Source organism: Scleropages formosus, chromosome 3, assembly GCF_900964775.1.
Source record: "Scleropages formosus chromosome 3, fSclFor1.1, whole genome shotgun sequence".
Taxonomy (NCBI): Eukaryota; Metazoa; Chordata; class Actinopteri; order Osteoglossiformes; family Osteoglossidae; genus Scleropages; species Scleropages formosus.
This window is the reverse complement of record NC_041808.1, coordinates 39,690,590-39,749,618: the sequence shown is the minus strand read 5'-3', so window position 1 is coordinate 39,749,618 and position 59,029 is coordinate 39,690,590. Positions and strand designations below refer to the sequence as shown.

Sequence of the window (59,029 nt, the reverse complement as noted above, 5' to 3'; positions counted from 1 at the left end):
ATGTCAAAACCCAAATTGCAAAGCAAAATAAGGGTTTGTCCATCTGTTGACATCCCACCCACTGGTAACCCTTGGTGTGCGCCTAGGACGGAGGAAGTATGGGTGTGCCGTGTGGGCAGGTTGTGTGGGATGAGTAGGGTGTTGCGAGAATGAGCGTGTTTCCGCATGAAAGGGCTGTGCGTATGTGAGGCAGGAATCACCAGCACATCCACTGCGAAGAAAATACGGATGTGTGTGCATGTGCACAAGTTGTGGGTGCTGGAGGTGAGCGTCAGCGCGGGGTGAGGAAAAGTTTACAGGGGGCGTGACCACAGGACTATTAACTGAGGGAGGCTGTGCCCCCACAGTCGGAGCAGCCGCCAACTGGTCATGGACGTCCGGCTCCGTAAACAGGGTATCAAAGCCAAATACGTCCTGCTCATCCGGGACACAGGCCTCTTGCTCCTGCAAATTGGTCTCAGCCAACTGCTGGGGCAAACACTCCAGGTCCTCCTTGTCATCCCAAGTAAAAAATGGAAGTAAATTAGAAACATGGTGAACACCACCATCAGCTGCATCCGCCACCCTGGACAACTTGTAATTCAGCTCAGACAAAACTTTGGTAATCCTGTATGGGCCTTTATAGACTGGGGCAAGCTTGGCCGAGAAACCCGCCGAGGCATCCGACCGAGGATGGGCTTTCAGTTTAACCAAGTCACCGACCTGGAACGAGACGGCACGCCGATTCTTATCATAATGTTTTTTCTGTGTGGACTGGCTCTCCGCTAGGGACTCCCTCACATGATCATACGCCTCTCTCAGGGCGGAAGTGAGCTCCACCTTGTAGTCCGCTACAGAATCAGCCATGTATTGAGGGCTTGGTGACAACCACAAATCAAGGGGTGTATTGAGGTCTCTGCCATACAAAAGAAAAGCTGGGGTATCTCCCGTACTCTGGTGTGGAGCTGTTCTCAACGCAAAGGATATCAGCGGCAAGTGGAGGTCCCAGTCTCTGTGTTTTCGCCCCACATAAGCACGGATTGCAGTCTTAATAGTACGGTTCACTCGTTCCGTCTGGTTAGACTGGGGGTGGTAGGCTGTAGTCAGCCTGTGGTCTGAGCCCATGGCAGCAACAACCTCCTCAAAGAAGTCACTCACAAACTGAACACCTCTGTCAGAGACCAGGTGCGCAGGAGCGCCATGTCTCGCAAACACCTCAGAGACAAACTTGCGGGCCGCAGTCGCCGCTGTAGCCTCTCGAACTGGACAGATCTCCACCCACTTGGTGAAATAGTCAATGAAAACTAAAATATATTCATTCCCACGGCCGGATCTGGGGAGGGGACCCATGAAATCAACACCAGCAAACTCCCATGGATATGTAGCGACTACTGGTTTCAGATAGCCTCCAGGCTTCTGATTGGCTGGCTTGGACAACTGGCAGGTCACGCAGGACTGGACATACCTCTTGACATCACCCCTCATACCTGGCCAATAAACTCGTCTCTGTAAGCGCCCAAGGGTTTTGGTAATGCCTAGGTGGCCCCCCATCGGGTGGTCATGAAAATATCTCAGTAAAGTACCACGGAGGAGTCCCGGCACATAGAACCGCAGGGCCTTAAGAGGATGAAGCCGGCAGGAAGCCCTCTTGTCCATGAAGTAAACCAAACCGTCCTGAATGCAAAAATCTGTTGAGTCCACACAGGATCCGCTCTCCAGTTCCGTGAACAGCGATGCGATTACCTGGTCGCCCTGCTGGAGCGACTTAAGCTGTTGCTTGTCCTCCAATATTAACAGTGGTTGACGTCTGAGGTTCAAAGAGCCAATAGTGGCGTATGATGGCAACAGGTCTACGGGCTCGGTAGGATCACAGGCAGGGTTCCGCGAAAGGGCATCTGGAACCAAATTTGCAGAGCCTGGTCTGTGGACCACTTCAAAGTCAAAGTCTTGTAGACGTAGGCACCATCTAGCTAATCGCCCTGAGGGGGAGGGCCTTGACATCAGCCACCTCAAGCTGTTGTGATCCGTAACAACTGTTACATAGGAGCCCTCAACATATGGACGAAAGTGTTCGAGAGCCCAAATCACCCCAAGGCACTCTTTCTCAGAAGTGGAATATAGGCGCTCTGACTTGTGAAGTGTGCGGCTTGCAAATGCGACAGCCCTTTCCAAGCCATCTTCCCCAGTCTGGGTCAATGCGGCCCCGAGGCCAACATCGCAAGCATCCGTATGAACTGTAAAAGGCTTCCCAAAATTAGGTAAAACAAGTACTGGTGCCCTAGTCAGCCGCAGCTTCAGGTGATCAAAAGACTGCTGGCACTCAGGAGACCACGTGAAATGGGCATCCTCCCGCAAAAGAGCGAACATGGGCTCAGCGATACGAGCATACCCTGAAATGAACCTACGATAGTAACTTGTCAGACCAAGAAACTGTCGCATGTTTTTAACCGTCCTCGGCGTGGGAAACTGCTTGATTGCAGCAACCTTACTCTCATCAGGACCAATGCCTCCTGGGGTTACCAGGTAACCCAAGTAACGAAGTTTTGGCGTACAAAAATGACATTTAGCCAGCTTCAACGAAAGGCCAGCCTCCGCCAAACGCCCCAATACACTAGCAAGGTCTGTCAGGTGTTGGTCAAAGGTTGGTGAAGCAACAACTATATCATCTAGGTACACCATACAACAGGTGTGTGTGAGCCCTGCCAAGACAGTGTTCATTAGCCTTTGAAATGTCGCAGGCGCATTTGACAATCCAAAAGGCATTACTTTAAATTGATAGAGCCCTTTGTGAGAGATAAAAGCTGACTTTGGTCTCGAATCTGCAGCCAACGAGACCTGCCAATAACCTCGTGCAAGGTCTAGAGTTGAAATGAATTTACCGCGTGCCAAAAAATCCAAAGAGTCATCTACTCTCGGCAGCGGATAGGAGTCCCTCACTGTACATTTGTTCACTTTCCTAAAATCCACACAAAATCTCGGCTCTGTGCCAGGCTTTTCCACTATCACGATTGGGGACGCCCAGGGCCCTGAAGCCGGCTCAATAATATCATCCTCCAACATTTTAGAAATCTGCTCTTCGATAATCTTTCTTTTAGCGGGTGAGGCACGATAGGGAGGAAGGCACACCGGTTTCGCAGTTCCTGTGTCGATTATATGTGCAACTAATGAGGTCTTCCCCAGCTTTCCACTGAAAAGATATTCAAAGTCTCGCAACAGGCTTGCCAGCCTTTCCTTGTCTGCCGGAAGTAAAGCTGCCTGATCCAACACTGGGATAAAATCAACTTTGGTATCCTTAAAAGTCAGGCAAGCTACATGACCTTCCAAGTCCCCAAACTCCCCCTCCAACAGGCCTAGGTCTGGTGCGTAGTTTGCATTGTCTCCCAACCTAACATTACCTGTGGCCGGATGAATATGAACATCTGCCTGGATCATGAAATCAGTACCCAAAAGAATGGGGCAAGACAGGTCTGGAATCACAGCAAAGCGATGTGTGAACAAGTGACCCAACAAGCTCACGGGCAGCCACACAACACCCGAAGGAGTGCACTGTTTTGAGTCAGCCAACTCAAGTGGGGAGAAAGTCCAAGGGAGAACAATATCCTCATTTATTCCACACCTAAGAAGAGTGGATGGATGGACTGCTGAAATGGACGCACCCGTATCCAATGTCGCCTTCAGAAAAACTTGGTTAACCATTACCACTGACGACAAAGGGGAGTTCTTAGACTTCCGTGGGCTGTCCTGCACCAAATTAACGGAGTGAGAACCCCCTGTGCTCTGTACGCTGGGCCCCGGTTCCAGGTTCTGGTTTCCACCCCGGGGCCGCTGAAACCTACGCGGTCGAGCACCCGGGTCACCCCTAGTGTCTTGTGGAGCGTTTGGGTTCTCTTGATCTGCCTGAGGACTCGCAGCTGCCCCCCCACCAGGTTCTGTGTTTCCACTCTGCCTAGTTTTCCTACAGGTCCCACAGTTACGCGTGGTGACCCCGGGGGTAAAACATTTGTAGCAGTGCAAGTTTGGTCGCTGGGCCAGCTGAGCAGAAGTGGCAGTCCTGTTAGGGGAGATAGGCCCCAAGGCAGCGTGTAGCTCATGGGCAGTCAGGAGCAGCTCAGTTAAAGTTGTGGGTGCGGCCGCATGGAGGGCCAGTCTATACTGGTCTGAGACATGCCGGCAAATCACCTCGATCTGTTCTTGCTCAGATGGTGGTTGCCTCAGTCGTTTGAACTCAGTCACCAGGTGAGCGACAAAGGTGGGAAGTGATTCATCAGAAGCCTGAACACTGTCTAAAATCCCTCTCCAGATCTTCTCTTCATTGTCTGTTGGTAAGAATGCTTGACGAAAGAGATCTGAGAAATGTTCCCACGACAGTAGGTGGGGCTGCATGGCAGAGTACCACTTCCGAGGCTCCCTCTCAAACAGCCTCGTCAACTCTAGAAAAAACCGAGTATCAGGTAAGCCAACCGCTGTTTTGTACAACGAAACAGACTGAAGCCAATCCTCTGGGTCAATAGAATCACCCCCATCAAACTTGGGTGGCACAAGGCCAGAAAGGTGAGCAGAACTAACCAGCGGGGGGTGTGGACATGACCGGGCTGTGCATTCGGAGAGAGTGTGTGCCGCAGTGAGAGAAGTGTGCCCAGGATGGGCACCAGCATCCTGTCCATGCGAATGTTGAGAATCCTCGGCATCTCGACTATTGCGCTTTGTGAGTGTGCGTGTAGCAGGGGTGGAGGTAAACATAGGATGGGCATGTGTGTCTGGTCCCTGTGAGTGTGAAGAGGTCTGGATCTCCAACTGCTGTAGCAAGCTGTGTTGCAAGTCAACAGACATACTAAATGCAGATGTCAGCATATCTACTTGTTGCTGTAACTTTTTTACCTGAGCAGCAAGATGCTGAATTGTGACCGAATCATCACCCAACAGCCCAAGTGGAACACCATCACCTTTACCATCGTCATCCACAAATGCAACAATACGTCTAGCCAACGTGCGCGAGGCAAATAAAAAAGTCAAATTCCAAAAATAGTTCGCCTGCTTCCTTCGTTATCCACCAAAGAGATACTCCAAATATACTCACTGTCCAGTGTCCAAACCTTTCCTTCTAAGGGTATTCATTCACAGTTCGGGCGCCATTTGTAACGGTCCGGCTAAGCTAATGAGTTAGCCCAGATCCTCACGTGGATTCCAGAAAGGCGTAAAAGTATATAAATCCCGATGGACAGGGACAAAAGGACGCTCTTCTTTTTAATATCTTGTGGGAAACTATGGATAACATATTTCACACAGCTGTCCTTACAATAAAATAACCAACATTAAAGCAATCTCCAAAACGTGCGAGGCACAGTATATCAGCTTGCGCGCCCGGGAGCCAGCAACGAGGGGGCGGAGCAACCCCTTAGTCTCCACCATGATACGTCATCATTACAGCGGGCTCCTTCGCCTCCCGCAGGACGGCTTCCGCGCGTTCCGCCTCTCGCTGCGCCGCCTCCAGGTTAGCCGGGGCAGCAAGCCTAACATGCTGCTGCAGGCGTTCTGGGGCGAGCGCTCGGAGGAATGCCTGCAGCGCCAAGTCTTCTTGGATATCTGCGGGGTATTGCGGGTACGCCCGCCGCGCCAGGAGCTGGATATCCGCGGCCAGCGCTCCCAGGGCTTCGCCTTTGCTGCGTCGTCTCGCTGTGAGCTGTCCGCGATAATAGTCCGCTGTTTCGTGTTGGCCGAAACGGCGTCTCAGGGCAGCCGTGAGCGCGGGCAGCTCGTGGTGTTGGTCCGCTCTCACGTCTAGCAGCACGGTCAGCGCTTTCCCCTCCAAGGCTAGCCCCAGCTGTGCTGCTGTAGTTGCCGCATCCCAGCCGTTGTGCCGCGCTGCTAGGCGAAGCTGTGCCTCGTATGTTTCCCACGGCTCCGTCCCCGAATACCGCGGCAGGCGGAGCGCTGTTCGCTGCGGTGTTTCCCCCGAGGCTGGCGTCCTGGGCGGTGGTTGGGGAATACCTCTTTCTCCGCACACCGTCGTGAGGGAAGCCTCTCGCCGGCGTGGTGGTGACGGTCCCCACAGTTGCTCCAAAGCGGCCAGCAGTTCCGAAGTCTTCTGCTGAATATCTTCGATCTCCCGAGAACGTTCTCTTCCCCGGTCGGTTCTTGGGGTTTGCTCGCTCAGAGCGTGCGCCATCCCACTTCTGACACCAATGTAGCGTCCCTCCATGGAGCTACTGGAAACAGGCTCGACAGACGGGGTAAAAGGAACGTGCTCTTTATTGAAACTGTACATGTCCCCAACAGCAGTCTTAACAAAGACGCTTCAGACAGTACAAGACACAGAACACCTCAAAATCCCCCTGGGTCACTCCCAGCCCCCCTGCTGCACCCTATGGTTAAGGGGTTCCCCCCGGGACTCCCCAGAATCCCACTCTCGAACACTGAACATAAATAGAACAACAACCAATCAGAGACCACACACAACTATGTACACACACATAAACACTAATACCAACTATTTACATTTACTCCCCTCAGAGATGTTACAATATTGACTTTGAAGGAAAAAACTTTGAAAACCGTACATCAGCAAAATTTCATAAAAAATATAACAAAATGTAATTTGTCAGTAATAATGTTAGAAAAATTGGAATAGTACACACAATCTTCCCAGAAGAGTTTTATTTTTCACACAGATGTGTTTCGGCAGGATGCCTTCCTCAGTGTACATGTGCAGTGTGTACTATCTGTATTTCTGATGTCTGTGACAGGTATTGACATCATACCTCATGGACCAACAGGAATTATATTTTGAAAATAGATCCATTTCACTCGAATTGAATCAGCCCATGGACCGCAGTCCTGCTCTTCGGTGGGTCTGCGGTTCGAGTCCCGCTTGGGGTGCCTTGCGGCGGATTGGCGTCCCGTCCTGGGTGTGTCCCCTCCCCCTCTAGCCTTACGCCCTGAGTTGCCGGGTTAGGCTCCGGTTCCCCGTGACCCCGTATGGGACAAGCGGTTCTGAAAATGTGTATGTGTGTGTGTGAATCAGCCCAGTAGAGGAGTGGGATGTTTGATACAAACACATTCTCCAGAATGAAACCCTTACTGAAGTCAGAAACTGTCTGTACTACATTATTCTACAGTCTCAAAACTTCTTCAATATTGTTGCATTAACCCACGAGGAATTTTGAATTATTCTTCAGAAATAATTCCAAATTAGACGATTTAAAATTCAATCTTCTATGGTGAAGTATGATAGACTTCCCGATTTGAGAGAATTTTGGTGCAGTATAACCACTGGCCAGAAGATGTCACTGTAGGAAATACTCAGAGAAGTGTACAGTGTTGGGTACAGTATTGCTCATTAGCTCTATAGCAGGGAAGTGCAGTTTTGATGCAATACTGCTTGCAGTTTTATAACATAGTATAGGGACAACCAATAATTATCGATGAACTATTATTAAGTAAAAATGCATGTTTTATGAAGTACCACCAACTCAGTAACTGTGCTGACTACCAGTTGCCTGATGAGTGTAATGTAAAATATTAACGTTTTTATTGATTGAAAGCTGTCATCAAACTCAAGACAACATTTACATATAAAACAGTTTAATAATCTGTTAGATTTCAGCAGACTGGAGAACTGTGGACTGAGCTCCAGGAGTAAAGGCACATGGAACTACAATCACAAATGTACGTAAAGTCCAAAAAAACCATGTTTCCAACTCTGCAAAGAGGCTCATCCCTGCATTTTTGAAATGTATGTGCAACATTCTTTCGAGTTATGCAGCTGGATACTTTCACCCAAATAAAAAACTGTAAAAATCTTCTTTATTTATGGTAGAACAGCTGTAGGAAAGAGAGACACTGGTAAACTTCAGCTAACAAGTAGAACTTTACCACAACACGACATGTTTCCTGTGCTGACGAAAACACACCATGTTTTTGAGTTTTCACAAAGTAGAGCTCAACAATGAACATTTTCAGGGGCTCAGTGCATCATCAGACAGGTGAGAGAGACCACTGTGATAATGACACACACAGCCTCCTGGCACAAAGTAAGACTAACCACCTGTACAGTATATCATATTACGCATTGATGAGCCTTAAGAATGTGTTTTGCTTGAATCATATAGTGTAGTGTTCCCCCGTGGATCTACTAGAAACAGGTTCAGGAATTGGGGTAAAAGGAACAGACTCTTTATTAAGTCTGTACGTGTCGTTTTCAGCGATCTTAACACAGACGTTCCAGACGAGTACTGAGTCACTCATGAACAGTGGAGAGTTCACCTAAGATACTCCCAGCCCCCCTATCGTGACCAACAGTTAAGGGGCCACCCCCCAGAACTCCCAAGAATTCCCCTCGTGACTAACTGTGCATGAACAATAAAACAACCAATCAAAACGGAACACCAAACTACGTACAGAAACAAACATTAATCACAACTATTTACACAGAGCTATTTCAGCTCCCTCCAGCGCCATCACAATACTATTAATCAGTCACTATCCATAACCGATTATGTAAAGGCTGGGTCAGAGTGGCCTGGAGCAAAGAGACTAATCCCTCCTATTAAAAATGTATTATGGTATTAGTAATAAATCTGTTACCATTCATTTACATTTGAATAATTTGATTTCATCACTATCGAATTTGTTGAAAGTGTCACGTCCCCCACAGCTGGCACATCGGCGATACCTGCCGTTTCCTAATGGGAACGGCAATAAAGAGGGAAGCCGAGGAAGCCCAGACGCGGAACCTTGTTTTGCCTCCTTGTTTCCCTTCGAGCCGTGCTTCAGAGAACCTATTCCAACATCGACCTTTTGCCTGTGTATTCCCGACCACGTTCTTTGCCTAGCCTTTTGTACTACATTTGCTGATCGCCTGACCCACGCCTGTCCCTCGACTTTGCTGTTTGGATTCAGATTCGACTTCATTAAACATCGGTGTATGAGAACTCTGCACTTTGAGTCCGTCCTTGCTATGCGCAACCATGACAGAAAGTTCCGCCTGCTACCAGGACTCAGTGGAGTATGCGCAACTGTGTACGGCGCTTGTCAAGGAAGGCGACTTTTTGGGAGCGCAAGACCAGTCATTGCAGCGCCTACAAGAAAAGATCGAAGGATTGATCCAGGTTCTCCTGGCAAGAGGTATTCTCAAACCCGCTTTCCAGATGGCACCCGCGACTCCCACTGAGCCTGCCCCGCCCGCACCACCCGAGGCATCCGGGATGGTCGCAAGGATCGCGACCCCAGAGAGGTATGACGGTTCGCCCGATCAATGTCAGGACTTTCTGATGCAGTGCGATTTGGTCTTTGAGTGTTCTCCTCGCATGTATCAGACGGACGCAGTTAAGATCGTTTTTGTCTTGTCCTTGTTGACCGGTCCAGCCCGGGCGTGGGCAGCCGCTGGGTGGCGCACTCGCCTAAGAAATACCTATGCCACTTTTTGCGAGAAGTTTGAAGCGGTTTTTGACCACCCGCACGCGGGGCGCGCGGCGGGCAATTGTCTCATGCATCTCACCCAGGGAAATATAAGCGTGGCTGAGTACGCTCTTGAGTTCAGACCCCTCGTGGCCAAGAGCGGATGGAACTCCCCTGCCCTCCTCACCTGTTTCTACAACGGGCTGAACCCCCGGATCCAGGACAAGCTCATGTACAGGGCTGAGGATGGGGACTTCGACCGGTTTGTAGAGACCGCAATCGCCATTGACAACCTTGGCAGGAGTCGACAACCCCGGGGAGACCAGACCCTCCCCCCGGGGGCCGGCCCAGAGGAGGACCGGCTCAGGAGAGAAGAAAGGAGACGGCGCCTGATGGGGAAACTGTGTCTCTATTGCGGGTCCCAGGAGCATCTCCGTGCCGCATGCCCAGTGCGACCACCTCAAGGGACCTCCACAGACATGAAGGCGAGTCCAGGGGAGCACCGGGGACAGTTGAGGTTGCCGGTGAGTATTTCTTGAGGGGCAAGCTGGGTACAGGCAAGTGCCCTCATAGATTCCGGAGCCGCGGGCTGTTTTATGGATGTGGGCTTGGCCAAAGCGCACCATGTCCCTCTTAAAACCTGTGAAGTCACCCTGAGCGTGAGAGCCCTGGATGGTCAACCCTTGGGAACTGGGGTGGTTGATACCTGGACTGTACCTCTCTTGCTCGAAACAGGAGCTTGTCACCACAAGAGACTTACCTTCTTTCTGCTCCGAGCTCCAGACACCCCAATCATTTTAGGTTACCTCTGGTTGGCACGTCATGACCCAGTCTTCAGATGGAGTACCAATGAGCTGGTTTCTTGGGGAGGGTCTTGTCACTCGTCTTGCCTCACCCTTGCTTGTCGGGCCACATCGGTGGAAGGGGTAGAGGGCCTTTCCCCACCGGTCATACCCCTGGATGACGAGGATCTACGAGAGGTCTTCAGTAAGGTCCGTGCCGCCGAACTGCCTCCTCACAGGCCCTGGGACTGTGCTATACACCTCTTACCAGGTACCACACCACCTCGGGGTCGGGTGTATCCCCTGTTGTTGCCGGAACAACGAACCATGCAAGCGTACATCAGGGAGGCCCTCGAGGCTGGTATGATCCGGCCGTCGACATCACCGGCAGCGGCAGGGCTCTTCTTTATCGGTAAGAAGGACGGGGAACTAAAGCCATGCATAGATTACCGGGGGTTGAACGCCATAACCATCAAATACCCACACCCATTACCGTTGATCACCTCGGCCCTGGAAGGTATTCATGGGTCGACCTGCTTTACTAAATTAGACCTCCGCAGTGCGTATAACCTTATTTGGATCCGTGAGGGGGATGAATGGAAGACGGCCTTCTCCACTACACTAGGTCACTATGAGTACAGGGTCATGCCTTTGGCCCTCGGTATTCCAGGCCTTTCTGAACCATGTGTTGGGCGATTTCCTTAATCGCTGCGTCATCGTCTACCTCGACGATATACTGATCTACTCAAGGACCCGATAGCAGCATATCCAGCAGGTCCGGGCGGTCCTCAGGCGGCTCCTACAACATCGACTGTATGTCAAGGCAGAGAAGTGCGAGTTACACCAACGCCAAGTCTCATTCCTGGGCTAAGTCCTGAGCCAGGAGGGAGTCTCCATGGACCCCAGGAAGGTGGGTGCAGTGACCTCCTGGCCTCGACCCACCACGGTAAGGGCGCTCCAGCGCTTCCTTGGGTTTGCCAATTTCTACTGTCGCTTCATACAAAATTTTAGCACAGTAACCGCACCCCTTACCGCACTAACGGCTAGCAAGGACCGAAGACTTCCTTGGGGGGCGGAGGCGGAGAGGGCTTTCCAGGATTTAAAGAAACGGTTCACCTCCGCCCCAGTGCTGAAACAGCCAGACCCTTCCTTACCGTTTGTGGTGGAGGTCAACACCTCCTCGGTAGGGGTGGGTGCAGTCCTGTCCCAGAGGCAAGGGGACCCTCCGAAGTTGTACCCCTGTGCCTTCTTCTCCAGGAAGAAGACCCCTGCCGAATGTAATTATGACATTGGGAATCGGGAACTCCTTTCTATCAAGCTTGCACTTGAGGAGTGGCGTCACTGGCTGGAGGGTGCTGTCCATCCCTTTGTGGTACTCACGGACCACCGAAACCTTGAGACCACAAAAAGGTTGAACTCCCGTCAGGCCCAATGGGTCCTGTTCTTCACCTGTTTTCACTTTACTGTTTCCTATCAACCAGGTACCAAGAATAGGAAAGGCGATGCTTTATCGCGGATTCATGACTCAGAACCGATGCCCACCAACCCAGAGGAGATCCTACCTCAGGGATGTGTGGTGGGTTCGGTCCACTGGCAACTCCTCCAAGACATCCAAGAAGCCCAGGACAGCGAGCCAGAACCGCCCGGAAGACCAGCAGGCCGTGTGTACGTACCCATTTCCTTCCGCACAGCAGTGATGAAATGGGCCCATGAGGCTCCGGAGGCGGGGCATCCCGGGATCCGACGTACCCTCTCCCTGGTAGAAGGACGGTTCTGGTGGCCTTCACTGTCCGATGACGTCAGGGACTTTGTCCAGGCCTGCACCACCTGCGCTCAAACCAGGACCGTACCCGAAAAGGCGGCTGGTCTCCTACAACCCTTGCCTATGCTGACCCGACCCTGAACCCATGTAGTGCTGGACTTCCTCGTGGACCTACCGGTCTCAGAGGGTAAGACCATGATCCTCTCTGTCATAGACCGTTTCTCCAAGGTCTGTAGACTGGTGCCCCTTCCGAAACTGCCTACACCTCTCGAGGTATCGGAGATCCTGTTCGAACAAGTATTTAAACTATACGGACTTCCCGAAGACATTGTTTCAGATCGAGGGCCCCAGTTCACGTCTCGGGTATGGAAGGCCTTTTGGGGCCAGCTCGGAGTAACGGTCAGCCTTACATCTGGATACCACCCACAGGCCAACGGCCAAGCAGAACGCTTACAGCAGGATGTATCAAGGTTTCTCTGAGCCTACTGTTCCCAAAGACAGCACCAATGGGCTCGCTACCTGGTCTGGGCAGAGTATGCCCACAACTCCACGCCTCATACATCCACAGGTATGTCGTCCTTCCAGTGTGTGTTAGGCTACCAACCTGTCCTGTTCCCTAGAGAGACCTCTCCGTGTCCTGTTCAGGCCGTGGAAATGCGGCACAATGAGAGCGCCCGCGTATGGAGGACGGTCCGGTCCCACCTGCTCTGCAGTGCAGAATGCCACAAACGTCAGGCGGACCGGCACCGGCGTACCCTTTCGTTCATGCCCGGGCAAAGAGTTTGGCTCTCCACCCAAGACCTTAACCTGAAGGTCCCCTCAAAGAAACTCGGGGCCCGCTACATCGGCCCCTTCAAGATAGTGCATCGCGTCACGTCGGTTACTTACCGCCTTTAGTTGCCTCCTGACCTCCAAGTGCACCCTACGTTCCATGTCTCCCTCCTGAAACCGGTAGGGGTGTCCTTGCATCAGCCACCAGTAGACCCCACACCACCGCAGGCGCTACTCCTCGCAGGGGACGATACCTATATGGTTTGGGCCCTACTGAACTCTCATTGACGGAGAGGTCAGTTGCAATATCTGGTGGACTGGGAGGGGTACGGCCTGGAGGAGCGTTCCTGGGTAGCTGCTTCAGACATCCTGGACCCCGACCCGATTGCCGCCTTCCACAGGGACCATCCAGAGTGCCCGGCCCCGCGCCCCCGGGAGCGTCCTCCTTCTCGGCCCAGGGCATCTGGGGCCGCCCGTGGAGGGGGGGATACTCTCACGTCCCCCGCAGCCGGCACATCGGCGACACCTGCCGTTTCCTAATGGGAACGGCAATAAAGAGGGAAGCCGAGGAAGCCCAGACGCGGAACCTTGTTTTGCCTCCTTGTTTCCCTTCGAGCCGTGCTTCAGAGAACCTATTCCAAAATCGACCTTTTGCCTGTGTATTCCCGACCACGTTCTTTGCCTTAGCCTTTTGTACTACGTTTGCTGATCGCCTGACTCACGCCTGTCCCTCGACTTTGCTGTTTGGATTCAGATTCGGCTTCATTAAACATCGGTGTATGAGAACTCTGCACTTGAGTCCGTCCTTGCTATGCGCAACCATGACAGAAAGACAGGCGCTTTGCTTTTCCTTTGTGCTCTATACAAATAACTTTGAGCTGAAACATCAGTAATTCTTTAAAAATATCTTTCCTCATCTTCAGCTTTTTTACAGTGATCAGAAAATGTTGCAGTAGAGTAATAAGTTTTCTGCCGACACAATTAAGCCATATGCTGATCTTGCAGATACCTCTGCCCGTATTTCACAACACTCTCTATAGAGCTCCTGACCAAGTTATGATGATATCGTGCTTGGACTACAGCAACTCCCTTCTATCTGGTCTTCCAGCCTCTGGCCTCAAGCCTCTTCAGTTGATCCGGAATACTGCTGCAGGAGATGTGTTCAACCTGCCAAAACATTCCAGTACACCTCCCTTCCTCATCTCACTCCATGGCTGTTAAACTCTGATCACAGCCTATAAAATGGTCAAAAGATTTGCCCTCCAGTACCTTCAAGGCCTGATCACTCTCTTCACCCCATCAAGAGTGCAGAGGTCCTCCAGCTCTGACGACTTGGTGGTGCCATGATTGAGTGTCACAACTATCTCTTTTTTTCTATGAATTCAATAAGCAACTATTCATGAAATGTGCACCGGTACAAATGGTGGCACTGGTGCTTTAAGAATCACCTATCTACATCTATAACTCTTATTTGGTGATGAAATCCGCTTCTCTTAACTATGAGCTGCATGTTGTTGTTACTGCATTCTGTATTTTATTAGAATATAAATTAATAGAATATGAAAGCTCAGTGAATCTTCAGTGACGAATGTATTTATATATCTCCTCAAATGAATATCAGAAAAAGTTGAAGGTGAGTTGACTTTTTAGAGAAATGTTACATCGACACACATCACATATTATGCACTCATCCTCATGCAAAACTGTCCACTCCCTCCCTACTTGACCTCCCTATTAAAGAGCAGCTGTCACTCTCTGACCCTCAGTCACCCTGAGGACTCCCACCAGCTCATCTCCATCACCAGCCATGTTCCCTGTAGTGTGTAAACCAAATCTGTGTCCTCCATTCAAGATGTGCTCCTTTTCTCAAAAAAAAAAAAAAAAGAAAAAAATCTATCAATCTTGACAACTTTAAATCACAATAGAGAGAGAGAACTTTATAAATTGTAGGTCTCTGGAGTAGATACAGAATTTCATGGGGTCTTTTTAGGAAAATTACCACACATTTTCGCATATAAACAGCTTTTTAAATGGCACAAGAGCAGTAGCAAAGACAGACTTGAAACTGAAATTGACAAATTATTGTCCTTGACCCCAAAAATACCTTCTATCAGTGGACGTGTGTATTGTGGAATCGGTGACATAATTATACACAAATTATGCTCTATGACTAATTTCATTCTTTAGTGCAGTCCTGCCCACAGTCCAGCAGCACAGTAAGTAAAGTTACCTTCTTCATACCTGTAATTTACACACAGTTACTATAGCACCACACCACCAGTTCATGCAAACCTGACTTAGTCCTGACTCTTAAATACCAGTGATGGACACAAACCCCAGCAGGAGACACTCGTAGATCTTCACACCAGTTCAGCTTCAGCACAAACATGTTCCCTGTGTCTCTGCTGTTACTGCTGCCAGCTGCTTCCTGTGAGTCTTTTTTAATTTCCAAGTGGACTTGAACATGTTATTTATTTTTTCAAAATTTTCTCTTTATTTCATTCAGGTTCCGTTTGCCATGGAATTTTTTGTCACGAAACTACGTCAGAATATGAGAAGGAGTTTCCAGCTGTTTTGATCAATTCTTTCCTCTGTCCAGGTGCTCAAGGTGATGTAGTTCTGACTGAGTCTGGTGGTCAGGTGGTCAGTCCAGGAGGGAAACTCACTCTCACCTGTACTGGCTCTGGTTACACATTTAAAGACTATGATATGAGCTGGGTGAGACAAGCTCCACAGAAAGGCTGGAATGGATTTCATATATTAACTAGAGTGGGAGCATCAAGTACTACGCCTGGAATGGATTTCTTAAATCAGCAATCTCGCGTACACCAAGCTCTGCTCAGAGTCTGTGAAGGGAAGATTCTCCATCTCCAGGGACAATGACAGCAGCACAGTCACCTTGGAAATGAATGATCTCAAAGCTTAAGACACAGCTGTGTATCACTGTGCGAGAGACTCTCAGTGAGAGAAGTGAGACAGAGACTTGTACAAAAACAGCACAGGGAGAGGAAGGTGTGAGAGGGGTGAACTGCTTCTCCAACTCACAGTCAGTCTAGACTCCTGTTTATGGTGGTTTAGCCCTCAGGGAATTTCAGTTCATATACACTCTAATTATGATGAATGATTTATGAATTCCAGACTAGCTTCAAAGGGTTGAAGGAATCAGGTACAATATGAATTTAACACGTTTTGATGAAACTGTTAACAAGCAATTCGACTTGTATAAACTTCCAACTTCTGTCTGTTATTTGTAATGCAGTTTTTTTTATTTTGGAGACTTGTACAGTATTTATTGTTTTTATTGCTGCTTTAACCCATTTGGAATTTTAATATGTCCTTTAATTATAATGAATCAATTGTAATTCATTATAAACTGGCTTAAAATGTTGAAAAGATTCTGGCTGAAAATGAATTCACACATTTCAATGTTTTGATGAAACAGCTGGGAGTAAATAAACGATTTTTTAACTACCAACTTCCATTTGGTTTTTGTAATGTGCTGTTGTATTTTTTTTGAGAAACGTATCTGCTGAACGAACAAATAAATAAATAAGTACAGTATATATGAACTCACTTCAATAGGTAACTGAATTATAGTGCAGTACTGCAACTGGCCAGACGATGTCACTCTAATAAAGACTGTGAGAGGAGTACAGCGTATTTCTTATTATATTTACTTCCAGACCCACTACTGCATGCTATTTTATGGCCCACTGGGTAGGAAAGACCAGGAACAGAAAATTTACGATTGCTAACTCCGAATCCATAATTATGACATAGAATTAACTTATTAATTTTGTTCATGATTACCAAACTTTATTGATCTTCATTAAGAATGTCTTTGGCTTGGATTAAATGCTTTTAGTCAATCACTATCCATAACCGGTTCTCTAAAAGCAGGGTCATAGTGGTCTGGAGGAAGTTGTAGGGGTGTAGTAGTCATACATGGAGACAGGCTGGTGAGGCTACTACCTAGGAGGCCAATGTCAGGATACAGTCGAACCACCTCTACAGTATATTATATCCATGTGACAGTGATGATGAAGTACAATGAGGATGAAGTGCCTGCTGTGAGACCTTCCATGTGGACCTGCCTACAGCTCTGAATCCTCCTTTTAAACTGAGTGTCACCTGTCCAGTCAGAGGGAGGAGTTCATGCAAACTGAGCTCTTCCTTCTACATTTATATCTGTGCACTGAGCAAAGAAGGAACGAACACCAAATTCTGGCTACTTTAACTGACATTTTACCACGGTCACACACATTCACCATGACCTTCTTAACTGCTCTCCTCATAATGACAACATGCTTAACAGGTACATTTTAATGACACATATAACCTGCGTCTGCTCTTGAGTACTGAGATGGAGGTTTAATGTTTCTTTTCTTTCCACAGGTGTTACTGGTCAGACACTGACTCAGTCTGAAGCAGCAGTTAAAAAGCCTGGAGAATCTCATCGACTCACCTGTACAGCCTCTGGCTTCACTTTCAGTAGCTATGATATGAGCTGGATCCGACAGCCTCCTGGGAAGCCACTGGAATGGATTGCTTGGATTAGCAGTGGCAGTGGCAGCATATACTATGGTAGCTCTTTTAAAGGCAGATTCACCATCTCCAGAGACAACAACAAGAACCAGCTGTATTTAGAGATGAACAACTTGAAGGACGAAGACACTGCAGTTTATTACTGTGCGAGAGACACAGTGAGTGGAGACACTGCAGGGCTGTACAATAACTGCTCCAGTACATCTTACACTGAGGGTCACTCAAGTGTCTCTGCAGCACTCTCTTGTTCTTCTTGTCCACATGGGAGAACTAGCAGAAACTGGTACTGGTAACAAAAATTAATAGGAACTATTCGGAAGAGACATTTATCTACTGTACTGAAATATTTATGTTATTAATATTAAAATGTCCAGGTTAAGATAATTTTTGCTTCCGACTTCTTTTTTAGAGTCCACTGAATAAACCACCCTGCTCCTCAGCTCAATCAAAGCAGATTTGTAATAATAGAATTCCTCTCCACATTTTATCTCTTAGCTCACATGCTGTAGAACAGATATCCTCCCAACATCACATGTCCTCCCAGTTGAATTTCAGAAACTTTTCTTCAAGCCATTTTGTAACTATTTAGTTTCACACCTACTGTGCCAGTGGCCTTTACTAAATGTCTGTCTGACTTCACCCTGTGAAGAATTCAATTTTGCAACATTTCATTTAACAATTGAAAGTTTATTTTGTTTCACTTTTTGTCTAATAATTTTGTTTTGTGATACCAAAAATACCACGTTATAGCTATTGTACTTGTCAATGTCATGCCCACGATCCTGTGCCCTGCACGTGCATCTAATCAAGGAAATGCGGGACTCAGACACTCGTGAGTGCGGAATCTCCTTGAGAGTAACCGAAGCGCCTTGTGTGAGTTCTTTACCCGTGTGTTCTCCTGTTGTTTGGCTCCTGGACCCTTTGCTCTTGTTCTCTTGGTTTTGACTCCTTCCGGCCCCTCTGATTATTCCTGCTACCGCATCTGAGTCTGTCGGCTGGACTCGTGAGTTCTCCCATGATGGTCAATCACTCCTTTACTTCCAGTTCTGATATTTTAAGCAATCTGGGATAAATATCTCAGTTAAAATCTGAACATATTGACTTTGAACGAAAATACTTTGAAAACCGTATATCAGCAAAATTTCATAGAAAATATAACAAAATGAAATTTGTTAGTCATGATGTTAGAAAAATTGGAATAGGACACACAAGCTTCCCAGAATAGTTTAATTTTTTATACAGATGTGTTTCGGCAGGATGCCTTCCTCAGCGTACTTATGTACTGTGTACTATCTGTAATGCTGATGTCTGTGACAGGGATTGACATCATACCTCATGGACCAACAGGAATTATATTTTGAAAATAGATCTATTTCACTCTAATTGAATCAACCCAGGGGGTGCGGTGGTGCCGTGGCGCAGTGGGTTGGACTGCAGTCCTGCTCTCCAGTGGGTCTGGGGTTCGAGTCCTGCTTGGGGTGCCTTGCGATGGATTGGCGTCCCATCCTGGGTTTGTCCCCTCCCCTCTGGCCTTATGTCCTGTGTTGCCAGGTAGGCTCTGCTTCTCTGTGACCCTGTATGGGACTAGCAGTTCTGAAAATGTGTGTGTGTGTGTGTGAATCAACCCAGCAGGAGAGTGGGATGTTTGGTATGAACACATTCTCCAGAATGAAACCCTTGCTGAAGTCAGAAACTGTCTGTACTACATTATTCTACAGTCTCAAAACTTCTTCAGTATTGTTACATTAACCCACAAGGAATTTTGAATTATTTTTCAGAAATCCAACTTAAAATTCAAACTTCTATGGTGGACTATGGTGAAGACTTCCAAATTTGAGATAATTAAGGTGCAGTACAACCACTTGCCAGAAGATGTCACTGTAGGAAATACTCAGAGAAGTGTACAGTGTTGGGTACAGTACTGATCGCTAGCTCTACAACAGAGAAGTGCAGTTTTGATGCAATACTGACTGCAGTGTTAAGACATTATAGGTACAACCAAAAATGATCTATAAACTATTATTAAGGGAAAATGCATGTTTTATGAAGTACTACCAACTCAGTAACTGTGCTACCGGTTGCCTGATGAGTGTAACGTAAAATATTAGTGTTTTTATTGATTGAAAGCTATCATCAAAAATTAGTAGGCAGAGGGTAACTGTGAAACTAATGAAAACATTTGCATATTAAACAGTTTAATTATCTGATTCCAGCAGACTGGAGAACTGTGGACTGAGCTCGAGGAGTAAAGGCACATGGAACTACAGTCACAAATATACGTAAGGTTCAAAAACAGAATTTGTTCAACTCTGCGAAGAGCATCATCCCTGCTATCAAAATATTTTATGATATTAGTAATAAATCTCTCACCATTCATTAACATTTGAACAATTTGATTTTATCACCATCAAATTTGTTGAAGGACTGACACTTTGCTTTTCCTTCGTGTTCTATACAAATAACTTTGTATGAGCTGAATTATCAGGGATTCTTTAAAATCTGCTTACTCTGCCTTCACTCTTTTACAGTTATCAGAAAATCTTGTCCTGCAGTAGTAAGTGTTCTGCCGACACAATGAAGCCATAAGCTGATTTTGCAGATACCTCTTGCCCATATCTCACAACACTCTCTATAGAGCTCTTGACCAAGTTATGAGGATATCTTGCTTGGACTACAACAGCTCCCTTCTATCTGGTCTTCCAGCCTCTGGCTTCAAGCCTCTTCAGCTGATCTGGAATGCTGCTGCAGCAGTTGTGTTCCACCAGCCAAAACATTCCTATACACCTCCCTTCCTCATCTCACTCCATGGCTGTTAAACTCTGATCACAGCCTATAAAATGGTCAAAAGATTTGCCCTCCAGTACTTTCAAGGCCTGATCACTCTCTTCACCCCACCAAGAGTGCGGAGGTTCTCCACCTTTGACGATTTGGTGGTCTCACGTTCGAAAAAGTCCAGAGTATTAGTTCTTGGTTTTCCTCTGCTTTAGTGAAATGAACTCACTCACACCCTCAGAACTGCTGAATCCCTTCAACATTCAAAAAAGGTCTCAAAACACACCTTTTTTGGACCAGCTTCTTTCCAGATCTTCTAACAGCTCCATAAATGTGTATAGCTTCATCTGTCAGAACTACCTCTATATTTCCTCTGAATTCTATAAACAACTATTCATGAAATGTGCACCAGTAAAAATGGTGGAACTGGTGAACCTGGGCTTCTAGAATCACCTATCTACATCTCTAACATGGTATGTTGATGGAATCCACTTCTCTTAACTACGAGCTACATGTTGTTGTTACTGCATTCTGTATTTTATTGGAATAGACAATAATATAAAACTAAAGCACAGTGAATCATTCAGTGACAAATGTACAAAAATTTATATACCTGCTCAAATGAATATCAGAAAAAAGATGAACGTCGGTTGACTTTTTAGAGAAATGTTACATCGACACACATCACACATAATGCACTCATCCTCATGCAAAATTGTTCTCCCTCCTCCCACCTCCCTATTAAAGAGCAGCTGTGAGTCTCTGACCCTCAGTCACCCTGAGGACTGGAGAGTTGAGGTGAACAGCTCCCACCAGCTCATCTCCATCACAGCCATGTTCCCTGTAGCTCTGCTGCTGCTGCTGCTGGCAGCTGTTTCCTGTGAGTCTCTGCGTTTGTTACATGGAAGGTAAACAGACTCTTCAAGGCCATTTCAGATACTGACTCTCTCATGTTGAACCCACATTTCTCTCTCTGTAGGTGTTCAGTCTCAGGTTGTTCTCACGCAGCCGGAATCAGAGATGGGATCTCCAGGAGGTTCCTTCACATTAAAATGTGCCTGCAGTGGATTTAGTGTTGGGGGCACTTCCATGTACTGGATCAGACAGGCTCCTGGAAAAGGACTTGAGTGGATCATCTACTACTACTCTGATTCAAGCAAGAGGACAGCACAGTCTGTTCAGGGTAGATTCCGGGCATCTAAAGACAGCTCTAATCTGTACCTGCACATGACGCAGCTGAAAACTGAGGACACTGCAGTTTATTACTGTGCGAGAGACACAGTGAGTGGAGACACTGCAGGGCTGTACAATAACTGTTCCAGTACTTCTCACAATGAGGGTCACTCAAGTGTATCTCTGCAGCACTGTTTTGTTCTTCTTGTCCATATGGTAGAACTAGCAGGAACTGGTTTCTGCTCTAACTAAATAAAATTAACATGAACCCCTTCAGGAAAGTCCACTATTGTAGACGTACCTGTTTTGGAATCCTACAGCTGTTGATTAATGAGCAAGGTGGTGCAGCAGGTAACGCTGTTGCCTAACATTGTTTTAATGTTTGATTGTAGGTTTGAATCTTCTTCAGGGTGTTTTGAGTTTACATGTTTTACTCCGGTTCAAAATGAAGACATGCAGGGAAATAGGAAATGATAAACCACATCTGTGTCCTCCCTTCAAAATGTGCTGCTTTTATAAAAAAAAAAAAATTAAAAAAATCTATGAATCATGACAATTTAAAATCATAATAGAGACAGAAAAATTTATAAAGTGTAGGTCTCTGGAGTGGATACAAACTTTCATATGGTCTTTCGGGAAAATGACCCAATGCTCTCGCTTATCAATAGCTTTCTTTATGGTACAACAACAGCAGCAAAGACAGACTTGAAACTGACAAACGTGAGGTTGCAAATTATTGTCCTTGGCCACAAAAATACCTTCTATCAGCACGCGTGTGTATTGCAGAATCTGTGACATAATAATACACAAATTATGCTCTATAGCTCAGGCAAAACTGCCTCACCAACAGTTAAAATGTAAGACTGCATTTACACAGAGGAGGTGTGCAGAACAATGATAAATTAACTGTATAAGTTAGTACAGTATACACTTCGGACACACAAATTTGAAAACAGTAAAAATAATCTCACATTGTTTTTATCCAGGATTTCATCATCTACTGTAAGTATTTGTCCATCCATCCATCCATCCATCTTCCTCCGCTTATCCGGGGCCGGGTCGCGGGGGCAGCAGTCCGAGCAGAGTCCTCCAGACTTCCCTCTCCCCGCACACCTCCTCCAGTTCCTCTGGGGGAACCCCAAGGCGTTCCCAGGCCAGCCGGGAGACATAGTCTCTCCAACGTGTCCTGGGTCTGCCCCGAGGCCTCCTCCCAGTGGGACAAGCCCGGAACACCTCCCTAGGGAGGCGTCCAGGAGGCATCCGGAACAGATGCCCGAGCCACCCCAACTGGCTCCTCTCGATGCGGAGGAGCAGCGGCTCTACTCCGAGGTCCTCCCGGGTGACCGAGCTCCTCACCCTATCCCTAAGGGTGCGCCCAGCCACTCTGCGGAGGAAACTCATTTCTGCTGCTTGTATCCGCGATCTCATTCTTTTGGTCATGATCCAGAGTTCATGACCATAGGTGAGGGTAGGAACGTAGATCGACCGGTAAATTGAGAGCTTCGCCTTACGACTCAGCTCCCTCTTCACCACAACAGACCGGTACAATGATCGCATTACTGCGGACGCCGCACCGATCCGTCTGTCAACCTGCCGCTCCATTTTTCCCTCACTCGTGAACAAGACCCCGAGATACTTAAACTCCTCCACTTGAGGGAGCAACTCCCCCCTAACCCGGAGGGGGCAATCCACCTTTTTCCGACTGAGGACCATGGCCTCGGATTTGGAGGTGCTGATTCTCATCCCCGCCGCTTCGCACTCGGCTGCAAACCTCCCCAGTGCACGCTGCAAGTCTTGACTTGATGAAGCCAACAGGACCACATCGTCCGCAAAAAGCAGAGACGAGATCTCGCCGCCACCAAAACAGATACCCTCCGTTCCCTGACTGCGCCTAGAAATTCTGTCCATAAAGATAATGAACAGAATCGGTGACAAAGGGCAGCCCTGGCGGAGTCCAACATGCACCGGGAACAGGTCTGACTTACTGCCGGCAATGCGAACCAAGCTTCTGCTCCGGTCATACAGGGAACGAACAGGTTCGACTATTGGTCGGATTCTCCTTTCCAGTACCCTGGCATAGACTTTCCCAGGGAGGCTAAGGAGTGTGATCCCTCTATAGTTGGAACACAATCTCCGGTCCCCCTTCTTAAAAAGAGGGACCACCACCCCAGTCTGCCAGTCCAGAGGCGCCATTCCCGAGCTCCACGCGATGCTGCAGAGGCGTGTCAGCCAAGACAGCCCCACCACATCCAGAGACTTGAGAAACTCGGGGCGGATCTCATCCATCCCCGGAGCCTTGCCACCGAGGAGTTTTTTGACTACCTCAGCAACTTCAGCCAGGGTAATGGACGAGTCCCCCTCCAAGTCCCCAGCCTCAGCTTCCTCTACGGAAGGCGCGTCGGAGGGATTAAGGAGATCCTCAAAGTACTCCTTCCACCGCCCGAGGACATCCTCAGTTGAGGTCAGCAGCGCACCACTTCCACTGCAAACAGTGTTCGTGGAACACCGCTTCCCCCCTCTGAGTCTCCGGACGGTTTGCCAGAATCTCTTTGAGGCCGACCGAAAGTCTTCCTCCATGGCCTCACCGAACTCCTCCCAAGCCAGAATTTTTGCCGCGGCGACTGCCAGAGCCACGCTCCGTTTGGCCCGTCGGTACCTGTCAGCTGCTTCAGGAGTCCCATGAGCCAGCCAGGCCCGATAGAACTCCTTCTTCAGCTTGACGGCATCCCTTACTTCCGGTGTCCACCACCGTGTTCGGGGATTGCCGCTGCGACAGGCGCCGGAGACCTTATGGCCGCAGCTTCGAACCGTCGCCCCGACAATGGAGGTGCGGAACATAGTCCATTCGGACTCGATGTCCCCCACCTCCCTCGGGACCTGGTTGAAGCTCTGTCGGAGGTGGGAGTTGAAGACCTCTCTGACAGGGGCCTCCGCCAAACGTTCCCAACAGACCCTCACTATGCGTTTGGGCCTGCCGGGTCTGTCCAGCTTTTTCCCCCGCCATCGAATCCAACTCACCACCAGGTGGTGATCAGTTGACAGCTCAGACCCTCTCTTTACCCGAGTGTCCAAGACATATGGCCGAAGGTCAGAAGAAACGACTACAAAGTCGATCATTGACCTCCGACCTAGGGTGTCCTGGTGCCAAATGCACTGATGGACACCCTTATGCATGAACATGGTGTTCGTTATGGATAAACCGCGACTAGCACAGAAATCCAATAACAACTCACCGCTCGGGTTCAGATCAGGGAGGCCGTTCCTCCCAATCACACCCCTCCAGGTATCACTGTCGCTGCCCACGTGGGCGTTAAAGTCCCCCAGTAGAACGACAGAGTCCCCAGTGGGAGCGCTTTCCAGCACGCCCCCCAGGGACTCCAAGAAGGCCGGGTACTCTACACTGCCGCTAGGCGCATAAGCACAAACGACAGTGAGAGACCGTTCCCTGACCCGAAGGCGTAGGGAGACGACCCTCTCATTCACCGGGGTAGACTCCAACACATGGCGGCTGAACTGGGGGGCTATTAATAAACCCACACCAGCCCGCCGCCTCTCACCTTGGGCAACGCCAGAATAGTGGAGAGTCCACCCTCGATCGAGGAGAGTGGTTCCAGAACCCAAGCTGTGAGTGGAAGTGAGCCCGACTATATCTAGACGGTATCTCTCAACTTCCCGCACCAGCTCAGGCTCCTTCCCCGCCAGTGAGGTGACATTCCAAGTCCCAAAAACCAGAGTTGGCGCCCGAGGTTTGGGTCGGCCGGGCACTCGGCCCCGACCACCGCCCAAATCACAATGCACCGGCCCCTTACGGTTTCTCCGGCAGGTGGTGAGCCCACCGAAGAGCGGCTCCACGTCATGGCTTCGGGCTGAGCCCGGCCAGGCCCCGTGGGCATAGACCTGGCCACCAGGCGCTTGCATGCGAGCCCCCCTCAGGTCTGGCTCCAGGGTGGGGCCCCGGTGACCCCATACCGGGCGGGGTAAACGAAAGCCTTGATTTTTCCTTCATAAGGGGTTTTTGAACCGCGCTTTGTCTCGTCTGTCATCCAGGACCTGTCTGCCATGGGAGACCCTACCAGGGGCATATAGCCCCAGACAACATAGCTCCTGGACTCATTCAGGCACTCAAACCCCTCCACCACGGTAAGGTGGCGGTTCACGGAGGAGTGTAAGTATTTGTATTTTACTTATACAAAGTAAATATGTTATTACACTAATCTCATCTCTGTTAAAGGTTGAAATGAAAAAATAAATTGGTAAAAATATCTTTTGCTCTCTCATACATCAGCTGTTAAAATACTAAATGTCTTCACAAATAACGTTGTCTCTATAAGACAAACGTATAATGTGTATATGGTGTATATAAAAGGGAAAGAGGTATCTGCCGGATTTTCAGAAGAAAGTTAACGCATCATTCTGGATCCATTTGATTTAATTCTTCTATAAAACTATATACTGTACCTACAGAATATGAGATGGGTATATAGTATAGGTGCAGTATATTGTATATATACTAATTCAACAAATGTTAAATACATAGAGAATCTAACAGTAAACTTTCATGTTGCAGACATTTTTGCTCAACGTTTTCCTCTGTATAAGAAGAACGCTGTGATACTGAAAATAGCTACGTAATATTTTTTATTATATATTAATGTATTATTGTAATCAGTTCAGTACTAATTAACCTTGAAGGTTATTCAACATCTAGGAACAATAAAGAGAACTTCCCAGCAGTCTATTGAAACCTCTGGGAAGGTTTATGCAAAGTTACCCTCCACTGTACTGCTACAAATTCAAAATCACACAAAGTATCAGGTCACAGAGAGGGTGCGGTGGCGCAGTCGTTTTCTCCGGTGGGTCTGGGGTTCGAATCCCGCTTGGGGTGCCTTGCGACGGACTGGCGTCCCGTCCTGGGTGTGTCCCCTTCTGCCTTGTGTTACCGGGTTGGGCTCCAGTTCCCCGTGACCCCGTATGGGACAAGCGGTTCAGAAAACGTGTGTGTGTGTGTGTGTGTGTGTGTATCAGGTCATACAGACACTAAATTCAAAACCTTACTACTGAATTTTTTTAATACACTTTACTTGTGTTTAAATCTACAGGTACGCGCTGCTTTACAACGTTTCGGGCAGCGACGGATCACGTATACGACGGTGGTCCCATAAAAATATAATGGACTGAAAAATTCAAATCAATCAAAAGAGCGAATCAAAGAGTGATGTCGTATGGGTCGTAACGCGATGCATCGCTTACGTTTTAAGCATGTTTTACAAACAAACCAATTGCGCTGCCACTGCCAGATGTATGAAAGTATATACGATTAATGTATAGTACATAATACGTGATAATGATAATAAACAACTGTTACTGGTTTATGTATTTACTGTACAGTAGTTTTTATTGTTGTTTTAGACTGTACTCTTTCTACTTAAGAAAATTCCGGAATGTAAGACAGTACTGTACACTCTATGGTGTTCGCTCAACAACAAAGTCGAACTGGGACTGGTTTCACAGAACGTAACCCCGTCGCTAAGTGGCACATACCTGTATTTAAAAATGTGGGAAAAAAAAAAAAACTGTTGTACAGAACATAAAACATTATACACCTGACACTCAGTGCAAGACCCTGACAGCTGGTTATTGAAAGATCACTGACTAAAGACAGTAGAATACCTGATATGAGATACACCAGTCCTGTTATATTTTTCTCAGGTTTTACCTATAAAATCACCACTCTCAAAAATTTCAAAAAATTTAAAATCATGAAAAGCCATGGAGTTGGGAGAGTAGGAAAAAATCTTGATCAAAATTAGCTATGAACACAGATTGAAAATACAGATGTGTGCGTCTATGTCCAACTAACAAAATTCCAGAAGTACAAAGTACATTTTGTTAAATTTCAAATACACCATTAATGACTTCTGTGTTTCAGGATAAATGCATGATTCATACATTATAAACTTTTCAGGACTTTTTAAAAATGTCACATAAGTGAGGTGTCCTGTTTCTCAAGACTCTCTTCCCCTGTTTCAGACATACAGTTAAAGAGTATGTGTTACACACAGGGGCTGGATACCAGAGGTAGGACCTAAGCTTGGGATCTTTTATGTTTAAGCTCAAGGGGCAAAGCAATTCCCGTGGTCGGGGACACGCGTGGATCCAGAATCGAGGCGCAAGCATTTGTCTGAGGGATGATCCGAGGTCGTGGTCGATGAGGCAAGGAAAAGGTCGAAACTGCGGGAAGCAGGGCTCAGTGACAAGGAGGTGGACAAGGGAGCAAGGAAGGGGGGACACTAGGTGAAGGTCAGGCAAAGCAAAGGTAAAGTTGAAGACAACAGGTGGGACAGTCACCTCATACGAGATTCCATGACCTGGGAGCAGTGGAGTGGCTCATTTAATACTCTGTCCTGCTGATCATAGCCAGGTGCTTGTGTCTGGCGAGTGGTTATGGGTGTGACAGTATGTTAGTGACCAAGTTCAGGGAATTTCATTTTTAAATTTATATAAATAGGCACTTTGTAGGGATTCTGAAAAAAACTGTTTCCATAATAACTGTTAGCTATTTAATATTAATTAACTCAAAGTGAACCTGTTCATCAAATGACATGGACTGAGAAAATGTGGCAGAACTGTGATTTTACCTATAGCAGTGTACTATTTTTACTGACCAAGTATTAGTGAATTAATGTAAACAATCTAGTTCTTATTCAACATGAATAATTATACGACAGTGTACAGGAGCAGCAGTGAAGACGTTTTCAAAACAGCATCTATTTAAAGCTGTAGGGGGGTCTATGCAAAGTTATCCTCCACTGTTCTGCTATAAAAATCAGAATCACATACAGTATCAGGTCATACTGACACCACTTGTTCTGTCATACTGGACAATGGAACCGAGTATTGTTGGGAGTTTAATCTTCATACTGGGGTCTCTACAAGGTAGGACTGGAGAAATTAGAACTGCAATGCAATATTGTAACTGTACTGGATACACAGATGAACTTGAAAGTATTGAGTAAACTGTGACATGTTGGTTTTTACAGGTATCCAGTGTGATGACATAAGATTGGATCAGTCACTTCCTCAGGTGAAGAGACCAGGAGAGTCTGTGCCATTTCTGGGTTTGAAATGACAGATTACTCCATGCACTGGATTCGGCAGAAAGCAGATGGAGGACTGGAGTGGATTGGAGCTGTGAACTCTGGAAGTACAGCTGATCCAGACTACGCAGCGTCCCTGAAAGGACAGTTCATCCTGACTGAGGACGTCTCCAAAAGCACATAATACTTGGAGGCTAAGAGTCTGAAAGCAGAGGACAAGGCTGTTAATTACTGTGCTCGAGAGTCACACTGACTGATCTCATTTCAGCAGCTGTACAAGAACCACAAGCCGCAACACAAGTGCATGTAAAGTAATTCTTCTTTATTCAGTTATATTTGTACTTTGTAATGGATATTAAAAAAAACATTTTAACAAAGTGATTTTTAATTTCCCGTCCTGGGTGTGTCCCCTCCCCCTCCGGCCTTACGCCCTGTGTTGCCGGGTAGGCTCCGGTTCCCCGCGACCCTGTTTGGGACAAGCGGTTCTGAAAATGTGTGTGTGTGTGTGCGTGTGATTATTAATTTTTTAAGAACTTAATCAGATCATTACAATCCTAAGGGTCACTCTGTGTCGCACACCTGGGCTGCAAGACAGAGGACAGGTGAGGGGTGAGGAAGGGGGGACTCCAACACACCTTGTGCCACAATCTGTCACACTATAAGTCACACATCTTCCTATTCCTATGTTTAATTCTGTGTCTCTCCCTCCATTCTTCCAAAAGACATTTCCATATCACTCAGTTCACTGTTCATCATGCAACAAGACTGCGAAAACACTGTAAAAGTGAAGATACTGTTTCCTGTGCTACAGTTAAGGGGCAGCATTTTCTACATTTTTCGGCATCACTGCTGCTGGTGTTGATCTCAGAACTAGCAGAGAAAATTCATCTGCAGACTTTGCAGAGTCAGCAAATTGAACAAACACATTTTATCTTCTCATGCTGGTATTTAGACTCTTTCTGAGATCTTTTACAGTTTTTTTTCCACCATTTTCTAATAACTCTTTAACGGTATCAGTTGCCCATGACTGAAGTGTCTCTGTGGACAAATTTCTGTCTGTATTTTTGGAGAAGATGCACTACATTTGGATGGAATCATCCCAGTGAGGGGTGAAATTTCTGACTGATTTTGCATTCTTTGAGTCCTGATCAGTCTGGTAAGACAGAACACATATTGACACAGAACATTAGTTAAAATCCCCAAAGTGATAAAACTGTTTGATTTCATTCTTTAGTTCAGTCCTGTCCACAGTCTGACAGCACATTACATTCAGCAGACACTTTTCTCCAAAGAAACTTCTAATGAACTCAACATAGTGTTATCAGCCCACACACCAGATTCACCAAAGTGACTTACACTGCTAGGTACACTACTTGCAATGAATTAGTCATCCATGGAAGACACTCTCTCTGTCACTCCCACCCTATAGTAGAACCTGAACAGCAGGTTTTGGGAGTGTTGAAGGAAATCCACAGGGAGAACATGCAAACTCTATACAAACAGAGTAAGGATTGAACCCACATTCTCTCATATCAACCAGGCACTGAGATACAGCATTGTTACTTGCTGTGGCACCACGCCACCCAGTAAGTAAAGTTTCCTCCTTTATACCTGTAGTTTACACACAGTTACTATAGTACCACACCCCCAGTGTATGCAAACCTGACTTAGTCCTGACTCTTAAAAACCAGTGATGGACACAGACCCCAGCAGGAGACACTCATAGATCTTCACTCCAGTTCAGCTTCAGCACAAACATGTTCCCTGTGTCTCTGCTGTTATTCCTGGCGTTTGCTTCCTGTGAGTCTTTTTTAAACTCCAAGTGGACTTCAACGTGTTATTTCAAAATTTAATTGTTCTGATGAATCAACTGGAGAGCAAATGAACTTTTATAAACTTCCAATTTCCATTTGGGTTTTGTAATGCACTCATCAACAGAAAAAGAATAAATGAAATATATGAGTAAATGTAAATATAAATAAATGAATTCATGTCATGGGTGGTGAGATGGTGCAGAGGGTTTGACTGGGTTCTGCTCTCTGGTGGGTCTAGGGTTCAAGTCCCGCTTGGGGTGCCTTGTGGTGGACTGGCGTCCTGTCCTCCGTGTGTCCTCTCTCCCTCCACTCTTACCCCCTGAGTTGCTGGGTAGGTTCTGTCACCCTGTGTGGGACTAGTGGTTCAGAAAGTGTGTGTGTATGAATTCACTTCAGTTGAGGAGAGAATTATAGTGCAGTACTACCACTAGCCAGAAGATGTCTATCTAATAAAGGCTGTGAGAGGAGTAGAGTGGTTTGTTTCTCATTTGGTCCACAGCACTGAGGTGCATTTCCTGACCCTGTACTGCATGACATTTTCTGGCCCGTTGGATGGTACTGACCAATAATTATACATAATTTCCTATTGATAATGAAAAATCCATAATAATGATGCAGAATTGATTCAGTAATTTTGTTCATCATTACTAAGCATTATTGAGCTTATTTAAGAATAATATACAGTCACTATCCATAACCGTTTTTCTGAACGCGGGGTCATAGTGGTCTGAAACCTATTGTAGGGGACTGGCAGTAGTATATAGACACAGGCTGGTCAGGCTACTACTGAGAAGACCAGTCTCAGGATGCAGCTGAACCACCCGTACGCAAGCAAGCACACACACACACACACACACACACACACACACACACACACACACACACACACACACACACACACACACACACACGCATGCACACATGCACGCACACACTAACTGAAACCGCTTGTCCCGAGCAGGATCGCGGAGAACCGGAACCCAACCCAGCAACACGGGGCGCAAGGCCGGAGGGGGAGGGGACACACCCAGGATGGGACGCCAATCTGTTGCACGGCACCGTAAGCAAGACATGAACCCCAGACCTGCCAGAGAGCGGGACCCACCCAAACCTGCTGCACCGCCACACACCCCCCTACCACTTGTACACACCACCCGAATGGTATATTATAAAAAAATGTCACTAGAGGCTTTTGTAATAATGACACACACAGCCTCCTGCCACAAGAGGAGACCAGCTACTTGTACAGTATATTATATCCATGTGACAGTGATGATGAGGTACAATGAGGATGAAGTGCCTGCTGTGAGACCTTCCATGTGGACCTGCCTACAGCTCTGAATCCTCCTTTTAAACCGAGTGTCACCTGTCCAGTCAGAGGGAGGAGTTCATGCAAACTGAGCTCTTCCTTCTACATTTAAATCTGTGCACTGAGCAAAGAGGGAACGAACGCCAAGTTCTGGCTGCCTTAACTGACATTTTACCACAGTCACACACATTCACCATGACCTTCTTTACTGCTCTCCTCATAATGACAACATGCTTAACAGGTACATTTTAATGACACATATAAGCTGTGTCTGCTCTTGAGTACTGAGATGGAGGTTTAATGTTTGTTTTCTTTCCACAGGTGTTACTGGTCAGACACTGACTCAGTCTGAAGCAGCAGTTAAAAAGCCTGGAGAATCTCATCGACTCACCTGTACATTCCCTGATTCACTCAGTGGCTATGTTATGAGCTGGATCCGTCAGCCTCCTGGGAAGCCACTGGAATGGATTGCTTATATTTATGGCAGTAGCACCTACTATGGCAGCTCTTTTCAAGGCAGATTCACCATCTCCAGAGACAACAACAAGAACCAGCTGTATTTACAGATGAACAACTTGAAGGATGAAGACACTGCAGTTTATTACTGTGCGGGAGACACAGTGAGTGGAGACACTGCAGGGCTGTACAATAACTGCTCCAGTACATTTCACACTGAGGGTCACTCAAGTGTGTCCATGCAGCACTGTCTTGTTCTTCTTGTCCACATGGAACTGTTCTAGAACTAGTTGAAACTGGTAACTCCTGTTTAATGAACTGATGTCCACTTTAATTTTAAGAGCACTTAGAACTACTACTGTTCACATAATATAGATTTGATTAAATATGAATGTTTCTGGGGTCAGTCTAATACAGAGCTGTATTTCCAGTTCACATATTTATGCAACATCTCTGTCATGGGCTGTATGATGGTGGAAAGATTAGGAATGAACTTGCCATAATAGTTCAGCAGGGCTAAGAAAGACCTGAGTTCTGTCACATTTGTGGGAACAGCAGCCTTTTCAATTGCATCAGTCTTTCCTTTCATGGGTGAAAACCCTCTACATCAATGACATGCCCTAAGTGAGAGACGCTATTCTGAACGAAGGACCTTTATGTTGTCTGCCTCAGATTATACGCTTGCAGCCTCTTTAGAACTTCTAAAGCTTTCATATGCTTTTCTGTGTCACTTCCTGTGATCAAGATATCATCCAAATAACATATCACACCATCTATGCCCTGTAGTACTTTATCCATGATTTTCTGAACAATGGCTGGTGCACTAGCAGCCCATACAGTAGACAATTGCAGGTATATAACCCTTTTGGTGTATGAATCTAAGGTATCGTTCAGAGCTTTCCTCTAGTGGTACTTGTTGATAAGCTTGAGACAAATCTAATTTAGTGAATCTCTGACCTCCTCACAATTTAAAAAGAAATCCTTTGTTTGAGGTAAAAAATACTGCTCTATTTCCAACCAAGGGTTAATAGTAAACTTGTAGTCTCCACATATCCTTCCACTGTTGTCCTTTTTGGGAATACACACAATAGGAGCTGCCCATTCACTGTAACTGACAGGAGAGATTATACCTTCTGCTTCTAGCTTACATAACTCTTTTTCAACATTATATCTCACAGCACAGGGCACAGTGCATGGCTTGCAAAATTTTGGCATCGCCTCTTTCACTACATGGAGTTTAGCACTGATTCCCTTAAGCATCCCTAAATCTGACTGAAACACTGAGGAGTATCTGTCACACAACTGCTCCGCTGTCTCACTCGTCACTTTTTTTATGACCAATCTAGATTTAGGTGACTAATTCAGTCTCTACCCATTAGAAAAGGTCCATTACCTTTTACAACCATCAAGTCCAGCATGTGTGTTTGTTCCTTACTTGTCACTCTTACTGTGATTTTACCCTTATGCTCTAGGGACTCTTTGCTGAATGTTTTCAAAACACAGTTAGCTGGAGATTGTTTTACTTTGTAGAATCTATGGTGGTACAACTTCTCTGAAATAACAGAAACAGCTGCCTCCCTATCTACCTCCATTTTCCCTCGCAGATCATTGATTCGAATGTAATTACATCGTATGGTTTGTTTACTTTGTCCACATTCATGTCAATAGCAAGCAGTTCTGTCCCTTGCATGTCACTTCCTCTGTGAACATCACTGACTTGTTGCTCTTTAGTGCTGTCAAGTCCATCTTTCTGTAGCTGGGGTGCATTGCAATGTCCTCTGCGCTCGCTCCCGTGTGCGATGCAATCCGATGCACGAAGTTCGTTGCTCCTCGCGGTGAGCGATGGACTCGGATGTGGTGAAACGCCGTCCTGTAACGCGGTGGCATGTAATGGTGCGTTGTCCACTTTGCTTGCGCGGTGTCATTTTTTCCTTCCTGACGCAGCCAGCAGGCTAGCACAAGATGTCCCCTTTTTCCACTTTCATGGCAATCAACATCTTTGAAAAGGGAAGCATCTGGCTTGTGGCCCATAGGCCTGCCATTACATATGTAGCACGTGTAGCCCCCTGCTATGCGTTTGTTGTAGTGCTGTTTGGTTGGTTTAATTGAATGAATGAATGAACTTTATTGCCAAGTATGTTTACATATAGAATGAATTTGTCTTGGTTACAGGAACTTCCACAGCACAAACAGAATGACAGTGACAAGACACAGATAATAAAAGTAAAGTGGGCTAATAAAAGATAAAAAATGAAAATATATAGAGTCTCCTCCGTGAACCGCCACCTTATCGTGGTGGAGGGGTTTGAGTGCCTGAATGAGTCCAGGAGCTATGTTGTCTGGGGCTACATGCCCCTGGTAGGGTCTCCCATGGCAGACAGGTCCTGGATGACAGACGAGACAAAGCGCGGTTCAAAAACCCCTTATGACAAAAAAATCAAGGCGTCCGTTTACCCCGCCCGGTATGGGGTCACCGGGGCCCCACCCTGGAGCCAGGCCTGGGGGGGGGGCTCGCATGCGAGCGCCTGGTGGCCAGGTCTATGCCCACGGGGCCTGGCCGGGCTCAGCCCGAAGCCACAACGTGGAGCCGCTCTTCGGTGGGCTCACCACCTGCCGGAGAAACCATAAGGGGCCGGTGCGTTGTGATTTGGGCGGTGGTCGGGGCCGAGTGCCCGGCCGACCCAAACCTCGGGCGCCAACTCTGGTTTTTGGGACTTGGAATGTCACCTCACTGGCGGGGAAGGAGCCTGAGCTGGTGCGGGAAGTTGAGAGATACCGTCTAGATATAGTCGGGCTCACTTCCACTCACAGCTTGGGTTCTGGAACCACTCTACTCGATCGAGGGTGGACTCTCCACTATTCTGGCGTTGCCCAAGGTGAGAGGCGGCGGGCTGGTGTGGGCTTATTAATAGCCCCCCAGTTCAGCCGCCATGTGTTGGAGTCTACCCCGGTGAATGAGAGGGTCATCTCCCTACGCCTTCGGGTCAGGGAACGGTCTCTCACTGTCGTTTGTGCTTATGCGCCTAGCGGCAGTGTAGAGTACCCGGCCTTTTTAGAGTCCCTGGGGGGCGTGCTGGAAAGCGCTCCCACTGGGGACTCTGTCGTTCTACTGGGGGACTTTAACGCCCACGTGGGCAGCGACAGTGATACCTGGAGGGGCGTGATTGGGAGGAACGGCCTCCCTGATCTGAACCCGAGCGGTGAGTTGTTATTGGATTTCTGTGCTAGTCGCGGTTTATCCATAACGAACACCATGTTCATGCATAAGGGTGTCCACCAGTGCACTTGGCACCAGGACACCCTAGGTCGGAGGTCGATGATCGACTTTGTAGTCGTTTCTTCTGACCTTCGGCCATATGTTTTGGACACTCGGGTGAAGAGAGGGGCTGAGCTGTCAACTGATCACCACCTGGTGGTGAGTTGGATTCGATGGCGGGGGAAAAAGCTGGACAGACCTGGCAGGCCCAAACGCATAGTGAGGGTCTGTTGGGAACGTTTGGCGGAGGCCCCTGTCAGAGAGGTCTTCAACTCCCACCTCCGACAGAGCTTCAACCAGGTCCCGAGGGAGGTGGGGGACATTGAGTCTGAATGGACTATGTTCCGCTCCTCCATTGTCGGTGCGGCTGTCCGGAGCTGCGGCCATAAGGTCTCCGGTGCCTGTCGCGGCGGCAATCCCCGAACACGGTGGTGGACACCGGAAGTAAGGGATGCCGTCAAGCTGAAGAAGGAGTTCTATCGGGCCTGGCTGGCTCATGGGACTCCTGAAGCAGCTGACAGATACCGACGGGCCAAACGGAGCGCGGCTCTGGCAGTCGCCGCGGCAAAAACTCGGGCTTGGGAGGAGTTCGGTGAGGCCATGGAGGAAGACTTTCGGTCGGCCTCAAAGAGATTCTGGCAAACCGTCCGGCGACTCAGAGGGGGGAAGCGGTGTTCCACGAACACTGTTTACAGTGGAAGTGGTGCGCTGCTGACCTCAGCTGAGGATGTTCTCGGGCGGTGGAAGGAGTACTTTGAGGATCTCCTCAATCCCTCCGACACGCCTTCCGTAGAGGAAGCTGAGGCTGGGGACTCGGAGGGGGACTCGTCCATTACCCTGGCTGAAGTTGCTGAGGTAGTCAAAAAACTCCTCGGTGGCAAGGCTCCGGGGGTGGATGAGATCCGCCCCGAGTTTCTCAAGTCTCTGGATGTGGTGGGGCTGTCTTGGCTGACACGCCTCTGCAGCATCGCGTGGAGTTCGGGAACGGTGCCTCTGGACTGGCAGACCGGGGTGGTGGTCCCTCTTTTTAAGAAGGGGGACCGGAGATTGTGTTCCAACTACAGGGGGATCACACTCCTTAGCCTCCCTGGGAAAGTCTATGCCAGGGTACTGGAAAGGAGAATCCGACCGATAGTCGAACCTCGGATTCAGGAGGAGCAATGCGGTTTTCGCCCTGGCCGTGGAACACTGGACCAGCTCTATACCCTCACTAGGGTGTTGGAGGGTTCGTGGGAGTTTGCCCAACCAGTCCATATGTGTTTTGTGGACCTGGAGAAGGCATTCGACCGTGTCCCTCGTGGCATCCTGTGGGGGGTGCTTCGGGATTATGGGGTTCGGGGCTCGTTGCTACGGGCTGTTCGTTCCCTGTATGACCGGAGCAGGAGCTTGGTTCGCATTGCCGGCAGTAAGTCAGACCTGTTCCCGGTGCATGTTGGACTCCGCCAGGGCTGCCCTTTGTCACCGATTCTGTTCATTATTTTTATGGACAGAATTTCTAGGCGCAGTCAGGGAACGGAGGGTGTCTGTTTTGGTGGCCGCGAGATCTCGTCTCTGCTTTTTGCGGACGATGTGGTCCTGTTGGCTTCATCAAGTCAAGACTTGCAGCGTGCACTGGGGAGGTTTGCAGCCGAGTGCGAAGCGGCGGGGATGAGAATCAGCACCTCCAAATCCGAGGCCATGGTTCTCAGTCGGAAAAAGGTGGATTGCTCCCTCCGGGTTAGGGGGGAGTTGCTCCCTCAAGTGGAGGAGTTTAAGTATCTTGGGGTCTTGTTCACGAGTGAGGGAAAAATGGAGCGGCAGGTCGACAGACGGATCGGTGCGGCGTCTGCAGTAATGCGGTCATTGTACCGGTCTGTTGTGGTGAAGAGGGAGCTGAGTCGTAAGGCGAAGCTCTCAATTTACCGGTCGATCTACGTTCCTACCCTCACCTATGGTCATGAACTCTGGATCATGACCGAAAGAATGAGATCGCGGATACAAGCGGCAGAAATGAGTTTCCTCCGCAGAGTGGCTGGGCGCACCCTTAGGGATAGGGTGAGGAGCTCAGTCACCCGGGAGGAGCTCGGAGTAGAGCCGCTGCTCCTCCGCATCGAGAGGAGCCAGTTGAGGTGGCTCGGGCATCTGTTCCGGATGCCTCCTGGACGCCTCCCTGGGGAGGTGCTCCGGGCTTGTCCCACTGGGAGGAGGCCTCGGGGCAGACCCAGGACACGTTGGAGAGACTATGTCTCCCGGCTGGCCTGGGAACGCCTTGGGGTTCCCCCAGAGGAACTGGAGGAGGTGTGCGGGGAGAGGGAGGTCTGGAGTACTCTGCTCGGACTGCTGCCCCCGCGACCCGGCCCCGGATAAAAGCGGAGGAAGATGGATGGATGGATATATAGAGTATCAAGTACACAATATACAAAATAGACACTAGACATTATATGTTTGTACAGGTATGTTATATACAATGCAAGGGAAAGTGAATAAGACATTTGATGTGAAAAATAAATATAAATATAAGTACTGTAAGGGAGTGTGGTGGTGCAGTGGGTTGGACCACAGTCTTGCTCTCCGGTGGGTCTGGGGTTTGAGTCCCACTTGGGGTGCCTTTTGACGGATTGGCGTCCTGTCCTGGGTGTGTCCCCTCTGGCCTTACGCCCTGTGTTATGGGGTAGGCTCCGGTTCCCTGCGACCCCATATGGGACAAGCGGCTCTGAAGGTGTGTGTGTGTGTGTGTGTGTGTATATAAATAGTGTTGTTTACTGCACCAGTTTACTCCCTAGGAGGCATTTAGCTGTTCATGAGGTAGATGGCCTAAGGGAAGAAACTTTTCCTGTGCCTGGTTGTTCTGGTGCTCAGTGCCCTGTAGCGCCGGCCGGACGGCAAAAGAGGAAGTGGCCTGGGTGCGAAGGGTCTAGGATGATTTTGCCAGCCCTTTTTCTCACTCTGGACGAGTACTGTTCTTGGAGAGTGGGGAGGGGTGTGCCAATGATTCCTCCAGCCGTCCGGAGTATTTGCTGTAATCTTTTGAGATCTGATTTTGTGGCTGAGCAGAACCAGACAGTTATAGAGGTGCAGAGGACAGACTGGATGACTGCAGAGTAGAACTGCATCAGCAGCCTCTGTGGCAGATTGAACTTCCTCAGCTGGCGAAAGACGTAAAACCTCTGCTGGGCCTTCGTCACAATGAAGTCTATGTGGGGCTCCCACTTCAGGTCCTGTGAGATGGTGGTGCCCAGGAACCTGGATGACTCCACTGTTGCCACAGTGCTGTTCATGATGGTGAGTGGGGATAATGCTGAGGTGTTTCTCCTAAGGTCCACAATCATCTCAACTGTTCTGAGAGTGTTCAGCTCCGGGTTGTTATGACTGCACCAGACAGCCAGCTCTTTAACCTCCTGTCTCTAAGCAGACTCGTTGTCATCCTGAATGAGGCCGATGAGTGTGGTGTCGTATGTGAACTTCAGGAGCTTGACAGAGGGGTCTTTTGCAGTGCAGTCGTTGTGTACAGGGAGAAGAGTAGTGGGGAGAGCACGCAGCCCTGGGGAGCGCCATTACTGATTGTGCGAGTTTTGGATGAGAATTTTCCCAGCCTCACTATCTGCTGCCTGTCTGTCAGGAAGTTGGTCATCCACCGACAGATGGAGGTGGGCACAGAGAGTTGGGTTAATTTGGACAGGAGGAGGTGTGGGATGATGGTGTTGAAGGCTGAACTGAAGTCCACAAACAGGATCCTCACATAAGTCCCTGGTTTGTCCAGATGTTGCAGGATGTAGTGCAGTCCCATGTTGACTGCATCATCCACAGACCTGTTTGCTCAGTAAGGAAACTGCAAGGGGTCCAGTAAGGGTCCAGTGATGTCCGTCAGGTAGGCCAGCACCAGTCTTTCAAATGACTTCATGACCACAGACATTAAGGCAACAGGTGTGTAATCATTCAGTCCTGTGATTTTGGGTTTCTTGGAATGGGGATTGGTGGAGCATTTGAAGCAGGAAGGAACTTCGCACAGCTCCAATGATCTGTTGAAGATCTGTGTGAAGATAGGGGCCAGCTAGTGAACACAGGTTTTTAGGCAGGCTGGTGAAACACCGTCTGGACCTGGTGCTTTCCTTGTCTTCTGTTTCCAGAGGACCCGACACACATCCTCTTCACAGACCCAAAGTGTAGGACGGGGGAAGAGTGGGGTTGCTGGAGGTGTTGATGGATGCATGGAGAGAAGGTCAGAATGGGTGTGGGGTGTGAGACAGGGTTTTTCAAACCTGCAATACAACTCATTCAAATCGTCGGCCACTTTTTGATTCGACACAGTGCTGGGGGATGGTGTCTTGTAATTGGTGATGTCTTTCAGGCCTTTCCACACTGACGCAGGGTCGTTGGCCAAAAACTGTTTTTTTCAGCTTTTCAGAGTAGTTTCTCTTAGCCACTCTGATCTCCTTTGTCAGTGTGTTTTTACCTGACTCTGTAAGTCCCGCTCTGCTTCATTAGTCTTGATGTATAATAGTTTGTACTGATATGGAAAGAATTGTGGGTTTTGTAAGCTGTTGATGTGATTTTTATTTTATAACTCTTGCATTGTTAGCGCCCAAATAACAGGAAAAAGAACCTAAGTGTTAATTCAGGGTGAGTTAATCAGTGCAAATGGGAAATGAGCTGAATTTTCCGGGGGTGAAGGGAATTCCAGGGGAAAGGGGGAAAAAGAAAGAGAAGAGAGGAGGCGGGAGATGGAGTGAGGAAGAGTAAGTGGCGCGAAGCACTGTGTGTGAAATTTTTGATAATTGTCGTGGGTTAATAGAATGCGGTGTTATATTAAAAGGTAACTCTGGGAAAGAAAACGGATCAGGTTTAATTGTTTAACTGTGGAAACCTTGTTGCAGCATTGAGTGTCTGGAACTTGGAACACCAGGAAAGCACCCCAGCCGGGTCAAGCTGCACGTGGACAGAGCGCCAGCCTGGGATTTGCAACCGCACTGCCCTCATCGGGGAGAGAGAAATGGAGGACTGGTTTTCGACCGTTGGAGAGTTTCGAAGGAGCAGTGAAACTTTTTTTCTTTGAGGTGAACAGCTAAGTGCCGACAAGCACGCCAACATCTGAAGTAGCTAACGCTGGGGGAGAAAAACCAGGTACTAAGTTGTGTGTTTTCTTTGTTATCCTTAAAAATGCCGTTGTGAGTTATCTGCCTGGTTCTGTATTAAATATTTCTTTTATTTTTTTATAGGGTGTTCTGATAGTGGGGGTGCAATGGCGTAGTGGCGCAGTGGGTTGGACTGGGTCCTTCTCTCTGGTGGGTCTGGGGTTCGAGTCTCGCTTGGGGTGCCTTGCGGCAGACTGACGTCCTGTCTTGAGTGTGTCCCCTACGCCCTGAGTTGCCGGGTGGACTCTGGGACCCCGTATGGGACAAGTGATTCAGAAAGTGTGTGTGTGCATTCTGATAGCGTATTTTTTCTTATTCATATGTGTTTGTACGTGTGGTGTTTTTTGGGGAAAAGAAGGGCTATGCCAAGAGGTGTTGCATGGGAGGGCTAAGCTCACAAAAATGACACAACACGTTAACTGGGCCTTAGTTTCTGCACCTTAGTCAGAGTCGGTGTCCTTCAATCCATTAGCTGCAAAATAATTCTCGAGCCTTTCCAAATAGGCATCGAATTGCTCCTCACTTTCGTCGAAGTGGAAATCCTTTGGTTTACTGAAAGCCATTTTTCACCAGCTCTCTTCGCTGTCACTTTCTTCAGCGCTCTCTACTCTTTCACCGAGCAGAAAACCACCCAAGGGGATCTCTATTTCCTCCACACAACCAAGTTCATAATCTTGAGTAGTAAGAAACAGACGTCTTGCTCTTTGCCACTGCTGCTTGACAAATGATTCCAAATTTCTTCTCTTCCCATCATCACATTTTCTTCATTTGCAGCCTTCGGTAAAAAGGCACGTCTTCAGTTTTGAAGAAGAAATACAGCTTAATTTCACAATAATAACAGTTTGTGTTATTTTATTAATGTTCCGCTCAACACTTTTCAAATAAAACATTTCACGTCTTTGTCACTGTTATTTCTGAATATCGCTCACATGCTCCGTAGATACGAGAATACTGTGATCATGACTGTTAGCCTGGTTGAAGGAGCTCCTGATTCGCCCGCCCCGTCTTGCTAACAGGGATATTTTCAGTTTTTGACTCAGCCCTTGCATTTCACATATCTCCTGGGGGTCTTCAGGCACAGCTGCACTACTCTGTGTAAAAACAGAAATAGTGTGTCGCTGATACGGTTGCCCTCTCTCTTCACTGTGGGTGCAGGTGGAGAGGAGGGTCATTTTGCATACCACACTTCATCCATGACCTTAATATCTGATGCACATCTCAGCTGCATACAAATGTTACAGAGAAAAATCTGAATTTAATTAACTGAATAAAGGTTTTGCCTGTACCAGTTAATTAACTTGCTTATCTTAATGGCATTTGGACTGTGGTGTGTATTTTGTGTATTTTAGTGATTTAGGTATTTTTTGGATACCCTTAGTTATGTGTTGGGTTGGATTAAAAAAATCTTAAGAGACCAGCAATTAAAACTTTGAATTTAAAGTTCATGCCGGTTTAGTTTTATTTTCAAATGTTTCATTTATTGTTGGTTGCCATAATAATTTGTTCTCTCAGATCATTTTGCTTCATTTCAATAATTTCACCTTTGCTCATGGCCAAATGTTTGAATTTTAATGTATGCAATACACTTTGTCGATGAATCAAGCAATGAATCCATCTCCCCATCCGTTCATTCATTCTATGGCCAGTTTATCCAGTACAAGAATGGTTAAAACCTTTTGAAGAAAATGTAAAAATAATGAAAACTTTGTTGAAATCTATGAACACATAATACACTGACAGTCCACAACATTGATGTCCAACAAGAAACAATTAAAACAACTTAAGTAATGAAAAATTAACTTTATATTTATTTATGTGATGCCTTTGTCCAAGGCTATGTACTGTATAATGTTTAGTCTGTATACTAAAGTACTTACAATTTTTTACATTTATTCATTTAGCAGACACTTTTCTCCAAAGCAACGTACATCTCAGCAAAAATACAATTTGTGCATTACATTAAGAGAAGGAGACGTGGCTGCAGATGTGTGATTCTTAAGTAAATCTAGTTTGTTCCTTTCCACCTAAGGAGGGTGCTGTGGCGCAATGGGTTGGACCGGGTCCTGTTTTCCGGTGGGTCTGGGGTTTGAGTCCCGCTTAGGGTGCCTTGTGGTGGACTGGTGTCCCGTCCTGGGTGTGTCCTCTCCCCCTCTGGCCCTACGCCCTGTGTTACCGCGTAGGCTCCGGTTCCCCGCGACCCCATATGGGAGAAGTGGTTCCTAAAATGTGTGTGTACTTTCCACCTGATGCACTGATGTTCATTGCTTGAGTAGGTGTATAGAATGCAGGATAGCTGAATCCTGATAAGCAGGATTTTACCTATTGATACAGGTGGGTATTTTTTTCTGGAACAATTCAGGGTAAGTACCTAGCTCAAGGGTTCCACACTAGGTCTTTTTGAATATAAGGCAATGAATGACGCTAACCACTATGTTACCTCCTGGCCTGTCTGATATTTACAATATCATATTTAAGTTGATGACCTGTATTAAAATGTTGATATTATCCCTCTTGTTTAAAGCAATACTACACTGTAAAATGAACACATGCAGGAAATATTAATCAACTGCCCTCTACAGGCTTGTTCAGCATCATCGCTATTGATTGTAACTCAAATAATTTATGAAACTGAGAGAGAATATAACATGTTCAATACCACTGCTAATCAACAAGGATTCTTTTAAAAACAATGTCTATGCCCATAAGTAAACTACAAAATATTAAGACTAAGGTTACTGAGGCATGACTTTCTATTTGACAGGATGCACCTGAATCCTGATCACACTGCAAATAAATACTAGTTGCACTTATAACATGATAAATGATAACTACTGTTCAGTTATTCCTTATAATCAACAACAGCAAACGTGGAAGTTTCACCGGATCATTTACTCAAGGTTACAAGATCAGAGTTTTTCTTTGTACATGAACCGGGAGCTGTTTGGTTTAAAGTCTGAGTCCCAAATCACTGAACATCTTTTGCTGTCCATGTTTATCACATCTACGCAGTACCCATGTGTTCAGAAAAAAAACCTTTCAGTAGCAATGCAAAAATCCTTCCATTCACTGTAACAACAGGTGTTAATGGCCACTTTGTGTGACAGTTTACAATACAGTAAGAGTTGCACCAGTGAATTATGGATGTGAATGAGATAAAGAATTAAACTCTGTGGTGGACAGTGCAGGGTATTTTGAATGATTTTAAAATGAAATGCAGAACTGTGCTGTCATTTTGGTTTAATAGATATTGTCTTAATCTGCTGGAAGGTTGAACAGAAAACAATTTTGGAGATGTTTAAAGTACAATAGTACTTGGTGTTGTGCTGCTACTGACCTCTGGAGACTTGTATGCAAATCCAGCCTCTGCCTGCTTAGATCTTAAAACTTACATGAAGTGTTGCTTACAAGAAGTCTGGCAGGCAGACAAGCAGGAAATATCTGATGCTCCAGGTGGAAATGAGGGGAAGATCAGCGTAGCAGTGGTAGTTCAATCCATGACAGGGTCAAGGGAAGAGGTGTAGCGTGAGAATAATAAATATATTTATTACTGTATACTGTAATAAAATATACCACAGTACACCAACTAATGCAGAAAACATGTTGCCCTCTGTGAACTTGTGATACACTATGATATATTCAGTTTTTCTCTATATTTTACTTACCTCATCCATTTAATAGCCACTTGTCCTGAGCCTTTCCCAGAATCACTGTTCACAAGGCTTGGTGGGGTAGAACCTGGACAGGACAGCAGTCCATGGCAGGACAGCCACACACAGTCAGTCATCCATTCACACACTGCAGACAGAGTCACCTGTTCATCTAAACTGCCTACCTTCAGACTGGAGGAGGAAACCAGAGCATCTGGGGGAACCTACACAGACATTGTGTGAACATGCAAGCTCAACAAAGACTGAGAGGAGAATCGAACCCACAGTCTTTCACACCACCCAGGCACTGTGAGGTGGCAGTGCTGCAGAATGCACCACCATGTTGCCCTAAATGCAGTACATGATATAAGAAATAGACTCTGAAAATTACTAATTGTGCTATTACCTTGATTAGGAACAGGTGAGTCGTGGTCCTTCCTCCTCATTTCCCTGGCCCCCTACTGCACATGCATGGTACAGGCGGATATTTAATATGATGAACCTTCTCAAAGGTACAACAGAAGTTTCCTCTATTGTACCTTAAGAAGAAGCTTCCATGTAACATACCTGTGTTCTAACCCAGTACACCATCCGCTGCTGGTATAACTGTCATATCCACACACAACTCCAACGCTGAGAAAATATTTCAGAATAACACCAAATACTAGAAGTTTCACTACAACAGCAAATGCCATCAACTCCAGAGTGTCAGAAATCTGCATGGCAATGCTATATTTACTTTTACAGTCCTGACTACGCTGCCCAATATAATGTTACCTGAAAGAGATGAGAGGGACCTAGAAGTGGCTGAATTGATAGGTGTGTAATTATACTGTATGCCAAACGGTGTAGGCATGTCATTTTACTTTTGCAGAGATCAGAAGTAATTTTGATTAATACGTACCTACATGGTGATTAATAAACACTTCTTGAAACAAATCAGTTAATGATTTTGGTTTGTACAGATATAATCTGACATCTACTAAAAATTTCAACAAGAAAAGAAAGATTTTTGTAAATTCAGGTATGGAGAAATAAAGTATAAATTGTTGTTGTGCTGCTACTGACCTCTGGAGGCTTGTATGCAAATCCAGCCTCTGCCTGCCTACTTAAGAGATGCTGCTGTTGACCCAGAACGGATTGAGTATCTCCATAACTCAGTGATGGCAAACACTCTCTCATATCTCCTGCTCTTACTTATCCTTCCCAGTAAGGATTCTGTAAAAAAAAAAATGTTGTACTCATATCATTTAGAAATCAAGCTGTCATTTGTGTTGATCCTTGTTTTTCTCTTTGTCTCACTGCCTCAGGTGTGAAATGCAAGGATCTGGAGTCCATCCCATCAACTCCGGTACAGAAGAAACCGGGGGAAATGCTCAGTTTGTCCTGTAAAGGTTCCGGATTCACATTTGGAAGCTATGGCATGCACTGGATACGACAACTTACTGGGAAGCCTCTGGAATGGATAGGGGTTATCTGGAGTGATGCCAGCAAAACAGTGTATGCAAAAAGTGTGGAGGGAAGGACAGAAATCACCAGGGACAATCCCAACAGCATGGTGTATCTGAAACTGTCTGGCCTGACAGCTGCGGACTCTGCTGTGTATTATTGTGCAAGAAACTCACAGTAACACAGTTCTGTGGTTGTGCTGTACAAAAAGTGTTCAGAGCTCCCAGTGGGAGTAAGTTACTGTTCCAGTAAAACACACTTTAATGCAAGATCTACATTATGACACTTTAGGAATCCCTGTGAAGGATTAGATACAGCTGGAAAGCAAATAAAGTTTTTTAAGATATTTTAACTACCCACTTTCATTTGGTTTTTGTAAGACACTCTTGTGTTTTTTGTGAGAAACATCTCTGCTAAACAAATGAATTAACTTCATTTGATGAGGGAATTGTAGCGCAGTACTACCATTGGCCAGAGGATGTCGCTCTAATAAAGATAATGAGAGGAGTACACTTGAATGATACAGCCAGCCAGAGTCTAACCCAACAGAACAGGGCGCCAAGTCAGAGAGGATGCACCTGAGCAGGACACCAGTCCATCACATACCACCCTAAGAAGGACTTGAAGACCAGACCCACCAGAGAACAGGGACAAGCCAAACCTGCTGTGCCGTTGCATTACCATGCCCCCCTGAGAAGTGAGCAGTATCTTTTTTATTAGCTCTACAGCACTGAGGAGCATTTCCTGACCAGGTATTGCATTGCATTCTATGGACCACTGTGTGGGAATGACCAAGAATTATACACACACACACACACACACACACACACACACACACATTTTCTGAATCGCATGTCCCATACGGGGTCGCGGGGAACCGGAGCCTACTCGGCAACACAGGGCGTAAAGCCGGAGGAGGAGGGGACACACCCAGGACGGGACGCTAGTCCGTCGCAAGGCACCCCAAACGGGACTTGAAACCCAGACCCACCGGAGAGCAGGACCCGGTCCAACCCGCTGTGCCACCGCACCCCCCGAATTATACATAATTTACTATTTTTAATTTCAACTTCATAAATATGATGCACAACTGACTCAGTAATTTTGTTCATCATTACTAAGCATTAATGAGCTTAATTAAGAATGGATTGTATGCTGATACTCAATCATTATCAATAACCTCTTATGAAAAGGCAGGGTCATAGTGGTCCAGACCCTATTGTAGGGGACAAATAGGAATATATGGAGACAGGCTGGTGAGGCTACTACCTAGGAGGACAGTATAAGGATACAGTCGAACCATCTGGACAGTATATTATATCCATGTGACAGCGATGATGAAGTACAATAAGGATGAACTGTGTGCTGTGAGACCTTCCATGTGGACCTGCCTACAGCTCTGAATCCTCCTTTTAAACTGAGTGTCACCTGTCCAGTCAGAGGGAGGAGTTCATGCAAACTGAGCTCTTCCTTCTACATTTATATCTGTGCACTGAGCAAAGAGGGAACAAACGCTGAGTTCTGGCTGCTTTAACTGACATTTTACCACAGTCACACACATTCACCATGACCTTCTTAACTGCTCTCCTCTTAATGACAACATGCTTAACAGGTGCATTTTAATGACAAATATAAGCCGTGTCTACTCTTGAGTAGTGAGATGGAGGTTTAATGTTTGTTTTCTTTCCACAGGTGTTACTGGTCAGACACTGACTCAGTCTGAAGCAGCAGTTAAAAAGCCTGGAGAATCTCATCGACTCACGTGTACATTCCCTGACTCATTCAGTGGCAATACTATGCACTGGATCCGACAGCCTCCTGGGAAGTCACTGGAATGGATTGCTTATATTAGCAGTAGTGGTAGCACCAACTATGGCAGCTCTTTTAAAGGCAGATTCACCATCTCCAGAGACAACAGCCAGAAGCAGATATATTTACAGATGAACAACTTGAAGGACGAAGACACTGCAGTTTATTACTGTGCGACAGACACAGTGAGTGGAGACACTGCAGGGCTGTACAATAACTGCTCCAGTACATCTCACACTGAGGTTCACTGAAGTGTGTCTCTGCAGCACTGTCTTGTTCTTGTCCACCTGGAACTGTTCTAGAAGTTTCAACAAAGAACTGAACGTGATGAATGGAGGCTGAAGTTACATTTTTGTCTGCAGTTTCTAATTTAAATCCCTAAATTCAAGACTGAATAAGCTCACCCTGTCATTCAGGTTCATTGAAGCAGTTATGAATAAGAAAATTTACATTCTTCATTTTACCACTGAAAGGTAGATGAGTGATTTTTGGCATTCTGTTTTTCTGGTTTAGTCTGATTCTTTAATCATATTCTAATGTTCGTTAATACTTTGAGATCTCAACCTTTCTGTTTAAGGTATGGCTTCAAGCCTAATGTTTGCCCCTTTTTTAGAATCCCACAATGAACTTCTAATAACTGCGTTTTATATTACCCAAATCAAAGATTCCATAAAGTTTTCTAGAAATGTTGCATTGTTTAACAAATCACTGGCTGAGTCTTCCAGCTCATTAATTTATGTTGAGGACTGACCATCTTCAGAACTCCGGTTCAATTAAATATTTCAGAGTAAATCAAGTAAATAACTGAAAAAGAGTAAACAAGCAAAAGATCACATCATGGGAACACAAACTGCATAAGAGCTGCCTCTGAGAATTTCTACAAGTTATTTACATTATGTATTAGTTCACTATATGTACATTATGTTACCCGCCTTAACCGGAGACAGCAGCTCCACCATCCACTGTCTGCTCTTCTCTTACTGTAACTTTATTACGATGTGAAGGAATACAACTTAATATATATGTTAAGTATCGATCAGGAAATTACAATTGTTCTTGTGGGCTGTATTACGTTAGTGGTTGATTTTAGCATATTCATTTTAAGTTTCATGTAAGACAAAATAGCTTTCCTATTACAGTAATTTAAGGATCAGTTCACAATGTCTTGTTCAGACCATTTTACCCCACTGTTTTTTCCAGCAGTTTACTGGAAATCCCTCACCTCTTCTGGGGCAGTGGTAAAGAGACCTGGAGACTCTGAAACTATTCTTTATAGTGGGTGGTTTCATCATGAGCAGTTACTGGATGCACTGGAACCGTCAGCCACCAGGGAGAGGACTGCAGTGGATTGGGTTCATTTACACTGGTACTGACACAACCTTCTCAGCATTCTTCCAGGGCCAGTTCTCCATCACCACAGACAGTTCCACGCTGCACTGGTAGCTGAAGAGCCTGAAGCTGGAAGATGCTAGAGTGTCCTACTGTATCTTTTACTGGGTGTTTTTAGTGTCCAGTTTGCAATGTCACTGCCATAATATACCACAGGATGGCATTCTTGTACTGAAAGGAAATCATGTAAAATGATATATTAACTCTGGCAGTTATGTCACACCTTTCTTTCCAGCACAGAAAATCATGGTTATGATATTGTAATACACTGAACTCCATAATGGCAATATGTACTGTAAAGGGAATTCTGAATTTTTTGTAAAGTGTAAGTTTAAGTCCACTTACTGTCTCTGTAGCGGATGTAGCCCGATCCTTCCGTCGGGTGAAGACTTGTAAAGTTGCGGGTCCAGACAGCATTCCGGGCCGCGTGCTCAGGGCATGCGCGGTCCAGTTAGCGGGTGTGTTTACGGACATTTTTAACCTCTCCCTCTCCCACTCAGTCGTCCCACTGTGTTTTAAAACATCAACCATTGTGCCTGTCCCAAAACAATCAAAAATTACATGTTTAAATGACTGGCGCCCTGTTGCTCTGACCTCCATAGTCAGTAAGTGCCTGGAGAGATTGATTAGAGACTATATCTGCTCTGTGCTGCCTGCCTCATTAGACCCTCTCCAGTTTGCCTACAGGAACAACCGTTCCACAGACGATGCCATTGCCTTCACTCTCCGCACCGTTCTTTCCCACTTGGAGAAAAAGAACACTTACGTGAGAATGCTGTTTGTAGATTACAGTTCAGCTTTAAACACCATTGTTCCCTCCAAGCTCAGTGTGAAGCTCCGGGCTTTGGGTCTGAACAACTCCCTGTGCAGCTGGATACTGGACTTTTTAACTGGCAGGCGTCAGGTGGTCAGAATAGGCTGCAACATCTCCTCTCCGTTGACCCTCAACACCGGCGCCTCGCAGGGCTGCGTTCTGAGCCCTCTCCTGTACTCCCTCTACACTCCCGGCTGTGTAGCTACGCACAGCCCCAATGCCATCGTGAAGTTTGCCGATGACACGATAGTTGTAGGCCTGAGCACTGACAGTGATGAGGGGGCCTACAGGGAGGAGGTGCACACTCTGACACATTGGTGTCAGGAGACCCACCTCTTACTCTTACTCAGCACCACCAAGGCCATCAGGTACAGTTGGGAAAAGAAACTGAATGAAATGAAGCACAGGACTGCCACTGAGGATCACTGAACTGCAGTTTACTGTGCACCTATTTTATATATATATATATATACACACACACACACAATACATATACACATTATGTATTAGTGCACTATACATTTATTATATGTCACTTTCCCCGACTGAGGAAGACAGCTCCATCGTCTACTGTCTGCGTTTCTCTCACTGTAACTTTATTACCATGTGAATGAATACAATTTAAAATATATGGTATGTAAAGTACATGTCTCTCTCACAGACACACACACAGTTTCTGAACCGCTTGTCCCAAATGGGGTCACGGGGAGCCAGAGCCTAACCTGGCAACTCAGGGCATAAGGCTGGAAGGGGATGGAACACACCCAGGATGGGATGCCAATCCATCGCAAGGCACCCCCAGCAAGACTTAAACCCCAGACCCACCGGAGAGCAGGACCCGGTCCAACCCACTGCGCCACCGCACCCTCAAGTACATGTCCGGAAATTACAATTGTTCTTGCGGACTGCATCATGTGTGTTAATAGTGAGTGTTTTCAGCATATTTATTTTAAGTGTCATGTAAGGTAAAGTACTTCTCCTGATACAGTAATTTACTGATATCTCTACACAATGTCTTGTTCAGACCATTTTTGTCTCACTGTTGTTTTTCAGCTGTTCACTGTCAGTTCCTGTCCTCCTCTGGAGCAGTGGTGAAGAGACCTAGAGACCCAGTGAAACTGTCCTGTAAAGTGTCTGGGTTCTCCATGAGCAGCTACTGGTTGCACTGGATGCGTCAGCCACCAGGGAAAGGACTGTAGTGGATTGGGTTCATTGACACTGGTACTGGCACTGCCTTCTCAGAGTCCCTCAAGGGCCAGTTCTCCATCACTAAAGACAGTTCCATACTGTACTTGGAGGTGAAGAGCCTGAAGCTGGAAGATGCTGCAGTGTCCTAATGTATTTTTATTATGTGGTTTTAGTGTTAAGTTTGCAATGGCACTGCTGAAATATACCACAAGATGGCAGTCTTGAAGTGAAAGGAAATTAATGTATGTATCATAGCTGTTATACATGTAACCTTTCTTTTCAACACAGTGAATCATGGTTATGACAGTGTAATACCTAATTTCTAATACCTAATTACCTAGTGGAAATTACTTATCCTTCCTGGATCGGGGCCTTGGCGTGGCGGATGGGCTTGCGTGATCTAGGGATCTCCAGAGCTATGTCGTCGGGAACATTATGCTTCTGGTAGGGTCTTCCAAGGCGAACAGGTCTGGAGTGAAGATCCAGAATAACACGATCCAAAAACCTCCATGAAAAAAGTAAACAGGAGATCGTTTACCCTGCCCGGAATAGGGCTTTCGGGACCTACCCCTGGAGCCAGGCCTGGGGGTAGTGTTCCTAGGCGAGCGCCTGGTGGCCGGGCAGCCCATGTAGCCCGGCCGGGCTCAGCCCGAAAAGGCATCGTGGGGGGTCCAGAGGTCATTCAAAGTGCTTTACAGTCAAAGTAAGAATTAAAATAGATGAAAAGTTAAACCATCATAAAACAATTTCAAAAACAGGTTAGTCAAATATTTCAGATGGGATTGAATAAAACACACACACACACACACACACACACACACACACACACACACACATTGTCTGAACCGCTTGTCCCATACAGGGTCGCGGGGAACTGGAGCCTACCCGGTAACACAGGGCGTAAGGCTGGAGGGGGAGGGGACACACCCAGGATGGGACGCCAGTCTGTCGCAAGGCACCCCAAGCGGGACTCAAAACCCAGACCCACCGGAGAGCAGGACCCGGTCCAACCCACTGCGCCACCACGCACCCCCCTTATTGTAATACTTTAACTTATTTGCAAAATGAATGTTCGGAAATCCAAAATATGCTCTTTCCCATTGACACTAATGCACACACACACACACTTTCAGAACCGCTTGTCCCATACGGGGTCGTGGGGAACCGGAGCCTAACCCGGCAACACAGGGCGTAAGGCCGGAGGGGGAGGGGACACACAGTACGGGGACACCAATGCAGAAGCCATTAAATAACCGTCTAAAACATATATTTTTGTGAGACAGCTAAGTGCCTAAGACTTCTGCACAGTACTGCACTTGTCACATGTCACCCAAAAATGAGGAAAGATTTATGAATGTTTTTTATTTATTCTTTAAGCATCATCTCCAGTTAAGCAGGAAGGCTGAGAAAACCAGTGCAGAAATATATAATCAGATACATATAAACTGCTGCCTCAAGGTCCAAAACCATTTAGTGACCCTTCTCGTGATCTGTGGGGACAGAGATGTTTGAGCTGGGAACATTTTTCCCATCAGTACTGATACTGTGCAAAGAAGCTCTGTTTACTCTGGTGTCTCCTATCTCTTTTGGGCTTAAAGGTGTCAGTTTGACCTCTTCGTATCCTTCATGTTTTTACATGTCTGATGAAAGCATTCATAATAAAACTCAGGGTTATGGGAGATAACTGGAGTACATGGAGGAAAATCTTCACAATCACAGGAATATATATTATACAATACAGGTGAATTTGAAAACATTATTTTAATTGGTGAATATGAAAACACTATTACTTTACTATTACTTTTTTATTTCTCTATTTTGTGTTATTAAATTTTTGATAATACCTATCTAATATCCCTCATTCCCTGTCAATGACCACTTCTCTAATGCAGGATCGCTGTGGTCTGGAGCCTATTCCAAAAGCACAGGACAAGAGCCAGGGCAAATCCTGGCTGGAACATCACTCTATTGCAGAGCACTCACTCACACTCATTCACTCACACACAGAAAAAGCACAGTTTAGAGTAATTTGCTCACCTGAAACATCTCTTTGCGCTGTGGGAGGAAACCAGAGCACTCTGAGGAATCTTAAGTGCAAACCAGAGCACTGCAGGGCTGTACAATAACTGCTCCAGTACATCTCACAATGAGGGTCACTCAAGTGTATCTCTGCAGCACTGTTTTGTTCTTCTTGTCCATATGGTAGAACTAGCAGGAACTGGTTTCTGCTCTAACTAAATAAAATTAACATGAACCCCTTCAGGAAAGTCCACTATTGTAGAAGTACCTGTTTTGGAATCCTACAACTGTTGATTAATGAGCAAGGTGTTGCAGCAGGTAACTCTGGTGCCTAACATTGCCTTAACTTTTGAGTGTAGGTTTGAATCTGATTCAGGGTGTTTTGAGTTTACATGTTTTACTCCGGTTCAAAATGAAGACATGCAGGGAAAAAGGAAATGATAAACCACATCTGTGTCCTCCCTTCAAAATGTGCTGCTTTTATAAAAAAAAAAATTAAAAAAATCTATGAATCATGACAATTTAAAATCATAATACACACACACACACACACACACACACACACACACACACACACACACATTCTCAGAACCGCTTGTCCCATACAGGGTCACGGGGAACCGGAGCCTACCCGGCAACACAAGGCGTAAGGCCGGAGGGGGAGGGGACACACCCAGGACAGGATGCCAGTCCGTCACAAGGCACCCCAAGCAGGACTCGAACCCCAGACTCACCAGGGAGCAGGACTGTGGTCCAACCCACTGCGCCACCGCACCCCCCTAAAATCATAATAGAGAGAGAAAAATTTATAAAGTGTAGGTCTCTGGAGTGGATACAAACTTTCATATGGTCTTTCAGGAAAATGACCCAATGCTCTCGCTTATAGACAGCTTTCTTTATGGTACAACAACAGCAGCAAAGACAGACTTGAAACTGACAAACTTGAGGTTACAAATTATTGTCTTTGGCCACAAAAATACCTTCTATCAGCATGCGTGTGTATTGCGGAATCAGTGACATAATAATACACAAATTATGCTCTATAGCTCATGCAAAACTGCCTCACCGACAGTTAGAATTTAACACTGTGTTTACACAGAGGAGGTGTGCAGAAGAATGTAAAATTAACTGTACAAGTTAGTACAGTATACACTTCAGACACACAAATTTGAAAACAGTAAAAATAGTCTCACATTGTTTTTATCCAGGATTTCATCATCTACTGTAAGTATTTGTATTTTACCTATACATAGTAAAAATGTTATTATTACACTAATCTCATCTCTGTTAAAGGTTGAAATGAAAAAATAAATTGGTACAAATTTTTTTTGTTCGCTCATACATCAACTGTTACAATACTAAATGTCTTCAGAAATAACGTTGTCTCTATAAGACAAACGTATAATGTGTATATGGTGTATATAAAAGGGAAAGAGGTATCTGCTGGATTTTCAAAAGAAAGTTAACGCATCATTCTGGATCCATTTGATTTAATTCTTCGATAAAACTATATACTGTACCTACAGAATATGAGATGGGTATATAGTATAGGTGCAGTATATTGTATATACATTAATTCAACAAATGTTAAATACATAGAGAATCTAACAGTAAACTTTCATGTTGCAGACATTTTTGTTCAACGTTTTCCTCTCTATAAGAAGAACGCTGTGATACTGAAAATAGCTACGTAATATTTTTTATTATATATTAATGTATTATTGTAATCAGTTCAGTACTAATTAACCTTGAAGGTTATTCAACATCTAGGAACAATAAAGAGAACTTCCCAGCAGTCTATTGAAACCTCTGGAAAGGTCTATGCAAAGTTACCCTCCACGGTACTGCTACAAATTCAAAATCACACAAAGTATCAGGTCACACAGACACTAAATTCAAAACACATTTCAATTCAAAACCTTACTACTCAATTTTTTTAATACAGTTTACTTGTGTTTAAATCTACAGGTATGCGCTGCTTTCAGGCAGCGACGGACCACGTATACGACGGTGGTCCCATAAAAATATAATGGACTGAAAAATTCAAATCAATCAAAAGAGCGAATCAAAGAGTGATGTCGTATGGGTCGTAACATAATGCATCGCTTACGTTTTAAGCATGTTTTGTAAACAAACCAACTGTGCTGCCACTGCCAGACATATGACAGAGTATATACAATTTATGTATAGTACATAATACATGATAATGTAAATAAACAACTCTGTTACTGGTTTATGTATTTACTGTACAGTAGCTTTTATTGTTATTTTAGACTGTACTCTTTCTACATAAGAAAGTTCCGGAATGTAAGACAGTACTGTACACTCTATGATGTTCGCTCAGCGACAAAGTCGAACTGGGACTGGTTTCACAGAATGTAACCCCGTCGCTAAGTGGCACATACCTGTATTTAAAAATGTGGGGGAAAGAAAAAAACTTGTACAGAACATAAAACATTATACACCTGACACTCAGTGCAAGACCCTGACAGCTGGTTATTGAAAGATCACTGACTAAATACAGTAGAATACCTGATATGAGATACACCAGTCCTGTTACATTTTTCTCGGGTTTTACCTATAAAATCACCACTCAGAAATTTCAATTTAAAATCATGAAAAGCCATGGAGTTGGGAGAATAGGAAAAAATCTTGATCAAAATTAGCTATGAACACAGATTGAAAATACAGATGTGTGCGTCTATGTCCAACTAACAAAATTCCAGAAATACAAAATACATTTTGTTAAAATTCAAATACACCATTAATGACTTCTGTGTTTCAGGATAAATGCATGATTCATACATTATAAACTTTTCAGAACTTTTTAAAAATGTCACATTATTGAGGTGTCCTGTTTCTCACGGCTCTCTTCCCCTGTTTCACACAGACAGTTAAAGAGTATGTGTGACACACAGGGGCTGGATACCAGAGGTAGGACTTAAGCTTGGGATCTTTTACGTTTAAGCTCAATGGGCAAAGCAATTCTCATGGTCGGGGACACGCGTGGATCCAGAATCGAGGCGCAAGCATTGGTCTGAGGGATGATCCGAGGTCGTGGTCGATGAGGCGAGGAAAAGGTCGAAACCGCGGGAAGCAGGGCTCAGTGACAAGGAGGTGGACAAGGGAGCAAGGAAGGGGGGGACACTAGGTGAAGGTGAGGCAAAGCAAAGGTAAAGCTGAAGACAACAGGTGGGACGGTTGCCTCATATGAGATTCCATGACCTGGGAGCGGTGGAGTGGCTCCTTATATACTCTGCCCTGCTGATCATAGCCAGGTGCTTGTGTCTGGCGAGTGGTTATGGGTGTGACAGTATTTTAGTTACCAAGTTCAGCGAATTTCATTTTAAAATTTATAAAAATAGGCACTTCGTAGGAATCCTGAAAAAAAACTGTTTCCATAATAACTGTTAGCTATTTAATATTAATTAACTCAAAGTGAACCTGTTCTTTGTCAGAAGCTTCTCATCAAACGACACAGACTGAGAAAATGTGGCAGAACTGTGATTTTACCTATAGCAGTGTACTATTTTTACTGACCAAGTATTAGTGAATTAATGTAAACAATCTAGTTCTTATTCAACATGAATAATTATTCGACAGTGTACAGGAGCAGCAGTGAAGACGTTTTCAAAACAGCATCTATTTAAAGCTGTAGGGGGGTCTATGCAAAGTTATCCTCCACTGTACTGCTATAAAAATCAGAATCACATACAGTATCAGGACATACTGACACCACTTGTTCTGTCATATTGAACAATGGAACTGAATATTGTTGGGAGTTTAATCTTCATACTGGGGTCTCTACAAGGTAGGACCGGAGAAATTAAAACTGCAATACAATATTGTAAATGTACTGGATACACAGATGAACTTAAAAGTACTGAAACTGTGACATGTTGGTTTTTACAGGGATCCACTGTGATGACATAAAGCTGGATCAGTCACATCCTCAGGTGAAGAGACCAGGAGAGTCTGTCAAGCTGTCCTGTGTCATTTCTGGGTTTCAAGGGACAGGATGCAACATGCACTGGATACGACAGAAAGCAGGTGGAGGACTGGAGTGGATTGGAGTTGTCTATTCTGGTAGTACAGATGATCCAGACTATGCAGCGTCCCTGAAAGGACAGTTCACCCCGACTGAGGACGTAGGTATTTTTAATTCCACTCTGAATATAACTAAAATTTAGAACAAACAAAATCAAATGATTGTTTACTCAGTATTTATCCAAATAAACAGTTTCAGTCCATAAAGAGTATTTTACCTTATCACTAAAAACAGGACGTTCTCAGAAAAGTAAAAACCCCCACAGAAAAACACCCTCAGAACAACGTTTTCTAAAGAAGAAGAACAAAAACTAAAAGCCACAAAACAAACCACCATCCACACACTAGCAAGAGCTCTTTATAGCAAACTACTTTAATTACCAACTGTTGTCAGACTAGCTGCTTTTAAAGTCCTTATTATTGTCCCTTAAATGTCCACAGCTGGTCCTCCTCACTATCCATTAGGACAGGGGCGGTACATTAGAAGGTGTCCATCAGGTACATCCTGCCTCCTGCCCTGGACTGAACCACTAACACATTCACAAGGTTATAGTTTCTATTACCTCTATGGAGATGATTGTGCTGCTACGATTATGACTGTTTTCTTGATTCTTGGAGTTCCAAAAACTACTGCAACAGACAGAGGCAGGCTCGTGCTCGTGCTCGTGCTCTTTTTCATTCACTCGAGCGCAAGGACAGAGGGGGGAATGGGGGCACCGGGAACGGGTATTCGAGAGAAGGACTTCGGGGACGGTGGTGTCGTCGTGGGGCTCGGGAACGAAGGTCCGGGTGTGTGCGGGGTTTGTAAACGGTGATCGGGCGTGCGTCTGCTGTATGCTTCCTCCTCGTCCCTTCTCTCCCTCTCCTCACTGGGAGCACCAGGGGTAAGAAATAGAGGTGGCAATTAGTCTCAGCTGTGGGCAGCTGCCCTCGGGCTCCGCCCCTTCTTCTCATCGCCTCGGCGTGCTACACCTACATTTACATTTGTTTATTTAGCAGATGCTTTTCTCCAAAGCGACTTACAATGGATACCATGTAGTGTTACTAGCCCACACACCTTATTCACCAAGGTGACTACATTGCTAGATACACTACTTACAAGGGGTCACTCATCCATGCATCAGTGAAACACACTCACTCTGTGACACCTTTCAAATCACTAAAGCATAGTATTAATGTTAGTTTTATACTAGACTCTTGTGTCTCAGGCCTCCATGGTCTCTATCACAGCTGTACTCTGTAACAAGTGAACAGTATAATTTCAAATTGATCAATGTACAGTACCACTATTAAATTAACCACGATTATATGAACCAGTCCTGAACAAACCAAACCAATAACTTATGTAGTAAATGAAGCTCTTTTCTTACAGTCCATTTCTGTCCCGCTCTGTCCTGTATAAAATACCTTTCCCACACACAATATTTAGTATGGGACTGTAATTTTGTGGTTTTTCTTATCTATTTGAATTTACTTTCATTTAACTCAGTTTTAATTCACACTTCAAACTATTTGTCTTTATCTGCGGGGGGGATGTAGTGGCGCGGCAGGTTTGGCTGGTGCCTGGGTCTGGGGTTCGAGCGACTTCCAATGAACATTGTGTGGGGATATCAGCTCACATTTTATTCATGCAAGGTGACTTACACTGCTATATACACTACTTGTAAAAAAATTTTAAAAATCTCAAGTGTCAGATTATGTAAACGTAGGCCATTGTCCAGGAACAAACCTTTTTTTTTTTTTTTCCCTCCAGTCTGTTTCAGCCTCCTGGGGCCAGTTTGTTCCTGTTTGCTGCACTTTGATAACATTCGCCCATTGTTAAGCCACCTACAATTATTTACCAATTTACACATATACAGATATATACATTTTTTCTGCATTCATTCGACAGTGTTAAAAATGAGCATATTTAATATATTCACTTTAACAACAATTATATCGTGTAAGATTAACTTTGATGTATATAGAATATTTATGCTTCATAATATGTTCTTGCCATAGTATTTGTTGATATCCATATTGAATACATGATCAGATTATGACTGAATGTGCAATTGTTGTTTTTCAGCTGCTCACTGTCAGTCTCTGACCTCCGCTGAAGCAGTGGTGAAGAGACCTGGAGACTCACTGAAACTGTCCTGTAAGGCTCTGGTACTAACACTACCTTCTCAGAATCCCTCAAGGGCCAGTTCTCCATCACCAAAGACAGTTCCACAAACACACTGTACCTGGAGGTGAAGAGCCTGAAGCCTGAAGACACTGCAGTGTATTACTGTGCTAAAGACCCACAGTGAGTGCAGAGACTGCAGGGATGTACAATAACTTCCCTTGTTGATCTTACAGTGAGGGTCACTGAAGACTACAGACTTGCCATCTTGGGAATCAGTGAGTTACGGTGGACTGGCTCAGGCCAGAAGAGGCTATTATTGGGAGAAATGCTGCTG

At 46.0% G+C, this 59,029-nt stretch overlaps 1 protein-coding gene across 1 annotated transcript; it reads left to right on the top strand.

The window, feature by feature from the left end:
• Positions 1 to 20,841: 20,841 nt before the first annotated feature.
• Positions 20,842 to 50,436, top strand: LOC114910223 (immunoglobulin gamma-1 heavy chain-like). The gene is made up of 6 exons (XM_029250419.1): positions 20,842 to 20,887; positions 20,987 to 21,288; positions 23,206 to 23,223; positions 49,194 to 49,283; positions 49,482 to 49,699; positions 50,385 to 50,436. The coding sequence occupies exons 1-6, from the start codon at positions 20,842 to 20,844 to the stop codon at positions 50,434 to 50,436; spliced, it is 726 nt and encodes a 241-aa protein (XP_029106252.1).
• Positions 50,437 to 59,029: the final 8,593 nt, after the last annotated feature.

Coding starts and splice junctions, on each gene's coding strand:
- LOC114910223 (XM_029250419.1), top strand. CDS start 20,842: ATGTTCCCTGTAGCTCTGCTGCTGCTGCTGCTGGCAGCTGTTTCCT. Junction 20,888..20,986: donor GCTGCTGGCAGCTGTTTCCT/GTGAGTCTCTGC, acceptor CTCTCTCTGTAG/GTGTTCAGTCTCAGGTTGTT. Junction 49,284..49,481: donor TGGAGAAAAAGAACACTTAC/GTGAGAATGCTG, acceptor GGCGCCTCGCAG/GGCTGCGTTCTGAGCCCTCT.